Below are 72089 nucleotides of genomic sequence, written 5' to 3' on the forward strand. Positions count from 1 at the left end.
GTGTACACAGTGTAGGGTTGGTTTAAATGGTCTGTGGAATTTTATGTTTCATAGATATTATAACTTCAGTTGGTTTGTCCTTCCTCTGATTCAGCTAATAACTTGATTAACTCTCTGAACCTAAACAAAGTTTTTGACCTTGTGCATTGTATACATTAAAATGTTCAATTGCTGATATCTATTAATCAATAAAATTTGCATTTGTTCATTAAATCGATTACTGTGGAAAATATATTTCAATCAATGGTATTGGGTCACTGTGCAGACTATGGATTTCACTCTCAGGTAATGACACAATATATCATAATTTCACATATTTCTATTTCAATCATATTTCCCTGAAATTTCAGGGTGGTGCCCCTTACAATTATTCACAGTTAATCAATATTGCTACAGTTCTGTATGCTCTCTGTTGAGATGGCATGATGACAAAGGAGGACTATCTCACTCTGTATCTGCATGTGTGTGTCTATGGTTGTGTATGTTTGCATGCATGCACGTGTGGGTGCACCTATCCCCCATATTTGACACAGATAGATGGACAAACATTAAACATTTTAAAGGGTCTGTGAATAAATAACAAAAAAAAGATGGCTGGTTTCAGGAAGTTCTAGCATGTTGCAACATCTCAACATGTAAAGATGTTTACATTTCAAAGGCTTTTGCTATGTATCTAAAAATCACACATACATTAATATCTGTGTATTTCTGTGTGGATGTGACATTTAGTTCCAGACTTCTGTCCAGTTAGGTATGAAAACACTAGTGATTTAGTGAAAATAGTTAGTGGTGGCTGTAGGTCAAACTTGGCAGTCAATGTCATTCTCCGATTATCATGTATGTCTGTAAATTTCTGTGGACTACTTGACATTTGTACATATTTGCAAAAAAAAAACCACAAGGACTGCAACTATATGCAATTATAATAAAGTATCTTAGGACCAAATGAAGGGAGTGGTAGGGAGATGTCCCTACGCCTGTCTTACCACCTGTAACGATAGGTAGCTGGAATGACGGCAAGAGAGACTGGACACAAGTGCAGGAGAAATTTAATATTAACAAATCAGACAAAGTAACTGAAGCAAACAATAAACAAATCCAATGGAAACATGAGCAGCTGAGTAAATCACAAAGGCAATAACAGGACTAAGACATGGAGCTAGGAACAACACATGACAGGGACAAAACCGAAAACAACAACCAACACTAACCCAGAGACCCTGTGTTTGGCTCAGTGGTATCTGTGGAGGTATGACTGGCCTTTCAGGTAATGAATACCTGTGCTTCCATATACAGGCTTGATGTATAACAGCTTTGACATCACCCCACAGTTATAGTCCAATGTTCAATCCATTAATAATCATGCCATTTCAACAGAACATGTCCCTCCTGTCACACAAAATCTTTTGGCAGATGATCCTCAGTGTAGCTGTTTGTCTTCTCCATAAAAATATATAAGTAAAAAATCCCTGGACATCCTATTCTATTTGGTTGTTCCTGCCCAACAGAAACAATATCCTTGATGATGTTATCGAAGTGAGACTTTTATATTTCATTCATATGTTATTTTACTCATGTTCTACACTTGTATTTATAAATAACCTGTGTTAAGTGCTATGAAAGTTCATGCACTGCAAAAGGGCCTCTGTTCTAGTCTTTACAACAGAGGGCACCTTGGTATGCTAGACCTGACTTTCACCACTCTGGAACAGAGATAATGCAAAGACTGCTAACATCTCTAATCTAAACAGTATGAGTCTTCACAGAGACACAGAATGACCACAGGCATATCCATGTTATGCAGAAATAAACAGGCAGGCTAAAACAAACACAACAATGCGCAAGAAAACTAGGAACTTGGTATCAATCGACAGGATGCATAGAGACATGGAGCAAAAATTGTCAAAATACAAATGGAAAATATAACAAACATACAAACAGGAAGCAGGTTATATATGACAATAACTTGGTAAGTCTGTCCTGATGTCTTGTGTCTGGAGTGGGAAGATGAAGGTCTCACAGGACACCTCTCCGTTTGCTGGTGCAGCGTGGGTGAAGACGCAGGGTTTGAACGCTGTGTCATGCAACCTCTAAAGGAGCCTTGGCACTGAACGTCCCACTCTGGATTCGATTCTTTTCAGCACGCTCTTTATTCCGCTGGTCCTCTTGCACTCTCCACTTCTCATTCTCCCTCTGCTGTCGGTTTTTTTCTTGTTGTTCCAGTGCTGCTTTCTGATTCATCACCTCTTGCTTTTCACGCTCGAGTTGCTCTGCCCTTCGTTTTGCTTCATCTTTCTCCCTTATAAGACCACTATTATCATTTCCCATTTTGAAATGACGTACTGTAGTTTCCAACTGATGCTATGCTGCAAATTACTGAACTGTAGAGAAGAAAAGACAGTTTCCACCGATATGATATCCCAGGATAAAACATGTTAGGTTTAAAACAATGTGAATTTTAATGGAATGCGCCAAGGCCAAAAAACTATATTTCAAAAAGAAGTTTTAGTACTGTTACAGTAAGGTTTTGGATTACACTATGACTAAAATAACAGTGAATGTAATATAAATCTTCATTATGAAATACGTCTTTCTCAATGTGCATATAGACTTTTACAAAAGAAATGTGTTAAATGACAGAACACACCCCCTACACACACCCACATCCCCCAACCCTGGTTTCACTTTTTTCCTTTTACAATTGTTTTATGGTTTTAGACATTGCATTGTTAGGGAAACAATCTGTGCAAGTTTTCCTAATGATTAGATTGTTATACTATTTAGCCATTATTTTCATTAGACTTCTCAAACATCCACACCTACAGCGGTCGACAATAAGAAGTCCTTATCTTATTTCTTTTTGTGCTATACTCTTTTACATTAGGCTATAAGCATCATTTCCACATACACTATAATTTTCCACTAAAGACCCGGTCTGTTTCACGCCATTACTGATATTACTGTGCATGCGTCTAATTTTATATGTCAAGCCAGCCTCGTGGAACTTATTTGTAAGGTGAACGTGTTTCTTAAAAGCACCACACCAAAGAAAACAAAACCGAAAAACTTTGGGGGTTGTTTTGGTCCTTACCTTTATCTGTTATGGTCAACTTTCGCTGATCTGAAGACCAAGCACTTGAGCTGTAAGCTTATTTGTAGAGGAATGAAGCTGTAGGAAACCACGTGACTCCGCATCATAGCCGAATGCGTAGTGTTCTGAGGGGTCAGTTATTCAGCTTCTAAGCAATTTTACGGTTTAGTTTCTGATGTTCTTTCTTCCACAACGCTACAAAAGTTAAAGTATGCCTTATTCGGAAATCTGTAGCCCTAGAGTGGTGTTGTAAGAAAAAAAAATGTTTTCAATCCTGGATAATGAATTATGGATTGTTTCATTTTCTATTTCATGTGAACAAGTGACTTAGCTTGAAGATTTCCGGAGCCTATTACGTGCCTAATCGATTTCTTGAAAACCACTGAAATAAGGAAATTCCCATGATCGTTTTAACGACACAGAGATTGACGTGAAAGCGTATATATCGCTCTTATTAACCTACCGCAGTCACACTGTTCTCGCCTGATTTTCAGTTTTCTTTTATGGTGTAAGAAACTATAAAACTATATTTAAAATGACTTCAGTGTTTACGGTTCATGAATACACTGGCTTCTGGCATGTTTCATTTTATTAATCAAATATTCGTATTTAAAGTCCTTAATTCATGAAGATCCCCCTCAAGAGTTGTCACATTTGTCTTTTTATTCCAATGAACTAGGCTACATAATATTCCACTCATCCTGAGCTGAGATTCGTATACTTTCTTGAAATTTGCCAGCATGAAAAGTATGACAACGAACTGGGAACAACGAACTTTCCTTCATTATCCTTAGTGGAGGTAAACTGGAGAAGGTGGGGCTTGTGTTCCTCATAAATACAGTGCTGGCTTCACTCTGCATATCTGACGACCGGAGCAGCCGATGCAGAACGCTGACGAAAATCATTTTGTTAAGAAACTATCAAAGAGATCCTTCGTGATAAAAGAAGGTAAGGACTATTCATAAATTTCTTCTTAATGTTTGATTTCTAGATAGAGGATTTACGGTCAAGTCATCAGCTCTTTAAATGTTATGCGCCTGCTACATTTTATGGCATTTCGCTGCTCATTGCATACTAAGGCTGTCTATGGACAGAGAAACACTTCCCTATTTTTTTTAAGAGATTTGGCGTAGACTTTCTCTACATTCAATAAAGTACTTTAATTGATTTAACTAATTTACTTGCATCATTACAATAAACACAATTAGTTGTGCATTTCAATTGCTTAGTAAGCATGCAAAATAGTTTTAATGTTTGCCTGGAGTTTATTGTAGGGCTTGACTACCAGCAAAAAGGGGTATGCTGCAAATGTTCAGGGCAGGGGTTATGCCATGACTATACCAGTTTTTAATACATTCACATGTAAGTCTTTGTCTGTTTAGTTCTGAGACTGTGGTTTCCTATGTAAGTTTGAACAGATTTCACGCTACCATATCCCAATAAATCCATTTGATCTTCATACTACATTTAGGCAAATGAAAACATTCATGTCATAGGCTGAATTATGATATCAATTTCTCAGTAATCTCAAATAAGCCGCTTTGCCTAGGCTACTACCCCCACGACCCGGACCCAGATAAGCAGATGAAAATGGATGGATGGATGGTTAAACAAAGACTACCACTCTTGGGTGGTAGTAGAATGTTTTTGGCATTATGGGAAAATTCATGAAACCACTCTGAGAATTAAACAGGCATTTAAACACCATTACAAAGACTAGGACGTAAATGTAAATTGGTTTAGTAGAATCTTTTCAAAGACTGCTCAGTTGGCATTTGCAGAATTGCAATACCCCATTATTGTTGGTAGTCAAGCCCACAATAAACTTCAGACAAATATTACAACTACTTTGTTCAGTGTTTATTAAGCAATTGAAATACATTATTAATTGTGTTTAATGATGCAAGCAAATTAGTTAAATCAAGTAAAGTAATGCATATCTACACCAAAGCTCTTATATATTTTACTAAATAATAGTTTCTCTGTGCTTAGGAAGCCTTAGTATGTGGTGAGCAGCAAAATACTGTAAAATGAAGCATATAGGCGCAATACCATTTACAGCACACATGACGTGACAGCGAATCGCTAAAGCACGGACAGCTTGACCATAGTTAGAAACCGGGAGAGCATGCTTTTAAAAGAAAAGTGACAAGTTATTGCAGCTGTGATTAGACCGCTGGCCTAAATGGGAGGACAACCCATGTGTGATTAGAAACAGGTGAAGATATCAGTTCTTGTGAGATGGAGACCTCTGGTGGCAAGAAGTGGAGATACTGACACCTGAATCCTGTTGATGTTAAAAAGCAAAGATATTCAAACTGTTCCCTTGTGAGACCCCCTTCAGCTTTTTTGGGAACACTCCTCAAATAAAATACACTCATCAGTATACAAACTACTGTAGCCTATGTATGAAAAAGAATTAGATAAAATGATGAGATTTTTAAACAACTTTTATTATTAACTGGCTAACAAAAGTATAATAATAAAATAAATAAATAAATAAATAAATACATAACACCCATGACAATTATAATTATCTCCATCCATGCGGCCAAAAAAGTAAATTCCAATCGCTTCTAGGGGAGGTTTTTATCTTGCTTGTCAATGAGTAATAAGTTGTTTGTGGACATTTTCCGACATCTGCTATTCGCCAAGCCCCTATAGTGTCTGACAGTAATAATAATAATAATTTCCACTTATTTAGCGCCTTTCAAAGTACCCAAAAACGCTGTACAGAGAAATACAAAAAAGAACAGACAAGAACAAAACAGACATGTCACGGTGACAGCTCCGGACCCCTCATTGTGGGCATGTCGTTACGTTGTCTGCGTGTAGTTATGTCCATGTTTGTAGTTCCGTGGGTGTGGGTTGTTTGTGAGCGTGTTCGTAGTCTCACCTGTGCCTTGTCCCGTGATCACGAGAGTACGTGTTATACACCTATTTAATGTGCGTTCGCGCAATGTCTCGTGCTCGTCTTTGTCTGAAGCTCGTGTTGTGTGAGTGTGCTTGTGAGAGTGCTTGCGCAATCTGCGCCACTCTCTGTTAATTGTGCTTCACAATAAATGTTTAATGTTCATATACCCACTCGTCGTGCCTGCCTCCTCCCTACATAACAAGACAAAAATAAAAAAACAATAGAAAGAAAAACAGAAATCCCATAGAACAGACCTAAGTTGAGGAAGTTGTGAGAAAATGTTGATTAAATAGATGGGTCTTTAGTTGAGCCTTGAATGTGTTAAGAGATGGTAAGAGACGGAGGGAGAGGGGAAGAGAGTTCCAGAGAGTCGGAGCCGCCTCACTAAAAGATCGACCACCCATGGTGCTCAATTTGAATCTGGGAACAACTAAGAGTCCAGTGTCAGATGATCGAAGCTGGTGAGTAGGGACATAGCGGTGCAAAAGATTAGCCAGATATATGGGAGCCAAACCAGAGAGTGCTTTAAAAGTAAATACTAGAATTTTGTACTGGATACGGAGACTTAGCGGAAGCCAATGAAGATGCTCTAGGACAGGTGTTATATGGTCGTACTTCCTTGCTTGGGTCAGAACATGATCAGCAGTATTCTGAACAGTCTGAAGGGACCGAAGAGACTTAGAGGGAAGACCATAAAAGAGAGAGTTGCAGTAATCAAGTTTGGAAGTGATGAGAGCATGAACCAAGGTTTCAGCAGATTTAGGAGACAGAAATGAACATAGGCGGGAGATACTGCGGAGTTGAAGGAAGGCTGACTTAGTGAGTGAACGTATCTGAGGTTCGAATGAAAGAGTCGGATCAAACAGAACCCCAAGATTACGTGCAACAGGTGATGATTTGACCGGCATACCAGCAACAGTAAGCAATGTCTTAGATGCCACCACACGTTCAAGGACCTTTGAGAGAAATGGTAGATTAGATATTGGGCGATAATTATTTAGAACAGTAGTGTCAAGATTCTGTTTTTTGATAACCAGAGTGATGGCAGATGTCTTTAAATCTAATGGAATGTGACCAGAAACAAGGGAAAGATTAACAAGATGACAGATAGAGGAGGATAGAGAAGAGACGCCCTGTTTAAGCAGAGATGTAGGTATAGGTTTGAGAATGCAGGTAGTAGACTTAGAACTGGTAAGGAGTTTAATTATATGATCAGAGTTAACTAAAGAAAAAAGTGCTTCAGTTTTCATCTTTCAGTTGCACCGTCACCAAAAATTGCTGTACATATGTCGATATCAACAAGGAGAAGAAGGGTCTCTCCTATCGAGCACAGCTCTTTTGCCTATGATATGCTGCTAAATATGATGCTTTTAGAAAATGTTCAGAGGACCTAGTGGGAGTTTATATAGTTCAGTTCACACAAAAAATATTAACTTTTTTTTGAGAGATGACCGCATTTTGTTTGAAAATGAAAATGCTTTTCATTATTCCATATGTGTTTCCTTGTTGTGATTCTAGTTTCCACATGCCATGGTTTAGTTCTCCACTCCTCGCTATTGTAATCACCTGTTCCTGGTTTGTTCCCTTATTAGCCTGCGTCATATACCCTGAGTTTCTGCCTTGTGTTTGCCAGTCATTGTTGCATAGTGGCACTGTTGTAAGTAGCTTTGTTTGTTGCACCCCATTTATTGTACTCAGTCTGTTCCAGCCTCTGTTGTTATTGTCCTTTATTAAGACCATTTGACTGATAATGCACAACTAGCAAACTGAAAACCTGTGCTTTTATTTACAGATGTCTGACTCTGAGGTCATTGAATTGGTTGGTCTTGGAAGACCGTTCCAGTTGGGAATGTTGTATGACTGTCGTAGAGATGCATTAATTCCAGGTACAGAAATATTTCATAACAGACATTTTTGAAAGTTTTTGTTCTTTCACATCAAAAACAATAGGAAATGCAAAACAGCAACTTTAAGGTAAAATCATATGGCTATAATGCTATAATGTTATATAATTGCATGTTATGATTCTACATAACACTGTGACTTAAATATGGATTACATACAAAGAAATAATATGTAACAGCTTATAACTGTTTGAGATTTTACTATACACAGTCACACTGGATCTAAAATGTTTTTTTTATCGTTTGAGATTCATTCATTAACACTATTAGCATAGTTTTGAACATCATATTAAGTACGGCATTTCGGACGGAGCCATTGATTTAGTGTATAATTCATACTGATATTTATGATGTTAACAAGACAAGTGACAGATGATATGGCTAACTGAGATGAACATACTGATGCACACACATAAACATGTAGATGAACAAACGAACATGTAGATGTAGATTTAGGTAATGACAACCTGTGACTATGAGCTGAATAAAAATTCAAAGTGCTCATTAATTGTATATATCATGGTGTTTTCTTAATATAGGAATCACACTCTGGGATTCGGAAGTGCTGAAAAAAAACATAAATGTGAAGCCACAGCCAAACACCGACTTTAAAATCTTTTCCTCACAGTCCAGTGAAGCCAAGTCATCAGCTCTGAATGTCACTGCCTCACTTGAGGCCAGTTTTCTTGGAGGATTAGTCAGTGTAAAAGGGTCAGCAGAGTTCTTAAATAGCAAGAAAAAATCTAAGCACCATTCTCAAGTCACCCTGCAGTACAAGACTATCACACGTTTCGAGCAGCTAACTATGGACCATCTCGGAGCTGGGAACATTAAACACTATAATGTGTTTACGGAGGGCTCTGCCACACATGTTGTTACTGGCATTCTGTATGGTGCTCAGGCTTTTTTTGTTTTTGACAAGGAGATTTCCTCAAATGAAAACCATCAGGAAATAGAAGGAAGCCTATATGCATGCATCAAGAAGATTCCTCAAGTATCAATTGAAGGGCAGGCATCTTTGAAGATGACTGAGGGTGAAAAACAAGAGAGCGACAAATTCAACTGTACCTTCCATGGAGACTTTGCTCTGGACAGAAACCCGGTGACCTTCCTTGATGCCATTAATGTGTACTCAGAGCTTCCAAAGCTTCTTGGGGTAAATGGAGAACGGGCTGTACCTATGAGTGTGTGGCTCTATCCCCTGAAAAAATTTGACTCAACAGCTGCTATGCTAGTTAGAGAAATTAGTGTCAGTCTGGTGCGACGTGCCCGTCATGTCATCGATTCTTTGGATGATACTGACATGCAGTGCCAGGAACTGATGAATGATGATATGGCCAATGTGTTCACTGAAATCAAAGCCAAGCTCAGGAAATTCAAAGACATGTGTTCAGAGTATAAACTGGTGTTCCAAAAACAGCTCTGTAAGCTTCTTCCATCTATAAGAGGAGGAGGAACAGAAGAACAGGAGCTTGTGACTCTACTGACCAGTGTAGAGAGGTCTCCCTTTCAGGGTGCTCTCATATCTGCCTATATGAATGACAGAGAAAATGAGATGAATGTCCTCAGATCATACCTGAACAGAATGAGAGATATCCCTGTGTTTTCCTCCAGTAATAACTTGATAAAAGACATTCTAAAGTCAGCTAATGACTATGTGGTAGTTTTTGCATTCACATCTCTAGATGAGCAAGACTCACTCTTTTCTGACATGGAGAAATTCCTTAAAGAAACATCAGAGAACCATGGCAGAATTATCTCATATGAGCCCAGCTCTCCAAAAGCACAGCAGTGGTTCAGTGGTGATGTGGCTACAAAAACCTTGCAGAGTGTACGTCTGTTCGTAGATTTCAGGGTGGCCAACCATGGAAGAGAAAATGTTGCATTCTGCATTGCATCAATTCCAAACAAAGGCAGCGTAGCCTCGTCAGTCCATGTTTATGATAAGTGCTCACTGCTGAGCTCTCAGTATGAGCTTCCTTCAAAGCCACCTGTACCAACCATTATGTCTGCTGAACATGACTGTATTCATCTGGAAATCAACAAACCAGCACATGGTATCAATAATGTGGAATCCTACATAATCTTGTATCAAACAGTCCAAAGTTCAGAATGGATTAAAGTGAACACTGAGAGTAATTCCACTCAGGTCACTATCAAGGACTTGGAACCAAATAAAGAATATCGCTTTAGTTGCCAGGCTGTATGCTGCCCAGGGGTAAGTCTGAGTAGTGATGCAACGCAATATTATAAGACCCGCCCATGTAGTCCTCCTGGACCTCCCAAAATGAAATGCACAGAGTCAAATGAGATAACAATAACTTGGGACATTCCTAAATCCATTGGAGAGCAAACTGAAGTCATTGATTATCTCATAGAGTACACACAGGATAAGAAAGGTAAACCATGGGTATCTACAAACTCCACAAAGAGAGAATGCACACTGAAGACCCTGAAAAATGACACTCCTTACACAATAAGAGTTTCAGCCAACTGTCAAAACGCAGGAATGAGTCTCCCTGGTGTGGAGACTACTGTAGATCCTTCGAAAAAGTCTAAGAAATCATCACCTGAAACCAGGAGTCAGCTCTTCTTGGAGCAATCTTATGTCATGGGAAAAGGCAATCCAACTGTTCACGTCCTGAAATTTCAATGCCGGTATAGTCAGAATGAGGGAGTCAACTACTGTGTCTTTGGACATAAGGTAGAAGCAGCAAAAAACAAAGTGGTCCTTTTACTTGGGGCTACAGGTTCAGGAAAAACAACCCTCATCAATGCAATGATCAATTACATTCTAGGTGTGAAGTGGGAGGAAAATTATCGTTTCAAATTGATCAACGAAATGACCCATAGATCACAGGCAGAAAGTCAGACAAGTGATGTAACATCTTATGAGCTGTATAACCAACCAGGCTTTCAGGTCCCCTATTCTTTGACCATTGTGGATACTCCAGGTTTTGGAGATACCCGTGGGATAGAACATGACAAACAGATCACAGAGCAGATTAAGAATTTCCTTTGTAATCCTTTAGGGATTCAGCATATTGATGCTGTCTGCTTTGTTATTCAGGCTTCTCTGGCCCGCCTTAGTGCTACTCAGAGATACATCTTTGACTCAATCCTCTCAATCTTTGGGAAAGATATAGCTGAGAATATAATGATTATGGTGACATTTGCACATGGGACAGACATCCCAGCTCTAGAGGCCATCAGAGCAGCTGAGGTTCCCTGTCAAAAAAAAAAAAATGGTCTCCCCACTCACTTCAGTTTCAACAACTCAGCTTTGTATGCTCAGAATGTGACAGAAGATTATTCTAGTAATGACTCAGATGATGAAGACACCCACAGTGTCACTACCAAACAAAATGAGATGACTTGGGGCTCAAACTTTAAAAAAATGAGGTCATTTTTTAGAGCATTGGAGGACATTGAAAGCAAAGATCTCAAACTAACTATACAGGTCTTGGAAGAGCGTGAACGACTTGCAAAGTCCATGCAGGCACTAACATCTCAGATCAAGGCTGGCCTCTCAAAGTGTGCAGAGATTGCAAGCAAAAAGAAGATGTTGAAAATTGAGAATGAAAAGATGAAGGAAAATGAAAACTTTGAACAAGAGGTGGAAGAGGTTAAGGCAAGTAGATCCCCAGTTAACTGCTTCACCGTGAACTGCAACAAGTGTTTTTTCACGTGCCACTCCAGCTGCTTTCTCCCTGAAGAAGATGCCATCAGCACTTGTGCCGTGTTTGATGATGAGAGCAAATGTGTAATGTGCCCTGGAAACTGCCATCATTCCAACCATTTAAAGGAGAAAGTTATGTGGACATATGAAACAATAAAAAAGAAACAAACCATCAAGGAGTTAATGGATAACTTTAACAAGGCAAAGACAGTATTTATGTCCACACAGGATATGTTGGATGCACTAGATAAAGAATACAAAGATATTTATTCCAGGTTGATGGACTTGGTTAAAATGTCTTTCAATTGCCTTAGAAGGTTGGATGAGATTGCCCTGAGACCAAGGTTCCTGTCTGCAAAAGAGTACTTTGACTTACTGATTAAGACGGAGCAGGATGAGAAAAAGCCTGGCTTTGAAGAACGCATTGTCAACCTGCAGAAAATGAAAGAAGAGTCTGAAAACCTGAACAAAATTGCAGAAGGAGAGCATATCTTATATTGAGAGTAGGCTATACTGAATAAAACATTGAGAATGAAAAGCTTCTGCGGCCATGTTTAAAAAACTCGCCTGTACTGTTTAGTGTGATATAGTCCCGTACTGATTGGCTGCCTGAGGTGGAAAGCTGTGGAACCCGATTGGCTGAATAAAGTGGAGGGCTGTGGAATCTGATTTGACTATGATTTGAATATAGTGGAAGACCATGGAAATGAAAATGCATTCTGCTCGGATTGCATTTTCAAAATGCATTTTGACAGAGGTTGAGCGCTGTTGGTATCGTAATGTTATTATAAACAGGAGAGGCGCTATTTCTCCATTAACATTTGAATATTGACATATTTTTAGCATGGTGGTGAGGTTGAAAATTACATTTCAAATGTGTTATCACAAAATGCAAAGCATATTAAGCGAATAGCATTTTACAATTTTGATACAACCTTTGCATGATCACATGAACTTGATAATTCAAATCAGGAAATACATTTTGATTTCAATAAAGGCACAAATAAAGCATCAAAATGTCTGTGTAAATAAAATATGAATAGATGTCTATCACATTGCAAATGTAGGATAAATGGAATTATTACATTTGAATTTGAATTTTGAGCTCAAAGTTGCTTGTATGAGTGGAACATGTAAATGCAAATGCGTATTACATTTTCATTTTAATATTGATACAGAAAAACTTCCTTAATAAAAGGAGCATGGTACTCAAACAAGGTTCTGGACATTGTTTTTATTATTTACTCAGAACACATTTACTCAGATTCCCCCATCAGACTGTGTTAACACACACTAACATTTTAGCCTGGGGAGTATTTTTAGGTTAATTTGTTTAATTTTGAAATTTAGCAATAGATACATTGTACACAAAATATTAACACTCTGTCCCCATCTCATCACACTTTCACACTTACAAGTTTCTTCATGTGACGGGCAGGGAGTGTGAACAAAAAGGAAGCGATCACGCCAAGTCTCAGGGAAAAAGGATGGTTTAATGAAGAAGTGCGCAAACCAAAAACCTGTGAGTAGATCCGAATTAAGGATATAATGACCAGCGGTCAACTGGTAAAAAGACAAGACATATATAAGCAAACAAACGACCCTCAGGTGAGATGGATCACGGGCTCCGCCCACCTGAGGGACGCACACGACGTAACAAAACAACAACAACAGCCGCTGTGGACGTAGGCGACCGGTAGGGGCCGCCTCACCGTGACAGACCCCCCCACCAAGCCGCACTCCCCTCCATTAGGTGTGTGGCACACAGCGGCTGCACACAAAACATGAAGGGGCAGGAAGGCAGGGACAAGGCAGGGACACACCCCCTGCAGTCACACACAACACATAAAACATTAATTAGCTCACCTCCCTGGGCGGGACCCTGGACCGACTGGGCCATTAACAACACAAAACCATACCTGGGTCGGTCACAGGGCCCTCATGCCCTAACCGGCCTTCAGCCAGTGAGCCCCACAGGTGTGAGGACGAGGAGCTACGGCTCCTTTATCGTCCCTCGTGTATGCGTGTGCAGGTTACCTCCCCGAGGCGTGGCTACTTCACCTCCTGGACCTACCTCCTCCCAGATCTGACCCCTGCCTTCTGCTAGGGGTCACCCCAGCCACAAACGAGCAACGCACACTGATTCACATACCCGCTGCCACGCACACACATCACACCACACAACAAGAGCTTTCCCAGGGAAGACGCCCTGGTCCTCGCCGTGCCACACACAACACACACGGTGGAACTCTTGAAACAAACAAACAACAAACACGAAAAGTTTTCCCAGGGAAGACTGCCCTGGTCCTCGCCGTGCCACACACACAACACAAAAGCACGGCGGAACTCTTCACAAAACACCACGCAGATAAACACTTACCACGTGACATGACCACGAACAAAGGAGAAAGAAAAAGAGACTGGCGGCTTCCGGAAGGTGGCTGGTCAACAACAACAACAGCCGCTGTGGACGGAGGCGACCGGTAGGGGTCCGCCTCACTGTGACACCTCAATTATTCATATTTAAGCAAAAATGAACATTTATATTTGTTTGAAGAAGTCTAAGCAGTGTCTCTTAAATACACATTATAGCAAAATGTCAGTTTTTGTCATTTGTTGTTCTTATTCATGTGTATCTTAGTATACTATGCAGCAACAATTTCCATACCATGTGGACCAGCTTGCCTGGAGATTGTTGGTGATTGCTCAGGCACTCTCCTTTCCCTTTCACTGTCTGAGTGAAACTGCATGTTATCTTGTATCTCGCTCTCCACATCTTGGTGATGCTCTCCCTCCTCCATATCTTCACCGCTGTGGTGTTCTCCCACCTCCTCCTGACCCTGGTGGCCTTGGACTTGGTATTCTATCACTGTCATGTCTCTGTTGCCCTTGTCTCTCTCCTTCCACCTTGTCCTTCTCTCTCCTTCCAACTCCTTTCTCTCTCCTTCCATCTTATCCTTCTCTTCATTTATGTTGCTCAATTGTTTGTCTCTCGCCTTTCTCTTTGGTGAGAAAAAAACTATGTATGCTACCTTTCCTCTTAATTTCTGTAAGATTCAAAGTGACTTCACAATGTTTTCCTTGACAATGAGTAAATATTAGCTTAACCTGCTTTACACAGAACTAAATCAATCTCAAAATCAGCATCGCAACTTTACTAGCACAGTAATTTGACTATAATTTCATACCTTGATACATAGTTAATCAGTTTAACTCTTTCCTCTCATGTCTGCTTTTCTCGTGTCTCCTGGTTCCCTCACTTTGTGCCACTTCGCATCTTTTGCCATTCTGACGTTCTCGTGCTGGGTTCACTGCAGCCGGACAGTGGAGATTCGCGCTCATAAATGTCAAATTGCCTATAACTTTTCTTTTAATTCCTTGCTGCCAACTGGGGTGGCAGCAGGGGTGGCAAGGCTTTCTTTTAGGGTGGCAAATGCCGCCCCGGTAGATCCACCCCTGCTTGTACCAAACATCAGGATCTTCTAAATAAGATGGGTTATTTCATGTCATTCGCTATCAAATGTCTAAATACTCACTTACTCATCAGTAAATACAACCTTCCACAGATGATATTTTGCCTTTTCAGGAGCCTTTTAATGTGGAAAATTGCAATACGTAACTAGTGAATTAGAAATAAATTGTTCTTTGTTTAACCCTGGTAGGATCCAGGCCTTTTCGTCACCCTTGGGGTCTGGCTGGGTGTGGTGGACCCATTGCAATTTTTGTTAAAATAATCAGCAGATTCAGCCCAATTGCAAGTAAAATAAGCAATACATATGTTAAATTAGTTTGCTCTCTTATTTATTTATTAGTTAGGCTACTTTTTTTATTAAAATGTAACACAATAAGGACATGAATCATAAATCATGCTGGCTGACAGGCTGGTCCTATGGCTAGCTGCTAACGGAGCTGGCTGCTGCTCATCCTCCTTTTCATTATCACTATCAGACTCTGATATTTCAGAAATGTGATCCTGAAATTTCTTCTTCTGAATCACCATCAAAATCCTCTGTCTCTTCCAATATCAGCTGTAAGGCAGCCTGAACTGAGAATAGCTTTGCCATCTTTTATAGCATTTTTAGCATTTATAGCATCATGTCCCCATGATTGGGTGAAACACACACACACACACACACACACACACACACACACACACACAGGTCCAGAGAGGAGGGAGGGATAATGAGGGCTGAGAGAAAAGATGCTTCTTTCAGATCTCACCCCTTTGTCTCTATAGAGATTCTTCGTCTGCTGTCTGACAATATGCAATCAACCCCTGATGTGACAATTTTTCAACACGATTTTCAACACAGGTGGCTTTAAACCTGGTTATGGTTATGTTGTACAATTAGTAAATATGTGTGTATTTATGTGTGTCATTTAGTTTACCTTGCCCTGTCTCTGTTTATGTGACTGAAATATTGTATTTTGTAAGTAACATAAAACAGGAAGATGATAAATCCTGCACCTAACATCCAGAGTCATGCAACAGGCTTGGCTAGGATGTATTAACCAACCAACAACCATGATCTAATAATACCTACACAATACTACTAAGAAGACAAGATAGATTTCACACACCCTATGCACACACTAGTTGCTTGAACAGAACACAGCAGCAGCTACAATCTGTAGATTATAAAAAGAACTAGAGATGTGCATTTCCTGAAGGAAATACATAGTGCTTGAAAAGAGATGCAAGTCTGTGTGTGTGTGTGTGTGTGTGTGTGTGCATGTAGTGTATATGGTGTATATGCTCCATCTGCCCCATCTACTCCATCTACTCCATCTTCTCTATGTGCCCCATTTGCCCCTCTACTCCATCTGCCCCATACGGCCCTCTGCTCTATCTGCCCCATCTGTCCCTCTGCTCCATCTGCCCCCTTTGCCCCATCTGCCCCTCCCATCTGCTCTATAAAATCTATAACTCTAATCGACTCCAAAAACGGATAGCACACCACACAGAGCCAAGACCTTCAAAACGCAGTTCGAACGGAGTCTGTACGTTAAGCGGTTCGGGCCGCATTAATTGCAGAAATTTGGAGAAAAGGAATAACAATATAGGGCTTTTCAAGCCCTATAATAATCAAAACGAGGCTGTGCCCTTAGGCTATAGGCATTTTACCATGGCAACGGCACAACAAATGCAAAAGAAATTGTTTCTCCACATAAACGCGCCACTCGCACGTTTTTGCAAATTTACAGATTGCTTGTGCCTTTTTTATGAGTTTTTGACGTCTACCAACTGTTTTACACAGGTATAGTGAGACTACATTTCACATTTTCTTATTTTTATAGAATGACCAATGGTAAGAATGATCTTTTTTGAAGTATACGTGTCCTGAAGACTGTTGTAAGGTTACTGGATATAATGTAATAAGCAATATAATTTGTGAACAGTATATGGACTACTCATGTGTCATGTTTGGCTTTGTATGTACATTTTGTGGTCTGTTTGGGTCAGGATCTTGTGAATGTTTGTCCTAACCCAAACAGCTTGGTTCATGTGATGGAATTGCTTGAAATATGTTGGAGGCTGTGATCTTGCTGAAGAGAGTTCATGTCTCTCGTGTGCTGTGCCCTTGTGCTTTGGAGAGGTCTCGTCTGTGTTGTGAGACATGCCTGCTTAGAGACATGCCCACGATTTTCAACACAGGTGGCTTTAAACCTGGTTATGGTTATGTTGTACAATTAGTAAATATGTGTGTATTTATGTGTGTCATTTAGTTTACCTTGCCCTGTGTCTGTTTATGTGACTGAAATATTGTATTTTGTAGATTATAAAAAGAACTAGAGATGTGCATTTCCTGAAGGAAATACATAGTGCTTGAAAAGAGATGCAAGTCTGTGTGTGTGTGTGTGTGTGTGTGTGTGTGCATGTAGTGTATATGGTGTCTATGCTCCATCTGCCCCATCTACTCCATCTACTCCATCTTCTCTATGTGCCCCATTTGCCCCTCTACTCCATCTGCCCCATACGGCCCTCTGCTCTATCTGCCCCTCTGCTCCATCTACCCCTCTGCTCCATCTGCCCCCTTTGCCCCATCTGCCCCTCCCATCTGCTCTATCTGCCCCATTTGCCTCTCACCCTCATCTGCCCCTCTGCTCCATCTGCTCTATCTGCCCCATTTGCCCCTCACCCTCATCTGCCCCTCACCCTCATCTGCCCCTCTGCTCCATCTGCCCCTCTTCTCCATCTGCCCCATCTGCCCCTCTGCTCCATCTGCCCCTCTGCTCCATCTGCCCCTCTGCTCCATCTACCCCTCTGCTCCATCTGGCCCATCTGCCCCTCTGCTCCATCTGCCCCATCTGCTCCATCTGGCCCATCAGCCCCTCTGCTCCATCTACCCCTCTGCTCCATCTGCCCCTCTGCTCCATCTACCCCTCTGCTCCATCTGCCACTCTGTTCCATCTGCCCCTCTGCTCCATTTGCCCCTCTGCTCTAGCTGCCCCTCTGTTCCATCTGCCCCTCTGCTCCATCTGCCCCTCTGCTCTAGCTGCCCCTCTGCTTCATCTACCCCTCTGCTCCATCTGCCCCATCTGCTCCATCTGGCCCATCAGCCCCTCTGCTCTAGCTGCCCCTCTGCTCCATCTACCCCTCTGCTCCATCTGGCCCATCTGCCCCTCTGCTCCATATGCCCCATCAGCCCCTCTGCTCCATCTGCCCCTCTGCTCCAGCTGACCCTCTGCTCCTTCTGCCCCATCTGTCCCTCTGCTCCATCTGCCCCATCTGCATGTATGTATGTGTGTGTGTGTGTGTGTGGTGTATATGTGTGTGTGACTGTGTGGAGTGGGTATGAGAGAGATGCATGTGTGTGTGCGTGCGTGTGTGGGGTAGGGGGAGAGACATTCAAAAATAACTGACACTCTGTCTCTGCCACTCTGAGTGGAGAAGCCTTGTTTTATGTGATTTGCACCCTCCGAACAAACGGTCGTAGTTCGGGACCCATTTAACCTATCGCTTCACCGAAGAGATTGTGTGGGAGAGGACCCCTTGCTGATGATTTTGATATATTTTTGTGTGGTTTGACCCTAAAATGACTGATTTATGACAAGTTAAATATACACAAAAATCTCAACAAAGCTGATTCTGATTCTCATACATTTATATGGGGGCCAATGGGGTAGTTTTCTGTGTCTGGTGCCAAACAAATGCTCATAACTCTAAAACGAATTGATCATTTAAAATTTAAATGGAGCTTCTAGGTCAAGGTGTAAGGATTTTACAGCAGTTTATCCAAGAACGTTTTGATCATTTTTTATGCCAGCTCACACTCTAATTGGCAGTGATGATTTGAAATTCTGAACATTCCACCATTCATTTTAATTGGGCCATTTTTCATTTTTAAACTCAATTCTATTAAAATCTATAACTCTAATCGACTCCAAAAACGGATAGCACACCTGTAAAGGTATGTCTCTTTCTCAGTAGAAAGCACCTTCTTGTGTTCGGCAATGAGCGGAGGGTCACGGAGGATCACCTGAAACTAATCTTCAATTGAGTGTAACACTCTGCAGAGAAGTGTGTGGCAGGGAGCTCCCGGAACAATTGAGGAACAAACAACTCTCTTGGAAATAGGAGGAGTTTATTCACACAGGCAGGCTGTATCTCAAATGTTCAAAGATGAGAGGGCGCTCCTCTCATTTATACATACACAGACCATCCCTGTGCATGCAAGCAGCAGGGTGGGCTCAAGATTGCTATTCTAACATAGGTAATAAATTCTACCCTATATGGAAATAACACCTTCTTCTCACAAGCAAGAGAATTCTGCAGACCGAGCATAATTCTTCTGCATGTCGCATAGTGGACAGGAAGCACAATACCTGAAAGGAAATGATAAGCCTGCGTTTGGCATACTAAGACCTTTCACATACAAGGTGAAAGGACCTTTCACATACAGTGAGACAGGGGGGTAAAATGAGGTGACAAGGGTCACAGAGAACATAGGAGAGGACACAATGTTCACAAGGTTTTGAGTACATGATGAGTATAAAAGTACATAATATTCCTTCAATCCCCTCTTTTGTGATTAAATGCAATAATATCACAACACGTTAATACATTTCGTAAATGCATAGATAATAACTGGTCTGCTAGACTTTCAGGAGCGGACGCTTCATCTCATGGGGTCGAGCTTGTATCAAGGCATCGGCCATAGCCCACATCCTATTCATCAGACACCTGAAAAGACAGGGACCACAGCACAGCAACAGCAAAACAATAACAACAATAGGAATGGCCATAGCAATATATGGAGTCATCCATCCAAACAATGTTCCCCACATAGACCAGGAATTACTACCGGTCTCATCATCCGTCAGATCCCTCGCTACCTGCTTCATTTTCTCAACAGCAGTGGTGATTGATTCGTGCTCATCATCGTTAGCAGGAATATACGTACAACATTGATCACCAACTAAGGCACAAACTCCACCTTGTGCAGCAAGCAAAATATCTAAAGCCATACGATTCTGAATCGTGGTTAGTCTTAAGGCAGTAAGCTCAGCCTTAACTCCTATGACAGCTTGGTTGGTAGCGTTTATATACGTTGCTAGTCGGTAATGAGTTTCTTCTACATGGTTCCAGATTCGGGCCACCCCGACCTGCGGAAAAAAGCTGGTCCAGAACCTGGTCATGTACGGCTCAAGCTGATGCTCGGGCGGGGGAAAACCTTGACTGGAATATCGCTTCACTCTTCTACTTCGTTTAGCTGGCTTAAGGGGACTACTAGAGATCATCGTTACTGAGCCTCGTAGTTTTGTGAAGGCACATCGCCCCTCCCAGCTATAGGGGAGGGATAAGTAAACATTATATCCACAGACCCAGACCCAATCCATATATTTATCTACCCTCATGGTCCCTCGATAATCGGGGGCTACCGCAGAGCCGTTAACAGAGCAGTTCAACGAACAATCTTCCCTTACAATAATACTGCAATGAGTTTTATGCACATTACCTACGGGGTTACTACCGTTCCTCTGAAAGCAATACGGGAAGACAGAATTAGGCCCCATCAAGGCCTTAAAAGCTTGAACACGCACGTGGGTACTGTCAGGTGACTGCCAAGTTGTGTACAGGTCAATTTTACGAGCTCTAGTCCTTTTCTGACAAGTCAGCTCATGATTGTTATGTTTACTACACCACAGGGTCGATTCATAATCTAAACAACGATCTGCTAAGCAGCCAGCTTTTACTGCCACAAGTGTGTCAGTTTCAGTGGGGATGTCGGGTCGTACGGAGGATGTGGAAGTACTAGTGGGCATAATGTGGCACACATAACATGACTCATTAGTGGTTTGTCGGGCGGTCCAGTTCGCATACTGCCAAAAAACATTATCATGGGGAAAACCAAAAACATTATTACCACAGTTCAAGATAAGGCAGAGCGGGCCCGTGACCGAAATCATAATCGTTAGGGTCAAATGGCATCCCCAGATTGGGGGGCTTCCTAGAGCCATCAGGCAAACGGGGTATACGTACACAGCGTCTGATGCACGTAACTTCTAGAGGGCCTTCCGAGGGAAGGTCTGCCCAATAAAAATATGAAAAATCTACACCTGGTACTTGTGAGGGTTCCAACCTCAGGATACTAGCACCAATGTACAGAAGACTCAGTATCACATCTTTGACATCCTCAGGGACGGGAGCTGGTGGTGGTTCCTCTGTCGGGTAGTCCTCGGCAGTGGATAGAAGGATTTCAGTTCCCGGAGGAAAGGCGACTGTCCATGGGGGAAGAAAAACCCACTCAATCATTAGTACCTGTAAACACAGAAGGATGAGGTGGAACAGAATACAATCATGCAAGCATATGTACATGAACCCGAGTGACTTCTACCAGATGGTTAGTAGGTCATTTCAGGAGCTTTCTTCACGCGGGTAGCATGGATCCACTGTGGAAATAATTCAGTTAGAACGGCGGTTCGGGTAACAGCGAGGACAGTAGTGGGCTCGCTATAGATAGCTTCTGAGAAGCATTTTCGCTCAAATTTTTTTACTAGGACTTGTTCTCCTACACGAAATTCGTGAGTGTGTGTCTTAGGTGGATCTGCCATAACATGGTTAATCTTTTCCCAATAATCATTCAATGTGGTCATGAGCCCATGACTGTACTCACTCAGGTGTACATCTAGGTCCGTCATTCCGACTGAAGCCATCCCTTTTCTCCAAGGGATGGGGAATGGTCTGCCCAAAACAACCTCATACGGTGAGAGATTATCGAGAGATTTTACACCGGTCATTCGAATTTCAGCGAGCACTATGGGAAGGATTTTTACCCAGTCCTGAGTGTTGCAGTTTTGCATTGCCTTCCTCAATTTATTTTTTATGGTTCGATTAGTTCTCTCTACCATTCCGGACGACTGAGGGTGGTATGGGATATGAAATGCCCATTTAATTTGGAGCTCCTTCGCTAAGAGCTGAGTTACTTTGGAAGTAAAGGGAGTTCCTTTATCAGAGTCTATTCCCAAAGGAATGCCATATCTAGGAATGATTTCTTGTTGTAGTTTAGCAGAGGTGGGGACTCGAGTCACATGACTTGGACTCGAGTCAGACTCGAGTCATTAATATTAAGACTTTTGACTTGACTTGAAAAAATATTCAGAGACTTAGACTTGACTTGGACTTTTACACCAATAACTTGGGACTTGAATTGGACTTGAACCTGTTTACTTGCAAAGACTTGATTTTTTTACCCCAAATCTAAATTTTAAAATGCATATTAATGTTTATAAAGTGCGCCCCATTAATTTCATTTCCGTCCTTCTGACGCAGACCGGCGTTACACCAGATTCTGTGACCGTCGAGTTTTGTGACCACAGGGGGCGCTATTACACAGTTTCTGTTCAGAGGCACAAACGCTTTACGAATGCTACGTAAACTACGCTGATGCACTTTCTTTACTCGTTTTGTTGGTGTCCACGAGCCAAAATATGACAGATGTTTATATTTACATTTATCGTCTCTTAAACAAGATTTACCATCCCCTCACCATTGCAGCCAACAAAGAAATCATGAATGGGATGTACAGGTGAGCCTTTTTAACTGGGGTCACCAATTCTGACGGCAGCCATCAGAATATGTGACCCCACTGAATCTCCAGGTAACAATAGTACACCGTGAGCCCACAATAACAGAAAACAATGAAAAAATAACCCTAACCTTTTATTAGTCTATATTTAAACATTTTATCCAAATGTTTAGAATAACCATTCGTAATGACAGCATCTTGCTTACGATGAAGCTTGCTATTTTCGTGTAAAATGATGTAACGAAACAATCTTGTTTAAGTACATTTATGTAATTAGGTAAAGATAAAATGTAAATGATCTGTCGTCTTTTGGCTGGCGGACACCAACAAAACGAGTAAAGAAACGCATCAGCGTAGCATTCGTAAAGAGTTGGTGCCTGTAAAAAAAAAAAGACTCGAAAGGACTTGAAATTCCAAGTTTCAGACTTGGGACTTGACTTGACGGTTGCCTGTCTTGACTCGAGACTTGACTTGAGTTGACTGTCTTTGCTTGAGACTTGACTCGGGACTTGAGGATAAATACTTGGACTTACTTGAGACTTGCAAAACACTGACTTGGTCCCACCTCTGTAGTTTAGTAACCACAGTTTGTGCATTTTCCTTGGTGCATGGGAATGCTTCAATCCATCTGGAGAACTTATCCACCATGACCAGGAGATACTTGTATGGGCCTCGCTTAGGCATGTGTGTAAAATCAATCTGCCATTCTTGAAATGGAGTTTCTGGTTTAGGTAACGTTTGGTGTGACGCCTTAGATTTTGTTTTGTTATGTTATTACGTGCGCAAATCAAACATCTATCCAAAATTATGGACACATCTTCTCTTAGGTTCTTTATGCAAAATAATTTCTCCATATCACCTATCACCCCTCTTCGTTCACGATGAGAAACACCGTGAAAATCGGGAACGAGAAAAGGAACGCAGTGTCGCGGCAGACACAGACGACCTGTGTCGTCGGTGATAGGAACAGAAAGCTCACCTGATTTGGCACCCATAGTGGCCCAAAATGAGACATCATCTGGCGTGGCTGAAGCCTGAACAACAGAAATAGACACGCCAGGCAACAATGCACTAGTAGAGGCTGCCTGTGACACAGCAGCAACGTTCAAACTGGGGCAGAGGGGCGCGGAGGACGCGGCCTTAGCTGCGCGGTCTGCCAAGTTGTTTCCCCTAGTCTCAAACGCGTCATTAGTCTGGTGTGCACGAACTTTAACAATGGCTAGAGAGGATGGTAAATGTGAGGCAGCAATGAGATCATTCACAAGGGAATGATGTGAAATCGGTTTACCATCTGCGGACAGGAAACCACGTGCCTGCCAAATACCTCCAAAGTCATGTGCTACCCCGAAGGCATAACGTGAGTCAGTATAAATGGTGACGTCGTCATCAGCAGCTAACTGGCATGCTCGGGTCAGAGCAAATAGCTCAGCAGCTTGTGCAGAGTTGAACGGCAAACTGTGTGCTTCCAGGACCCGCTCCGGAAGTTCGCACACTGCATAGGAACACAGAAAAACACCATCAGCAGGTTTTGAACACGAGCCATCAACAAAGAGGTGGCGGCCCTTAGACAAAGGTGTCGATTTGAGGTCAGGTCTGATGCTGGTTTCGAAACTGATGTGAGGTAGACATTCATGTTCCCCATCCTCGTGAGGGGGGCATATAGAGAGCAGACGTGAAAGGGCCGAAGCCACATTGTCAAGGGAAGTATGTGGTCGCACAGTGAGGTTTTCAGTTCCTGTCAGTATAGCTTCATAACCGCTGCGCCTCTGGGCAGATAGGTGTTGTGTGTTCAGATGTCTAAGAACATATTGTACCTGGTGGGTGGTGTGCAAGATGAGGGGATGCGACAGCACAATTTTTTCCGCATCTGTCACCATAACAGCACAGGCAGCAATAGCCCTGAGGCAGGAGGGCAAACCACAGGCAGTGTTATCTAACGTTTTAGAGAGGAACGCACAAGGCCTCATACCCCCCCCGTGCTCCTGAGCCAACACCGCGGAGGCGACCCCCCCCTCTTCTGTCACCCATAGGTGGAACGGCAGTTCGTAATTAGGCAGCCCAAGGGCGGGGGCCCTGATCAAAGAGGACTTGAGGTTCTTGAAAGCCTCTTCCATGTTGCTTGTCCACTGGATAGTCTGTCGTGGAGGATCGCTTTGGGAGTAAGCAGCACGCAACATTTTGTCATAGTGAGAACAGTCCGGTATCCACTGGCGGCAGTAATTCACAAGTCCCAGGAAAGCCATCATGTCCTGCTTTGTGTGGGGTTTAGGAGCAGCGGCAACAATTGCCACTCGGTCCTCAGACAGGGATCTGCAACCCTGCGATAAGTCATGGCCCAGGTAATGTACAGTAGTTTGACAGAACTGTAATTTGTCTTTGGATACCTTGAATCCATGTTCAGCCAGGTGGATCAGCAGTCGGACAGTCGCCTCACGACAATCAGCCTCGTTTGGAGACGATATTAATAAATCATCTGCATATTGGAGGATCACAGAGCCAGGGGGCAGGATGAGGTCACTCAGTGCATCTCGTACTGCTGCAGAAAACACAGCTGGTGAGTCAATGAAGCCTTGTGGCAGCCTGGTCCATGTGTACTGCTGCCCCCTGTGGGTAAAGGCGAACAGAGGTTGTGTGTCTGGTTCAACAGGGATGCTAAAGAAAGCAGAACAAATATCTACCACACTAAAGTGTGTGTGATGATGTGGAATAGAGGACATAATAGCGGGAACATCAGGTACAATAGGAGCTCGTGGGACGACAATTTCGTTAATTCGCCTCAAATCTTGAGTGAATCTCCACGACCCATCTGGTTTAGGAACTGGGTTGACTGGTGTGTTGTACGGGCTGTGACATGGTGTGATTACTCCCTTGGCAAGGAGGTCGGACAGAACAGCGTCGATGCCCTGAGCCTTTTCCTCAGATATGGGGTACTGTTTAACATAAACAGGTTTAGTGTTGTATTTAATAGCAGCTTCGTATGGGACACAGTTAACGAAACCAACATCATTCCGGTGTAATGCCCAAACAGAATTAGGAACCGTTTCTAGTTCCGGGGAGGAAAGGGGGACCGAAACACAGCTGTGGTTTTTGAAAGTTGGGTTGCCTATATGCAGCGCGGAAGTCTCGGAGGTTGACACTGTCAGGCGGGATCCGCTGAAAGAGAGGCACAGACCCAGTTTACTCATCAAGTCACGTCCTAACAGATTAAATGGACACTGTGGCATATATACAAAATCATGCTGAAATCTAAGCTGATCCTCATTAAGCAGACACAGCAGTGGGGGTGTAAAGAATGAATCAAAAGGTTGTCCATCAATTCCCACAGAGCAAATGGACCGAGAGGACAACGGTCCCTCGTATGTAGAGCCCAGAGATGACAATGTAGCTCCGGTATCCACTAGAAAAGGGTATAGCTGATTATTAACTACCAAAGTTATAACAGGTAGGTCTGAGTTTAAGGGCGAAGTACTTGTACTAGTAAAGCATGCATGATTAACCTGGATACCCGGAGCAGGCTCTTGGCCCTGTGGGCAGCCCTAACGGCGGTATGGGCTGGTTTCATCCGGAGCCCAGTGTGGAGGGGGCGCCACACCGGGTGGAGCAGGAGGGAGAGCAGGGGGTTGTGTCCCGTATAGTGGTTGGCGAGGGGGAGGAGTGGGCTGCCAGGTTGGAACAACCTGTTCTCCATCTCGCAGCCGTTTCCTGCACTCTTCCTGCCAATGTCCCTCTTTCTTACAATAATGACACTTACCCGGTCTGCGGTTTACTGGTGCTTGCTGCTGAGCGTTACCATGACTACGGCCCCCTCCCTTCTTTCTCCGGGATGGACCGGGTTGTCGCGCGGGCGTACCTGCTTGCACACTCAAACAGGCTTTATTAGTTTTTTTCTCAAACATGCCATCAGATTCCAACACTCGCAATTTCTTTTCAATCTCACCAAGTACCGAGGACCCGCGATCGGCCAAATGAGTTTTCAAAACCTCGATCGCCTCGGGTCTGCAATTGGTTATGAACGTATTCACAAACAAAGCATTCGGCGCGTTCAAATTAACATCCATATTTCCCATATGTATCCACGTATCAACAAACCTCGTCCAAAACTTAGTAATAGGCTCTTTTAGCTCCTGTTTACAATTAGTCACTTGTGTGAGATCTCCCCTTTTTCGTCTTTTCTCACATAAATAATCACATAACTTTTTTCCCATTCTCGCAACTTCCTTGGGGTCGCTCCAAATATATTTCGTTTCAATCTCGCATATCTGTACACAGCGCTCGGGTGTAGCTGGGGGTGAGGGTGATGCCTCGGCTTCATCCTCTTTTACTTTTCCCTTTTCAACCTGGCTACGGGTCAGTGCTCTGCCCTTTTCAGAACTATACTCCTTCGTCTTTTTCTTTCTATTAACGGGTATATCGTGTTTAGGGTGTAACTGGGGCACCCCCTCGATAAGATGGTCTTCATCATACTCATCTCCCATGGCTTGGGACAGTATAAACCGATAATCCGGTCCACCCAATTGCTGATTACGGGTTAACCGAACCAATGTCTGAGTGAACCGTACGGGGTCCGAATTCGGATCGGGCAGCATTTTTAAGATCCCCCGCAAAGCTGTAACATCAGGGGGAGTAATTTCAACTCCCGCTGAACTGGTTGCCCATGCCATGCCCACGTTAGCGGGGGCGCGCGGTGGCCAGGGCGGTGGATCGGGGCGATCGCCAGAGTCATATTCTGGTTCTGAGTCGGAGTCAGAATCAGAATCAGAGCTGTCTTGCTTCATCGGTTTCGGAGGTCGGGGAGGGCGAGCTGCAGCTTTACGCTGTACAGCCGGTGTCGCGACATTTAGTGCGGTGAGATCGGGATAAAGAGTGGTGACGGGTTTAACAGGTGTTTCAGCCTTTTTAGCAGGCTTATCCTCCTGCTTCTCATACGGCGGAGGCAGCGGAGCACTTGGTGCAGACGCGCTGACAGTCGGTTTAACTTTTGATTTAGATTTCGCGTTGACTTTAACTTTAGGTTTAGGAATGGCTTTCAACACAGAGTTTGGAACAAATATTTTCTTTGCCTCATTCCAGGGCTCTTTCATATCATACCAGCATTTATAACATTCCTCCATATAAGGGTAATCCCATTCGGGATCTCCCAACGACTCGTGTATCATACGGTAAGCACTAGACAGATACCCAGCATCGAACGTACCCTGTCTCGGGTAGGACGGTATCTGCGGGACGGACTCTGTCCATCCAGCTAAATTATCTAGATACGGTGTAACAAAGTACGCAAGTCCGCATCTATTCATCCACTGTGCAGGGGTTTCATTGAGTTCAGGCTTAGGGAATGACGTACCCATGATGTACAGTAATATACTTATCACGCGGCGGTGATACACAGACAGACAATCAGACCAACAAAAAAAACAGCACTTCTCTTTTGCAGACGTGTAATTTAATTCAACAAATTATTTTACTTGTAACTACGTTTCTCAAGAGAAAACCGATGGTTTCTTGAGAACTTCTCCGTCTCCTTCCCCTGGGGAAGGTCAGACTCGCTCCCTCGTAATTAGTGATCCCGTCAATCAGGCAGTCAAAAAATCAAATTTATGTCTTACCTGAGAGAAGGGATCACGTCGGGGTCACCACTTGTAAAGGTATGTCTCTTTCTCAGTAGAAAGCACCTTCTTGTGTTCGGCAATGAGCGGAGGGTCACGGAGGATCACCTGAAACTAATCTTCAATTGAGTGTAACACTCTGCAGAGAAGTGTGTGGCAGGGAGCTCCCGGAACAATTGAGGAACAAACAACTCTCTTGGAAATAGGAGGAGTTTATTCACACAGGCAGGCTGTATCTCAAATGTTCAAAGATGAGAGGGCGCTCCTCTCATTTATACATACACAGACCATCCCTGTGCACGCAAGCAGCAGGGTGGGCTCAAGATTGCTATTCTAACATAGGTAATAAATTCTACCCTATATGGAAATAACACCTTCTTCTCACAAGCAAGAGAATTCTGCAGACCGAGCATAATTCTTCTGCATGTCGCATAGTGGACAGGAAGCACAATACCTGAAAGGAAATGATAAGCCTGCGTTTGGCATACTAAGACCTTTCACATACAAGGTGAAAGGACCTTTCACATACAGTGAGACAGGGGGGTAAAATGAGGTGACAAGGGTCACAGAGAACATAGGAGAGGACACAATGTTCACAAGGTTTTGAGTACATGATGAGTATAAAAGTACATAATATTCCTTCAACACCACACAGAGCCAAGACCTTCAAAACGCAGTTCGAACGGAGTCTGTACGTTAAGCGGTTCGGGCCGCATTAATTGCAGAAATTTGGAGAAAAGGAATAACAATATAGGGCTTTTCAAGCCCTATAATAATCAAAACGAGGCTGTGCCCTTAGGCTATAGGCATTTTACCATGGCAACGGCACAACAAATGCAAAAGAAATTGTTTCTCCATATAAACGCGCCACTCGCACGTTTTTGCAAATTTACAGATTGCTTGTGCCTTTTTTATGAGTTTTTGACGTATACCAACTGTTTTACACAGGTATAGTGAGACTACATTTCACATTTTTTTATTTTTATAGAATGACCAATGGTAAGAATTATCTTTTTTGAAGTATACATGTCCTGAAGACTGTTGTAAGGTTACTGGATATAATGTAATAAGCAATATAATTTGTGAACAGTATATGGACTACTCATGTGGCATGTTTGGCTTTGTATGTAGATTTTGTGGTCTGTTTGGGTCAGGATCTTGTGAATGTTTGTCCTAACCCAAACAGCTTGGTTTATGTGATGGAATTGCTTGAAATATGTTGGAGGCTGTGATCTTGCTGAAGAGAGTTCATGTCTCTCGTGTGCTGTGCCCTTGTGCTTTGGAGAGGTCTCGTCTGTGTTGTGAGACATGCCTGCTTAGAGACATGCCCACGATTTTCAACACAGGTGGCTTTAAACCTGGTTATGGTTATGTTGTACAATTAGTAAATATGTGTGTATTTATGTGTGTCATTTAGTTTACCTTGCCCTGTGTCTGTTTATGTGACTGAAATATTGTATTTTGTAGATTATAAAAAGAATAATCAAAACAAGGCTGTGCCCTTAGGCTATAGGCATTTTACCATGGCAACGGCACAACAAATGCAAAAGAAATTGTTTCTGCATATAAACGCGCCACTCGCACGTTTTTGCAAATTTACAGATTGCTTGTGCCTTTTTTATGAGTTTTTGACGTATACCAACTGTTTTACACAGGTATAGTGAGACTACATATCACATTTTTTTATTTTTATAGAATGACCAATGGTAAGAATTATCTTTTTTGAAGTATACATGTCCTGAAGACTGTTGTAAGGTTACTGGATATAATGTAATAAGCAATATAATTTGTGAACAGTATATGGACTACTCATGTGTCATGTTTGGCTTTGTATGTAGATTTTGTGGTCTGTTTGGGTCAGGATCTTGTGAATGTTTGTCCTAACCCAAACAGCTTGGTTGATGTGATGGAATTGCTTGAAATATGTTGGAGGCTGTGATCTTGCTGAAGAGAGTTCATGTCTCTCGTGTGCTGTGCCCTTGTGCTTTGGAGAGGTCTCGTCTGTGTTGTGAGACATGCCTGCTTAGAGACATGCCCACGATTTTCAACACAGGTGGCTTTAAACCTGGTTATGGTTATGTTGTACAATTAGTAAATATGTGTGTATTTATGTGTGTCATTTAGTTTACCTTGCCCTGTGTCTGTTTATGTGACTGAAATATTGTATTTTGTAGATTATAAAAAGAATAATCAAAACGAGGCTGTGCCCTTAGGCTATAGGCATTTTACCATGGCAACGGCACAACAAATGCAAAAGAAATTGTTTCTCCATATAAACGCGCCACTCGCACGTTTTTGCAAATTTACAGATTGCTTGTGCCTTTTTTATGAGTTTTTGACGTATACCAACTGTTTTACACAGGTATAGTGAGACTACATATCACATTTTTTTATTTTTATAGAATGACCAATGGTAAGAATTATCTTTTTTGAAGTATACATGTCCTGAAGACTGTTGTAAGGTTACTGGATATAATGTAATAAGCAATATAATTTGTGAACAGTATATGGACTACTCATGTGTCATGTTTGGCTTTGTATGTAGATTTTGTGGTCTGTTTGGGTCAGGATCTTGTGAATGTTTGTCCTAACCCAAACAGCTTGGTTGATGTGATGGAATTGCTTGAAATATGTTGGAGGCTGTGATCTTGCTGAAGAGAGTTCATGTCTCTCGTGTGCTGTGCCCTTGTGCTTTGGAGAGGTCTCGTCTGTGTTGTGAGACATGCCTGCTTAGAGACATGCCCACGATTTTCAACACAGGTGGCTTTAAACCTGGTTATGGTTATGTTGTACAATTAGTAAATATGTGTGTATTTATGTGTGTCATTTAGTTTACCTTGCCCTGTGTCTGTTTATGTGACTGAAATATTGTATTTTGTAGATTATAAAAAGAACTAGAGATGTGCATTTCCTGAAGGAAATACATAGTGCTTGAAAAGAGATGCAAGTCTGTGTGTGTGTGTGTGTGTGTGTGCATGTAGTGTATATGGTGTCTATGCTCCATCTGCCCCATCTACTCCATCTACTCCATCTTCTCTATGTGCCCCATTTGCCCCTCTACTCCATCTGCCCCATACGGCCCTCTGCTCTATCTGCCCCTCTGCTCCATCTACCCCTCTGCTCCATCTGCCCCTCCCATCTGCTCTATCTGCCCCATTTGCCTCTCACCCTCATCTGCCCCTCTGCTCCATCTGCTCTATCTGCCCCATTTGCCCCTCACCCTCATCTGCCCCTCACCCTCATCTGCCCCTCTGCTCCATCTGCCCCTCTTCTCCATCTGCCCCATCTGCCCCTCTGCTCCATCTGCCCCTCTGCTCCATCTACCCCTCTGCTCCATCTGGCCCATCTGCCCCTCTGCTCCATCTGCCCCATCTGCTCCATCTGGCCCATCAGCCCCTCTGCTCCATCTACCCCTCTGCTCCATCTGCCCCTCTGCTCCATCTACCCCTCTGCTCCATCTGCCACTCTGTTCCATCTGCCCCTCTGCTCCATTTGCCCCTCTGCTCTAGCTGCCCCTCTGTTCCATCTGCCCCTCTGCTCTAGCTGCCCCTCTGCTTCATCTACCCCTCTGCTCCATCTGCCCCATCTGCTCCATCTGGCCCATCAGCCCCTCTGCTCTAGCTGCCCCTCTGCTCCATCTACCCCTCTGCTCCATCTACCCCTCTGATCCATCTGGCCCATCTACCCCTCTGCTCCATCTGGCCCATCTGCCCCTCTGCTCCATATGCCCCATCAGCCCCTCTGCTCCATCTGCCCCTCTGCTCCAGCTGACCCTCTGCTCCTTCTGCCCCATCTTTCCCTCTGCTCCATCTGCCCCATCTGCATGTATGTATGTGTGTGTGTGTGTGTGTGGTGTATATGTGTGTGTGTGACTGTGTGGAGTGGGTATGAGAGAGATGCATGTGTGTGTGCGTGCGTGTGTGGGGTAAGGGGAGAGACATTCAAAAATAACTGACACTGTCTCTGCCACTCTGAGTGGAGAAGCCTTGTTTTATGTGATTTGCACCCTCCGAACAAACGGTCGTAGTTCGGGACCCATTTAACCTATCGCTTCACCGAAGAGATTGTGTGGGAGAGGACCCCTTGCTGATGATTTTGATATATTTTTGTGTGGTTTGACCCTAAAATGACTGATTTATGACAAGTTAAATATACACAAAAATCTCAACAAAGCTGATTCTGATTCTCATACATTTATATGGGGGCCAATGGGGTAGTTTTCTGTGTCTGGTGCCAAACAAATGCTCATAACTCTAAAACGAATTGATCAAATGATTAGATATCTCGGCATGCCAGAAAGGACAAGTTTCTCTCCCATTTAAAATTTAAATGGAGCTTCTAGGTCAAGGTGTAAGGATTTTACAGCAGTTTATCCAAGAACGTTTTGATCATTTTTTATGCCAGCTCACACTCTAATTGGCAGTGATGATTTGAAATTCTGAACATTCCACCATACATTTTAATTGGGCCATTTTTCATTTTTAAACTCAATTCTATTAAAATCTATAACTCTAATCTACTCCAAAAACGGATAGCACACCACACAGAGCCAAGACCTTCAAAACGCAGTTCGAACGGAGTCTGTACGTTAAGCGGTTCGGGCCGCATTAATTGCAGAAATTTGGAGAAAAGGAATAACAATATAGGCCTATAATAATCAAAACGAGGCTGTGCCCTTAGGCTATAGGCATTTTACCATGGCAACGGCACAACAAATGCAAAAGAAATTGTTTCTCCATATAAACGCGCCACTCGCACGTTTTTGCAAATTTACAGATTGCTTGTGCCTTTTTTATGAGTTTTTGACGTATACCAACTGTTTTACACAGGTATAGTGAGACTACATTTCACATTTTTTAATTTTTATAGAATGACCAATGGTAAGAATTATCTTTTTTGAAGTATACATGTCCTGAAGACTGTTGTAAGGTTACTGGATATAATGTAATAAGCAATATAATTTGTGAACAGTATATGGACTACTCATGTGGCATGTTTGGCTTTGTATGTAGATTTTGTGGTCTGTTTGTGTCAGGATCTCGTGAATGTTTGTCCTAACCCAAACAGCTTGGTTTATGTGATGGAATTGCTTGAAATATGTTGGAGGCTGTGATCTTGCTGAAGAGAGTTCATGTCTCTCGTGTGCTGTGCCCTTGTGCTTTGCAGAGGTCTCGTCTGTGTTGTGAGACATGCCTGCTTAGAGATATGCCCACGATTTTCAACACAGGTGGCTTTAAACCTGGTTATGGTTATGTTGTACAATTAGTAAATATGTGTGTATTTATGTGTGTCATTTAGTTTACCTTGCCCTGTGTCTATGTGACTGTTTATGTGACTGAAATATTGTATTTTGTAGATTATAAAAAGAATAATCAAAACGAGGCTGTGCCCTTAGGCTATAGGGATTTTACCATGGCAACAGCACAACAAATGCAAAAGAAATTGTTTCTCCATATAAACGCGCCACTCACACGTTTTTGCTAATTTACAGATTGCTTGTGCCTTTTTTATGAGTTTTGACGTCTACCAACTGTTTTACACAGATATAGTGAGACTACATTTCACATTTTCTTATTTTTATAGAATGACCAATGGTAAGAATGATCTTTTTTGAAGTTTACGTGTCCTGAAGACTGTTGTAAGGTTACTGGATATAATGTAATAAGCAATATAATTTGTGAACAGTATATGGACTACTCATGTGTCATGTTTGGCTTTGTATGTACATTTTGTGGTCTGTTTGGGTCAGGATCTTGTGAATGTTTGTCCTAACCCAAACAGCTTGGTTTATGTGATGGAATTGCTTGAAATATGTTGGAGGCTGTGATCTTGCTGAAGAGAGTTCATGTCTCTCGTGTGCTGTGCCCTTGTGCTTTGGAGAGGTCTCGTCTGTGTTGTGAGACATGCCTGCTTAGAGACATGCCCACAATTTTCAACACAGGTGGCTTTAAACCTGGTTATGGTTATGTTGTACAATTAGTAAATATGTGTGTATTTATGTGTGTCATTTAGTTTACCTTGCCCTGTGTCTGTTTATGTGACTGAAATATTGTATTTTGTAGATTATAAAAAGAACTAGAGATGTGCATTTCCTGAAGGAAATACATAGTGCTTGAAAAGAGATGCAAGTCTGTGTGTGTGTGTGTGTGTGTGTGTGTGCATGTAGTGTATATGGTGTCTATGCTCCATCTGCCCCATCTACTCCATCTACTCCATCTTCTCTATGTGCCCCATTTGCCCCTCTACTCCATCTGCCCCATACGGCCCTCTGCTCTATCTGCCCCTCTGCTCCATCTACCCCTCTGCTCCATCTGCCCCCTTTGCCCCATCTGCCCCTCCCATCTGCTCTATCTGCCCCATTTGCCTCTCACCCTCATCTGCCCCTCTGCTCCATCTGCTCTATCTGCCCCATTTGCCCCTCACCCTCATCTGCCCCTCTGCTCCATCTGCCCCTCTTCTCCATCTGCCCCATCTGCCCCTCTGCTCCATCTGCCCCATCTGCCCCTCTGCTCCATCTACCCCTCTGCTCCATCTGGCCCATCTGTCCCTCTGCTCCATCTGCCCCATCTGCTCCATCTGGCCCATCAGCCCCTCTGCTCCATCTACCCCTCTGCTCCATCTGCCCCTCTGCTCCATCTACCCCTCTGCTCCATCTGCCACTCTGTTCCATCTGCCCCTCTGCTCCATTTGCCCCTCTGCTCTAGCTGCCCCTCTGTTCCATCTGCCCCTCTGCTCTAGCTGCCCCTCTGCTTCATCTACCCCTCTGCTCCATCTGCCCCATCTGCTCCATCTGGCCCATCAGCCCCTCTGCTCTAGCTGCCCCTCTGCTCCATCTACCCCTCTGCTCCATCTACCCCTCTGCTCCATCTGGCCCATCTACCCCTCTGCTCCATCTGGCCCATCTGCCCCTCTGCTCCATATGCCCCATCAGCCCCTCTGCTCCATCTGCCCCTCTGCTCCAGCTGACCCTCTGCTCCTTCTGCCCCATCTTTCCCTCTGCTCCATCTGCCCCATCTGCATGTATGTATGTGTGTGTGTGTGTGTGTGGTGTATATGTGTGTGTGTGACTGTGTGGAGTGGGTATGAGAGAGATGCATGTGTGTGTGCGTGCGTGTGTGGGGTAAGGGGAGAGACATTCAAAAATAACTGACACTGTCTCTGCCACTCTGAGTGGAGAAGCCTTGTTTTATGTGATTTGCACCCTCCGAACAAACGGTCGTAGTTCGGGACCCATTTAACCTATCGCTTCACCGAAGAGATTGTGTGGGAGAGGACCCCTTGCTGATGATTTTGATATATTTTTGTGTGGTTTGACCCTAAAATGACTGATTTATGACAAGTTAAATATACACAAAAATCTCAACAAAGCTGATTCTGATTCTCATACATTTATATGGGGGCCAATGGGGTAGTTTTCTGTGTCTGGTGCCAAACAAATGCTCATAACTCTAAAACGAATTGATCAAATGATTAGATATCTCGGCATGCCAGAAAGGACAAGTTTCTCTCCCATTTAAAATTTAAATGGAGCTTCTAGGTCAAGGTGTAAGGATTTTACAGCAGTTTATCCAAGAACGTTTTGATCATTTTTTATGCCAGCTCACACTCTAATTGGCAGTGATGATTTGAAATTCTGAACATTCCACCATACATTTTAATTGGGCCATTTTTCATTTTTAAACTCAATTCTATTAAAATCTATAACTCTAATCTACTCCAAAAACGGATAGCACACCACACAGAGCCAAGACCTTCAAAACGCAGTTCGAACGGAGTCTGTACGTTAAGCGGTTCGGGCCGCATTAATTGCAGAAATTTGGAGAAAAGGAATAACAATATAGGCCTATAATAATCAAAACGAGGCTGTGCCCTTAGGCTATAGGCATTTTACCATGGCAACGGCACAACAAATGCAAAAGAAATTGTTTCTCCATATAAACGCGCCACTCGCACGTTTTTGCAAATTTACAGATTGCTTGTGCCTTTTTTATGAGTTTTTGACGTATACCAACTGTTTTACACAGGTATAGTGAGACTACATTTCACATTTTTTAATTTTTATAGAATGACCAATGGTAAGAATTATCTTTTTTGAAGTATACATGTCCTGAAGACTGTTGTAAGGTTACTGGATATAATGTAATAAGCAATATAATTTGTGAACAGTATATGGACTACTCATGTGGCATGTTTGGCTTTGTATGTAGATTTTGTGGTCTGTTTGGGTCAGGATCTCGTGAATGTTTGTCCTAACCCAAACAGCTTGGTTTATGTGATGGAATTGCTTGAAATATGTTGGAGGCTGTGATCTTGCTGAAGAGAGTTCATGTCTCTCGTGTGCTGTGCCCTTGTGCTTTGCAGAGGTCTCGTCTGTGTTGTGAGACATGCCTGCTTAGAGATATGCCCACGATTTTCAACACAGGTGGCTTTAAACCTGGTTATGGTTATGTTGTACAATTAGTAAATATGTGTGTATTTATGTGTGTCATTTAGTTTACCTTGCCCTGTGTCTATGTGACTGTTTATGTGACTGAAATATTGTATTTTGTAGATTATAAAAAGAATAATCAAAACGAGGCTGTGCCCTTAGGCTATAGGGATTTTACCATGGCAACAGCACAACAAATGCAAAAGAAATTGTTTCTCCATATAAACGCGCCACTCACACGTTTTTGCTAATTTACAGATTGCTTGTGCCTTTTTTATGAGTTTTGACGTCTACCAACTGTTTTACACAGATATAGTGAGACTACATTTCACATTTTCTTATTTTTATAGAATGACCAATGGTAAGAATGATCTTTTTTGAAGTTTACGTGTCCTGAAGACTGTTGTAAGGTTACTGGATATAATGTAATAAGCAATATAATTTGTGAACAGTATATGGACTACTCATGTGTCATGTTTGGCTTTGTATGTACATTTTGTGGTCTGTTTGGGTCAGGATCTTGTGAATGTTTGTCCTAACCCAAACAGCTTGGTTTATGTGATGGAATTGCTTGAAATATGTTGGAGGCTGTGATCTTGCTGAAGAGAGTTCATGTCTCTCGTGTGCTGTGCCCTTGTGCTTTGGAGAGGTCTCGTCTGTGTTGTGAGACATGCCTGCTTAGAGACATGCCCACAATTTTCAACACAGGTGGCTTTAAACCTGGTTATGGTTATGTTGTACAATTAGTAAATATGTGTGTATTTATGTGTGTCATTTAGTTTACCTTGCCCTGTGTCTGTTTATGTGACTGAAATATTGTATTTTGTAGATTATAAAAAGAACTAGAGATGTGCATTTCCTGAAGGAAATACATAGTGCTTGAAAAGAGATGCAAGTCTGTGTGTGTGTGTGTGTGTGTGTGTGCATGTAGTGTATATGGTGTCTATGCTCCATCTGCCCCATCTACTCCATCTACTCCATCTTCTCTATGTGCCCCATTTGCCCCTCTACTCCATCTGCCCCATACGGCCCTCTGCTCTATCTGCCCCTCTGCTCTATCTACCCCTCTGCTCCATCTGCCCCTCCCATCTGCTCTATCTGCCCCATTTGCCTCTCACCCTCATCTGCCCCTCTGCTCCATCTGCTCTATCTGCCCCATTTGCCCCTCACCCTCATCTGCCCCTCTGCTCCATCTGCCCCTCTTCTCCATCTGCCCCATCTGCCCCTCTGCTCCATCTGCCCCATCTGCCCCTCTGCTCCATCTACCCCTCTGCTCCATCTGGCCCATCTGTCCCTCTGCTCCATCTGCCCCATCTGCTCCATCTGGCCCATCAGCCCCTCTGCTCCATCTACCCCTCTGCTCCATCTGCCCCTCTGCTCCATCTACCCCTCTGCTCCATCTGCCACTCTGTTCCATCTGCCCCTCTGCTCCATTTGCCCCTCTGCTCTAGCTGCCCCTCTGTTCCATGTGCCCCTCTGCTCTAGCTGCCCCTCTGCTCCATCTGCCCCTCTTCTCCATCTGCCCCATCTGCCCCTCTGCTCCATCTGCCCCATCTGCCCCTCTGCTCCATCTACCCCTCTGCTCCATCTGGCCCATCTGTCCCTCTGCTCCATCTGCCCCATCTGCTCCATCTGGCCCATCAGCCCCTCTGCTCCATCTACCCCTCTGCTCCATCTGCCCCTCTGCTCCATCTACCCCTCTGCTCCATCTGCCACTCTGTTCCATCTGCCCCTCTGCTCCATTTGCCCCTCTGCTCTAGCTGCCCCTCTGTTCCATCTGCCCCTCTGCTCTAGCTGCCCCTCTGCTTCATCTACCCCTCTGCTCCATCTGCCCCATCTGCTCCATCTGGCCCATCAGCCCCTCTGCTCTAGCTGCCCCTCTGCTCCATCTACCCCTCTGCTCCATCTACCCCTCTGCTCCATCTGGCCCATCTACCCCTCTGCTCCATCTGGCCCATCTGCCCCTCTGCTCCATATGCCCCATCAGCCCCTCTGCTCCATCTGCCCCTCTGCTCCAGCTGACCCTCTGCTCCTTCTGCCCCATCTTTCCCTCTGCTCCATCTGCCCCATCTGCATGTATGTATGTGTGTGTGTGTGTGTGTGGTGTATATGTGTGTGTGTGACTGTGTGGAGTGGGTATGAGAGAGATGCATGTGTGTGTGCGTGCGTGTGTGGGGTAAGGGGAGAGACATTCAAAAATAACTGACACTGTCTCTGCCACTCTGAGTGGAGAAGCCTTGTTTTATGTGATTTGCACCCTCCGAACAAACGGTCGTAGTTCGGGACCCATTTAACCTATCGCTTCACCGAAGAGATTGTGTGGGAGAGGACCCCTTGCTGATGATTTTGATATATTTTTGTGTGGTTTGACCCTAAAATGACTGATTTATGACAAGTTAAATATACACAAAAATCTCAACAAAGCTGATTCTGATTCTCATACATTTATATGGGGGCCAATGGGGTAGTTTTCTGTGTCTGGTGCCAAACAAATGCTCATAACTCTAAAACGAATTGATCAAATGATTAGATATCTCGGCATGCCAGAAAGGACAAGTTTCTCTCCCATTTAAAATTTAAATGGAGCTTCTAGGTCAAGGTGTAAGGATTTTACAGCAGTTTATCCAAGAACGTTTTGATCATTTTTTATGCCAGCTCACACTCTAATTGGCAGTGATGATTTGAAATTCTGAACATTCCACCATACATTTTAATTGGGCCATTTTTCATTTTTAAACTCAATTCTATTAAAATCTATAACTCTAATCTACTCCAAAAACGGATAGCACACCACACAGAGCCAAGACCTTCAAAACGCAGTTCGAACGGAGTCTGTACGTTAAGCGGTTCGGGCCGCATTAATTGCAGAAATTTGGAGAAAAGGAATAACAATATAGGCCTATAATAATCAAAACGAGGCTGTGCCCTTAGGCTATAGGCATTTTACCATGGCAACGGCACAACAAATGCAAAAGAAATAGTTTCTCCATATAAACGCGCCACTCGCACGTTTTTGCAAATTTACAGATTGCTTGTGCCTTTTTTATGAGTTTTTGACGTATACCAACTGTTTTACACAGGTATAGTGAGACTACATTTCACATTTTTTAATTTTTATAGAATGACCAATGGTAAGAATTATCTTTTTTGAAGTATACATGTCCTGAAGACTGTTGTAAGGTTACTGGATATAATGTAATAAGCAATATAATTTGTGAACAGTATATGGACTACTCATGTGGCATGTTTGGCTTTGTATGTAGATTTTGTGGTCTGTTTGGGTCAGGATCTCGTGAATGTTTGTCCTAACCCAAACAGCTTGGTTTATGTGATGGAATTGCTTGAAATATGTTGGAGGCTGTGATCTTGCTGAAGAGAGTTCATGTCTCTCGTGTGCTGTGCCCTTGTGCTTTGCAGAGGTCTCGTCTGTGTTGTGAGACATGCCTGCTTAGAGATATGCCCACGATTTTCAACACAGGTGGCTTTAAACCTGGTTATGGTTATGTTGTACAATTAGTAAATATGTGTGTATTTATGTGTGTCATTTAGTTTACCTTGCCCTGTGTCTATGTGACTGTTTATGTGACTGAAATATTGTATTTTGTAGATTATAAAAAGAATAATCAAAACGAGGCTGTGCCCTTAGGCTATAGGGATTTTACCATGGCAACAGCACAACAAATGCAAAAGAAATTGTTTCTCCATATAAACGCGCCACTCACACGTTTTTGCTAATTTACAGATTGCTTGTGCCTTTTTTATGAGTTTTGACGTCTACCAACTGTTTTACACAGATATAGTGAGACTACATTTCACATTTTCTTATTTTTATAGAATGACCAATGGTAAGAATGATCTTTTTTGAAGTTTACGTGTCCTGAAGACTGTTGTAAGGTTACTGGATATAATGTAATAAGCAATATAATTTGTGAACAGTATATGGACTACTCATGTGTCATGTTTGGCTTTGTATGTACATTTTGTGGTCTGTTTGGGTCAGGATCTTGTGAATGTTTGTCCTAACCCAAACAGCTTGGTTTATGTGATGGAATTGCTTGAAATATGTTGGAGGCTGTGATCTTGCTGAAGAGAGTTCATGTCTCTCGTGTGCTGTGCCCTTGTGCTTTGGAGAGGTCTCGTCTGTGTTGTGAGACATGCCTGCTTAGAGACATGCCCACAATTTTCAACACAGGTGGCTTTAAACCTGGTTATGGTTATGTTGTACAATTAGTAAATATGTGTGTATTTATGTGTGTCATTTAGTTTACCTTGCCCTGTGTCTGTTTATGTGACTGAAATATTGTATTTTGTAGATTATAAAAAGAACTAGAGATGTGCATTTCCTGAAGGAAATACATAGTGCTTGAAAAGAGATGCAAGTCTGTGTGTGTGTGTGTGTGTGTGTGTGTGTGCATGTAGTGTATATGGTGTCTATGCTCCATCTGCCCCATCTACTCCATCTACTCCATCTTCTCTATGTGCCCCATTTGCCCCTCTACTCCATCTGCCCCATACGGCCCTCTGCTCTATCTGCCCCTCTGCTCCATCTACCCCTCTGCTCCATCTGCCCCCTTTGCCCCATCTGCCCCTCCCATCTGCTCTATCTGCCCCATTTGCCTCTCACCCTCATCTGCCCCTCTGCTCCATCTGCTCTATCTGCCCCATTTGCCCCTCACCCTCATCTGCCCCTCTGCTCCATCTGCCCCTCTTCTCCATCTGCCCCATCTGCCCCTCTGCTCCATCTGCCCCATCTGCCCCTCTGCTCCATCTACCCCTCTGCTCCATCTGGCCCATCTGTCCCTCTGCTCCATCTGCCCCATCTGCTCCATCTGGCCCATCAGCCCCTCTGCTCCATCTACCCCTCTGCTCCATCTGCCCCTCTGCTCCATCTACCCCTCTGCTCCATCTGCCACTCTGTTCCATCTGCCCCTCTGCTCCATTTGCCCCTCTGCTCTAGCTGCCCCTCTGTTCCATCTGCCCCTCTGCTCTAGCTGCCCCTCTGCTTCATCTACCCCTCTGCTCCATCTGCCCCATCTGCTCCATCTGGCCCATCAGCCCCTCTGCTCTAGCTGCCCCTCTGCTCCATCTACCCCTCTGCTCCATCTACCCCTCTGCTCCATCTGGCCCATCTACCCCTCTGCTCCATCTGGCCCATCTGCCCCTCTGCTCCATATGCCCCATCAGCCCCTCTGCTCCATCTGCCCCTCTGCTCCAGCTGACCCTCTGCTCCTTCTGCCCCATCTTTCCCTCTGCTCCATCTGCCCCATCTGCATGTATGTATGTGTGTGTGTGTGTGTGTGGTGTATATGTGTGTGTGTGACTGTGTGGAGTGGGTATGAGAGAGATGCATGTGTGTGTGCGTGCGTGTGTGGGGTAAGGGGAGAGACATTCAAAAATAACTGACACTGTCTCTGCCACTCTGAGTGGAGAAGCCTTGTTTTATGTGATTTGCACCCTCCGAACAAACGGTCGTAGTTCGGGACCCATTTAACCTATCGCTTCACCGAAGAGATTGTGTGGGAGAGGACCCCTTGCTGATGATTTTGATATATTTTTGTGTGGTTTGACCCTAAAATGACTGATTTATGACAAGTTAAATATACACAAAAATCTCAACAAAGCTGATTCTGATTCTCATACATTTATATGGGGGCCAATGGGGTAGTTTTCTGTGTCTGGTGCCAAACAAATGCTCATAACTCTAAAACGAATTGATCAAATGATTAGATATCTCGGCATGCCAGAAAGGACAAGTTTCTCTCCCATTTAAAATTTAAATGGAGCTTCTAGGTCAAGGTGTAAGGATTTTACAGCAGTTTATCCAAGAACGTTTTGATCATTTTTTATGCCAGCTCACACTCTAATTGGCAGTGATGATTTGAAATTCTGAACATTCCACCATACATTTTAATTGGGCCATTTTTCATTTTTAAACTCAATTCTATTAAAATCTATAACTCTAATCTACTCCAAAAACGGATAGCACACCACACAGAGCCAAGACCTTCAAAACGCAGTTCGAACGGAGTCTGTACGTTAAGCGGTTCGGGCCGCATTAATTGCAGAAATTTGGAGAAAAGGAATAACAATATAGGCCTATAATAATCAAAACGAGGCTGTGCCCTTAGGCTATAGGCATTTTACCATGGCAACGGCACAACAAATGCAAAAGAAATTGTTTCTCCATATAAACGCGCCACTCGCACGTTTTTGCAAATTTACAGATTGCTTGTGCCTTTTTTATGAGTTTTTGACGTATACCAACTGTTTTACACAGGTATAGTGAGACTACATTTCACATTTTTTAATTTTTATAGAATGACCAATGGTAAGAATTATCTTTTTTGAAGTATACATGTCCTGAAGACTGTTGTAAGGTTACTGGATATAATGTAATAAGCAATATAATTTGTGAACAGTATATGGACTACTCATGTGGCATGTTTGGCTTTGTATGTAGATTTTGTGGTCTGTTTGGGTCAGGATCTCGTGAATGTTTGTCCTAACCCAAACAGCTTGGTTTATGTGATGGAATTGCTTGAAATATGTTGGAGGCTGTGATCTTGCTGAAGAGAGTTCATGTCTCTCGTGTGCTGTGCCCTTGTGCTTTGCAGAGGTCTCGTCTGTGTTGTGAGACATGCCTGCTTAGAGATATGCCCACGATTTTCAACACAGGTGGCTTTAAACCTGGTTATGGTTATGTTGTACAATTAGTAAATATGTGTGTATTTATGTGTGTCATTTAGTTTACCTTGCCCTGTGTCTATGTGACTGTTTATGTGACTGAAATATTGTATTTTGTAGATTATAAAAAGAATAATCAAAACGAGGCTGTGCCCTTAGGCTATAGGGATTTTACCATGGCAACAGCACAACAAATGCAAAAGAAATTGTTTCTCCATATAAACGCGCCACTCACACGTTTTTGCTAATTTACAGATTGCTTGTGCCTTTTTTATGAGTTTTGACGTCTACCAACTGTTTTACACAGATATAGTGAGACTACATTTCACATTTTCTTATTTTTATAGAATGACCAATGGTAAGAATGATCTTTTTTGAAGTTTACGTGTCCTGAAGACTGTTGTAAGGTTACTGGATATAATGTAATAAGCAATATAATTTGTGAACAGTATATGGACTACTCATGTGTCATGTTTGGCTTTGTATGTACATTTTGTGGTCTGTTTGGGTCAGGATCTTGTGAATGTTTGTCCTAACCCAAACAGCTTGGTTTATGTGATGGAATTGCTTGAAATATGTTGGAGGCTGTGATCTTGCTGAAGAGAGTTCATGTCTCTCGTGTGCTGTGCCCTTGTGCTTTGGAGAGGTCTCGTCTGTGTTGTGAGACATGCCTGCTTAGAGACATGCCCACAATTTTCAACACAGGTGGCTTTAAACCTGGTTATGGTTATGTTGTACAATTAGTAAATATGTGTGTATTTATGTGTGTCATTTAGTTTACCTTGCCCTGTGTCTGTTTATGTGACTGAAATATTGTATTTTGTAGATTATAAAAAGAACTAGAGATGTGCATTTCCTGAAGGAAATACATAGTGCTTGAAAAGAGATGCAAGTCTGTGTGTGTGTGTGTGTGTGTGTGTGCATGTAGTGTATATGGTGTCTATGCTCCATCTGCCCCATCTACTCCATCTACTCCATCTTCTCTATGTGCCCCATTTGCCCCTCTACTCCATCTGCCCCATACGGCCCTCTGCTCTATCTGCCCCTCTGCTCTATCTACCCCTCTGCTCCATCTGCCCCTCCCATCTGCTCTATCTGCCCCATTTGCCTCTCACCCTCATCTGCCCCTCTGCTCCATCTGCTCTATCTGCCCCATTTGCCCCTCACCCTCATCTGCCCCTCTGCTCCATCTGCCCCTCTTCTCCATCTGCCCCATCTGCCCCTCTGCTCCATCTGCCCCATCTGCCCCTCTGCTCCATCTACCCCTCTGCTCCATCTGGCCCATCTGTCCCTCTGCTCCATCTGCCCCATCTGCTCCATCTGGCCCATCAGCCCCTCTGCTCCATCTACCCCTCTGCTCCATCTGCCCCTCTGCTCCATCTACCCCTCTGCTCCATCTGCCACTCTGTTCCATCTGCCCCTCTGCTCCATTTGCCCCTCTGCTCTAGCTGCCCCTCTGTTCCATGTGCCCCTCTGCTCTAGCTGCCCCTCTGCTCCATCTGCCCCTCTTCTCCATCTGCCCCATCTGCCCCTCTGCTCCATCTGCCCCATCTGCCCCTCTGCTCCATCTACCCCTCTGCTCCATCTGGCCCATCTGTCCCTCTGCTCCATCTGCCCCATCTGCTCCATCTGGCCCATCAGCCCCTCTGCTCCATCTACCCCTCTGCTCCATCTGCCCCTCTGCTCCATCTACCCCTCTGCTCCATCTGCCACTCTGTTCCATCTGCCCCTCTGCTCCATTTGCCCCTCTGCTCTAGCTGCCCCTCTGTTCCATCTGCCCCTCTGCTCTAGCTGCCCCTCTGCTTCATCTACCCCTCTGCTCCATCTGCCCCATCTGCTCCATCTGGCCCATCAGCCCCTCTGCTCTAGCTGCCCCTCTGCTCCATCTACCCCTCTGCTCCATCTACCCCTCTGCTCCATCTGGCCCATCTACCCCTCTGCTCCATCTGGCCCATCTGCCCCTCTGCTCCATATGCCCCATCAGCCCCTCTGCTCCATCTGCCCCTCTGCTCCAGCTGACCCTCTGCTCCTTCTGCCCCATCTTTCCCTCTGCTCCATCTGCCCCATCTGCATGTATGTATGTGTGTGTGTGTGTGTGTGGTGTATATGTGTGTGTGTGACTGTGTGGAGTGGGTATGAGAGAGATGCATGTGTGTGTGCGTGCGTGTGTGGGGTAAGGGGAGAGACATTCAAAAATAACTGACACTGTCTCTGCCACTCTGAGTGGAGAAGCCTTGTTTTATGTGATTTGCACCCTCCGAACAAACGGTCGTAGTTCGGGACCCATTTAACCTATCGCTTCACCGAAGAGATTGTGTGGGAGAGGACCCCTTGCTGATGATTTTGATATATTTTTGTGTGGTTTGACCCTAAAATGACTGATTTATGACAAGTTAAATATACACAAAAATCTCAACAAAGCTGATTCTGATTCTCATACATTTATATGGGGGCCAATGGGGTAGTTTTCTGTGTCTGGTGCCAAACAAATGCTCATAACTCTAAAACGAATTGATCAAATGATTAGATATCTCGGCATGCCAGAAAGGACAAGTTTCTCTCCCATTTAAAATTTAAATGGAGCTTCTAGGTCAAGGTGTAAGGATTTTACAGCAGTTTATCCAAGAACGTTTTGATCATTTTTTATGCCAGCTCACACTCTAATTGGCAGTGATGATTTGAAATTCTGAACATTCCACCATACATTTTAATTGGGCCATTTTTCATTTTTAAACTCAATTCTATTAAAATCTATAACTCTAATCTACTCCAAAAACGGATAGCACACCACACAGAGCCAAGACCTTCAAAACGCAGTTCGAACGGAGTCTGTACGTTAAGCGGTTCGGGCCGCATTAATTGCAGAAATTTGGAGAAAAGGAATAACAATATAGGCCTATAATAATCAAAACGAGGCTGTGCCCTTAGGCTATAGGCATTTTACCATGGCAACGGCACAACAAATGCAAAAGAAATAGTTTCTCCATATAAACGCGCCACTCGCACGTTTTTGCAAATTTACAGATTGCTTGTGCCTTTTTTATGAGTTTTTGACGTATACCAACTGTTTTACACAGGTATAGTGAGACTACATTTCACATTTTTTAATTTTTATAGAATGACCAATGGTAAGAATTATCTTTTTTGAAGTATACATGTCCTGAAGACTGTTGTAAGGTTACTGGATATAATGTAATAAGCAATATAATTTGTGAACAGTATATGGACTACTCATGTGGCATGTTTGGCTTTGTATGTAGATTTTGTGGTCTGTTTGGGTCAGGATCTCGTGAATGTTTGTCCTAACCCAAACAGCTTGGTTTATGTGATGGAATTGCTTGAAATATGTTGGAGGCTGTGATCTTGCTGAAGAGAGTTCATGTCTCTCGTGTGCTGTGCCCTTGTGCTTTGCAGAGGTCTCGTCTGTGTTGTGAGACATGCCTGCTTAGAGATATGCCCACGATTTTCAACACAGGTGGCTTTAAACCTGGTTATGGTTATGTTGTACAATTAGTAAATATGTGTGTATTTATGTGTGTCATTTAGTTTACCTTGCCCTGTGTCTATGTGACTGTTTATGTGACTGAAATATTGTATTTTGTAGATTATAAAAAGAATAATCAAAACGAGGCTGTGCCCTTAGGCTATAGGGATTTTACCATGGCAACAGCACAACAAATGCAAAAGAAATTGTTTCTCCATATAAACGCGCCACTCACACGTTTTTGCTAATTTACAGATTGCTTGTGCCTTTTTTATGAGTTTTGACGTCTACCAACTGTTTTACACAGATATAGTGAGACTACATTTCACATTTTCTTATTTTTATAGAATGACCAATGGTAAGAATGATCTTTTTTGAAGTTTACGTGTCCTGAAGACTGTTGTAAGGTTACTGGATATAATGTAATAAGCAATATAATTTGTGAACAGTATATGGACTACTCATGTGTCATGTTTGGCTTTGTATGTACATTTTGTGGTCTGTTTGGGTCAGGATCTTGTGAATGTTTGTCCTAACCCAAACAGCTTGGTTTATGTGATGGAATTGCTTGAAATATGTTGGAGGCTGTGATCTTGCTGAAGAGAGTTCATGTCTCTCGTGTGCTGTGCCCTTGTGCTTTGGAGAGGTCTCGTCTGTGTTGTGAGACATGCCTGCTTAGAGACATGCCCACAATTTTCAACACAGGTGGCTTTAAACCTGGTTATGGTTATGTTGTACAATTAGTAAATATGTGTGTATTTATGTGTGTCATTTAGTTTACCTTGCCCTGTGTCTGTTTATGTGACTGAAATATTGTATTTTGTAGATTATAAAAAGAACTAGAGATGTGCATTTCCTGAAGGAAATACATAGTGCTTGAAAAGAGATGCAAGTCTGTGTGTGTGTGTGTGTGTGTGTGTGCATGTAGTGTATATGGTGTCTATGCTCCATCTGCCCCATCTACTCCATCTACTCCATCTTCTCTATGTGCCCCATTTGCCCCTCTACTCCATCTGCCCCATACGGCCCTCTGCTCTATCTGCCCCTCTGCTCCATCTACCCCTCTGCTCCATCTGCCCCCTTTGCCCCATCTGCCCCTCCCATCTGCTCTATCTGCCCCATTTGCCTCTCACCCTCATCTGCCCCTCTGCTCCATCTGCTCTATCTGCCCCATTTGCCCCTCACCCTCATCTGCCCCTCTGCTCCATCTGCCCCTCTTCTCCATCTGCCCCATCTGCCCCTCTGCTCCATCTGCCCCATCTGCCCCTCTGCTCCATCTACCCCTCTGCTCCATCTGGCCCATCTGTCCCTCTGCTCCATCTGCCCCATCTGCTCCATCTGGCCCATCAGCCCCTCTGCTCCATCTACCCCTCTGCTCCATCTGCCCCTCTGCTCCATCTACCCCTCTGCTCCATCTGCCACTCTGTTCCATCTGCCCCTCTGCTCCATTTGCCCCTCTGCTCTAGCTGCCCCTCTGTTCCATCTGCCCCTCTGCTCTAGCTGCCCCTCTGCTTCATCTACCCCTCTGCTCCATCTGCCCCATCTGCTCCATCTGGCCCATCAGCCCCTCTGCTCTAGCTGCCCCTCTGCTCCATCTACCCCTCTGCTCCATCTACCCCTCTGCTCCATCTGGCCCATCTACCCCTCTGCTCCATCTGGCCCATCTGCCCCTCTGCTCCATATGCCCCATCAGCCCCTCTGCTCCATCTGCCCCTCTGCTCCAGCTGACCCTCTGCTCCTTCTGCCCCATCTTTCCCTCTGCTCCATCTGCCCCATCTGCATGTATGTATGTGTGTGTGTGTGTGTGTGGTGTATATGTGTGTGTGTGACTGTGTGGAGTGGGTATGAGAGAGATGCATGTGTGTGTGCGTGCGTGTGTGGGGTAAGGGGAGAGACATTCAAAAATAACTGACACTGTCTCTGCCACTCTGAGTGGAGAAGCCTTGTTTTATGTGATTTGCACCCTCCGAACAAACGGTCGTAGTTCGGGACCCATTTAACCTATCGCTTCACCGAAGAGATTGTGTGGGAGAGGACCCCTTGCTGATGATTTTGATATATTTTTGTGTGGTTTGACCCTAAAATGACTGATTTATGACAAGTTAAATATACACAAAAATCTCAACAAAGCTGATTCTGATTCTCATACATTTATATGGGGGCCAATGGGGTAGTTTTCTGTGTCTGGTGCCAAACAAATGCTCATAACTCTAAAACGAATTGATCAAATGATTAGATATCTCGGCATGCCAGAAAGGACAAGTTTCTCTCCCATTTAAAATTTAAATGGAGCTTCTAGGTCAAGGTGTAAGGATTTTACAGCAGTTTATCCAAGAACGTTTTGATCATTTTTTATGCCAGCTCACACTCTAATTGGCAGTGATGATTTGAAATTCTGAACATTCCACCATACATTTTAATTGGGCCATTTTTCATTTTTAAACTCAATTCTATTAAAATCTATAACTCTAATCTACTCCAAAAACGGATAGCACACCACACAGAGCCAAGACCTTCAAAACGCAGTTCGAACGGAGTCTGTACGTTAAGCGGTTCGGGCCGCATTAATTGCAGAAATTTGGAGAAAAGGAATAACAATATAGGCCTATAATAATCAAAACGAGGCTGTGCCCTTAGGCTATAGGCATTTTACCATGACAACGGCACAACAAATGCAAAAGAAATTGTTTCTCCATATAAACGCGCCACTCGCACGTTTTTGCAAATTTACAGATTGCTTGTGCCTTTTTTATGAGTTTTTGACGTATACCAACTGTTTTACACAGGTATAGTGAGACTACATTTCACATTTTTTAATTTTTATAGAATGACCAATGGTAAGAATTATCTTTTTTGAAGTATACATGTCCTGAAGACTGTTGTAAGGTTACTGGATATAATGTAATAAGCAATATAATTTGTGAACAGTATATGGACTACTCATGTGGCATGTTTGGCTTTGTATGTAGATTTTGTGGTCTGTTTGGGTCAGGATCTCGTGAATGTTTGTCCTAACCCAAACAGCTTGGTTTATGTGATGGAATTGCTTGAAATATGTTGGAGGCTGTGATCTTGCTGAAGAGAGTTCATGTCTCTCGTGTGCTGTGCCCTTGTGCTTTGCAGAGGTCTCGTCTGTGTTGTGAGACATGCCTGCTTAGAGATATGCCCACGATTTTCAACACAGGTGGCTTTAAACCTGGTTATGGTTATGTTGTACAATTAGTAAATATGTGTGTATTTATGTGTGTCATTTAGTTTACCTTGCCCTGTGTCTATGTGACTGTTTATGTGACTGAAATATTGTATTTTGTAGATTATAAAAAGAATAATCAAAACGAGGCTGTGCCCTTAGGCTATAGGGATTTTACCATGGCAACAGCACAACAAATGCAAAAGAAATTGTTTCTCCATATAAACGCGCCACTCACACGTTTTTGCTAATTTACAGATTGCTTGTGCCTTTTTTATGAGTTTTGACGTCTACCAACTGTTTTACACAGATATAGTGAGACTACATTTCACATTTTCTTATTTTTATAGAATGACCAATGGTAAGAATGATCTTTTTTGAAGTTTACGTGTCCTGAAGACTGTTGTAAGGTTACTGGATATAATGTAATAAGCAATATAATTTGTGAACAGTATATGGACTACTCATGTGTCATGTTTGGCTTTGTATGTACATTTTGTGGTCTGTTTGGGTCAGGATCTTGTGAATGTTTGTCCTAACCCAAACAGCTTGGTTTATGTGATGGAATTGCTTGAAATATGTTGGAGGCTGTGATCTTGCTGAAGAGAGTTCATGTCTCTCGTGTGCTGTGCCCTTGTGCTTTGGAGAGGTCTCGTCTGTGTTGTGAGACATGCCTGCTTAGAGACATGCCCACAATTTTCAACACAGGTGGCTTTAAACCTGGTTATGGTTATGTTGTACAATTAGTAAATATGTGTGTATTTATGTGTGTCATTTAGTTTACCTTGCCCTGTGTCTGTTTATGTGACTGAAATATTGTATTTTGTAGATTATAAAAAGAACTAGAGATGTGCATTTCCTGAAGGAAATACATAGTGCTTGAAAAGAGATGCAAGTCTGTGTGTGTGTGTGTGTGTGTGTGTGCATGTAGTGTATATGGTGTCTATGCTCCATCTGCCCCATCTACTCCATCTACTCCATCTTCTCTATGTGCCCCATTTGCCCCTCTACTCCATCTGCCCCATACGACCCTCTGCTCTATCTGCCCCTCTGCTCCATCTACCCCTCTGCTCCATCTGCCCCCTTTGCCCCATCTGCCCCTCCCATCTGCTCTATCTGCCCCATTTGCCTCTCACCCTCATCTGCCCCTCTGCTCCATCTGCTCTATCTGCCCCATTTGCCCCTCACCCTCATCTGCCCCTCTGCTCCATCTGCCCCTCTTCTCCATCTGCCCCATCTGCCCCTCTGCTCCATCTGCCCCATCTGCCCCTCTGCTCCATCTACCCCTCTGCTCCATCTGGCCCATCTGTCCCTCTGCTCCATCTGCCCCATCTGCTCCATCTGGCCCATCAGCCCCTCTGCTCCATCTACCCCTCTGCTCCATCTGCCCCTCTGCTCCATCTACCCCTCTGCTCCATCTGCCACTCTGTTCCATCTGCCCCTCTGCTCCATTTGCCCCTCTGCTCTAGCTGCCCCTCTGTTCCATCTGCCCCTCTGCTCTAGCTGCCCCTCTGCTTCATCTACCCCTCTGCTCCATCTGCCCCATCTGCTCCATCTGGCCCATCAGCCCCTCTGCTCTAGCTGCCCCTCTGCTCCATCTACCCCTCTGCTCCATCTACCCCTCTGATCCATCTGGCCCATCTACCCCTCTGCTCCATCTGGCCCATCTGCCCCTCTGCTCCATATGCCCCATCAGCCCCTCTGCTCCATCTGCCCCTCTGCTCCAGCTGACCCTCTGCTCCTTCTGCCCCATCTTTCCCTCTGCTCCATCTGCCCCATCTGCATGTATGTATGTGTGTGTGTGTGTGTGTGGTGTATATGTGTGTGTGTGACTGTGTGGAGTGGGTATGAGAGAGATGCATGTGTGTGTGCGTGCGTGTGTGGGGTAAGGGGAGAGACATTCAAAAATAACTGACACTGTCTCTGCCACTCTGAGTGGAGAAGCCTTGTTTTATGTGATTTGCACCCTCCGAACAAACGGTCGTAGTTCGGGACCCATTTAACCTATCGCTTCACCGAAGAGATTGTGTGGGAGAGGACCCCTTGCTGATGATTTTGATATATTTTTGTGTGGTTTGACCCTAAAATGACTGATTTATGACAAGTTAAATATACACAAAAATCTCAACAAAGCTGATTCTGATTCTCATACATTTATATGGGGGCCAATGGGGTAGTTTTCTGTGTCTGGTGCCAAACAAATGCTCATAACTCTAAAACGAATTGATCAAATGATTAGATATCTCGGCATGCCAGAAAGGACAAGTTTCTCTCCCATTTAAAATTTAAATGGAGCTTCTAGGTCAAGGTGTAAGGATTTTACAGCAGTTTATCCAAGAACGTTTTGATCATTTTTTATGCCAGCTCACACTCTAATTGGCAGTGATGATTTGAAATTCTGAACATTCCACCATACATTTTAATTGGGCCATTTTTCATTTTTAAACTCAATTCTATTAAAATCTATAACTCTAATCTACTCCAAAAACGGATAGCACACCACACAGAGCCAAGACCTTCAAAACGCAGTTCGAACGGAGTCTGTACGTTAAGCGGTTCGGGCCGCATTAATTGCAGAAATTTGGAGAAAAGGAATAACAATATAGGCCTATAATAATCAAAACGAGGCTGTGCCCTTAGGCTATAGGCATTTTACCATGACAACGGCACAACAAATGCAAAAGAAATAGTTTCTCCATATAAACGCGCCACTCGCACGTTTTTGCAAATTTACAGATTGCTTGTGCCTTTTTTATGAGTTTTTGACGTATACCAACTGTTTTACACAGGTATAGTGAGACTACATTTCACATTTTTTAATTTTTATAGAATGACCAATGGTAAGAATTATCTTTTTTGAAGTATACATGTCCTGAAGACTGTTGTAAGGTTACTGGATATAATGTAATAAGCAATATAATTTGTGAACAGTATATGGACTACTCATGTGGCATGTTTGGCTTTGTATGTAGATTTTGTGGTCTGTTTGGGTCAGGATCTCGTGAATGTTTGTCCTAACCCAAACAGCTTGGTTTATGTGATGGAATTGCTTGAAATATGTTGGAGGCTGTGATCTTGCTGAAGAGAGTTCATGTCTCTCGTGTGCTGTGCCCTTGTGCTTTGCAGAGGTCTCGTCTGTGTTGTGAGACATGCCTGCTTAGAGATATGCCCACGATTTTCAACACAGGTGGCTTTAAACCTGGTTATGGTTATGTTGTACAATTAGTAAATATGTGTGTATTTATGTGTGTCATTTAGTTTACCTTGCCCTGTGTCTATGTGACTGTTTATGTGACTGAAATATTGTATTTTGTAGATTATAAAAAGAATAATCAAAACGAGGCTGTGCCCTTAGGCTATAGGGATTTTACCATGGCAACAGCACAACAAATGCAAAAGAAATTGTTTCTCCATATAAACGCGCCACTCACACGTTTTTGCTAATTTACAGATTGCTTGTGCCTTTTTTATGAGTTTTGACGTCTACCAACTGTTTTACACAGATATAGTGAGACTACATTTCACATTTTCTTATTTTTATAGAATGACCAATGGTAAGAATGATCTTTTTTGAAGTTTACGTGTCCTGAAGACTGTTGTAAGGTTACTGGATATAATGTAATAAGCAATATAATTTGTGAACAGTATATGGACTACTCATGTGTCATGTTTGGCTTTGTATGTACATTTTGTGGTCTGTTTGGGTCAGGATCTTGTGAATGTTTGTCCTAACCCAAACAGCTTGGTTTATGTGATGGAATTGCTTGAAATATGTTGGAGGCTGTGATCTTGCTGAAGAGAGTTCATGTCTCTCGTGTGCTGTGCCCTTGTGCTTTGGAGAGGTCTCGTCTGTGTTGTGAGACATGCCTGCTTAGAGACATGCCCACAATTTTCAACACAGGTGGCTTTAAACCTGGTTATGGTTATGTTGTACAATTAGTAAATATGTGTGTATTTATGTGTGTCATTTAGTTTACCTTGCCCTGTGTCTGTTTATGTGACTGAAATATTGTATTTTGTAGATTATAAAAAGAACTAGAGATGTGCATTTCCTGAAGGAAATACATAGTGCTTGAAAAGAGATGCAAGTCTGTGTGTGTGTGTGTGTGTGTGTGTGCATGTAGTGTATATGGTGTCTATGCTCCATCTGCCCCATCTACTCCATCTACTCCATCTTCTCTATGTGCCCCATTTGCCCCTCTACTCCATCTGCCCCATACGGCCCTCTGCTCTATCTGCCCCTCTGCTCCATCTACCCCTCTGCTCCATCTGCCCCCTTTGCCCCATCTGCCCCTCCCATCTGCTCTATCTGCCCCATTTGCCTCTCACCCTCATCTGCCCCTCTGCTCCATCTGCTCTATCTGCCCCATTTGCCCCTCACCCTCATCTGCCCCTCTGCTCCATCTGCCCCTCTTCTCCATCTGCCCCATCTGCCCCTCTGCTCCATCTGCCCCATCTGCCCCTCTGCTCCATCTACCCCTCTGCTCCATCTGGCCCATCTGTCCCTCTGCTCCATCTGCCCCATCTGCTCCATCTGGCCCACAGCCCCTCTGCTCCATCTACCCCTCTGCTCCATCTGCCCCTCTGCTCCATCTACCCCTCTGCTCCATCTGCCACTCTGTTCCATCTGCCCCTCTGCTCCATTTGCCCCTCTGCTCTAGCTGCCCCTCTGTTCCATCTGCCCCTCTGCTCTAGCTGCCCCTCTGCTTCATCTACCCCTCTGCTCCATCTGCCCCATCTGCTCCATCTGGCCCATCAGCCCCTCTGCTCTAGCTGCCCCTCTGCTCCATCTACCCCTCTGCTCCATCTACCCCTCTGATCCATCTGGCCCATCTACCCCTCTGCTCCATCTGGCCCATCTGCCCCTCTGCTCCATATGCCCCATCAGCCCCTCTGCTCCATCTGCCCCTCTGCTCCAGCTGACCCTCTGCTCCTTCTGCCCCATCTTTCCCTCTGCTCCATCTGCCCCATCTGCATGTATGTATGTGTGTGTGTGTGTGTGTGGTGTATATGTGTGTGTGTGACTGTGTGGAGTGGGTATGAGAGAGATGCATGTGTGTGTGCGTGCGTGTGTGGGGTAAGGGGAGAGACATTCAAAAATAACTGACACTGTCTCTGCCACTCTGAGTGGAGAAGCCTTGTTTTATGTGATTTGCACCCTCCGCACAAACGGTCGTAGTTCGGGACCCATTTAACCTATCGCTTCACCGAAGAGATTGTGTGGGAGAGGACCCCTTGCTGATGATTTTGATATATTTTTGTGTGGTTTGACCCTAAAATGACTGATTTATGACAAGTTAAATATACACAAAAATCTCAACAAAGCTGATTCTGATTCTCATACATTTATATGGGGGCCAATGGGGTAGTTTTCTGTGTCTGGTGCCAAACAAATGCTCATAACTCTAAAACGAATTGATCAAATGATTAGATATCTCGGCGTGCCAGAAAGGACAAGTTTCTCTCCCATTTAAAATTTAAATGGAGCTTCTAGGTCAAGGTGTAAGGATTTTACAGCAGTTTATCCAAGAACGTTTTGATCATTTTTTATGCCAGCTCACACTCTAATTGGCAGTGATGATTTGAAATTCTGAACATTCCACCATACATTTTAATTGGGCCATTTTTCATTTTTAAACTCAATTCTATTAAAATCTATAACTCTAATCTACTCCAAAAACGGATAGCACACCACACAGAGCCAAGACCTTCAAAACGCAGTTCGAACGGAGTCTGTACGTTAAGCGGTTCGGGCCGCATTAATTGCAGAAATTTGGAGAAAAGGAATAACAATATAGGCCTATAATAATCAAAACGAGGCTGTGCCCTTAGGCTATAGGCATTTTACCATGACAACGGCACAACAAATGCAAAAGAAATAGTTTCTCCATATAAACGCGCCACTCGCACGTTTTTGCAAATTTACAGATTGCTTGTGCCTTTTTTATGAGTTTTTGACGTATACCAACTGTTTTACACAGGTATAGTGAGACTACATTTCACATTTTTTAATTTTTATAGAATGACCAATGGTAAGAATTATCTTTTTTGAAGTATACATGTCCTGAAGACTGTTGTAAGGTTACTGGATATAATGTAATAAGCAATATAATTTGTGAACAGTATATGGACTACTCATGTGGCATGTTTGGCTTTGTATGTAGATTTTGTGGTCTGTTTGGGTCAGGATCTCGTGAATGTTTGTCCTAACCCAAACAGCTTGGTTTATGTGATGGAATTGCTTGAAATATGTTGGAGGCTGTGATCTTGCTGAAGAGAGTTCATGTCTCTCGTGTGCTGTGCCCTTGTGCTTTGCAGAGGTCTCGTCTGTGTTGTGAGACATGCCTGCTTAGAGATATGCCCACGATTTTCAACACAGGTGGCTTTAAACCTGGTTATGGTTATGTTGTACAATTAGTAAATATGTGTGTATTTATGTGTGTCATTTAGTTTACCTTGCCCTGTGTCTATGTGACTGTTTATGTGACTGAAATATTGTATTTTGTAGATTATAAAAAGAATAATCAAAACGAGGCTGTGCCCTTAGGCTATAGGGATTTTACCATGGCAACAGCACAACAAATGCAAAAGAAATTGTTTCTCCATATAAACGCGCCACTCACACGTTTTTGCTAATTTACAGATTGCTTGTGCCTTTTTTATGAGTTTTGACGTCTACCAACTGTTTTACACAGATATAGTGAGACTACATTTCACATTTTCTTATTTTTATAGAATGACCAATGGTAAGAATGATCTTTTTTGAAGTTTACGTGTCCTGAAGACTGTTGTAAGGTTACTGGATATAATGTAATAAGCAATATAATTTGTGAACAGTATATGGACTACTCATGTGTCATGTTTGGCTTTGTATGTACATTTTGTGGTCTGTTTGGGTCAGGATCTTGTGAATGTTTGTCCTAACCCAAACAGCTTGGTTTATGTGATGGAATTGCTTGAAATATGTTGGAGGCTGTGATCTTGCTGAAGAGAGTTCATGTCTCTCGTGTGCTGTGCCCTTGTGCTTTGGAGAGGTCTCGTCTGTGTTGTGAGACATGCCTGCTTAGAGACATGCCCACAATTTTCAACACAGGTGGCTTTAAACCTGGTTATGGTTATGTTGTACAATTAGTAAATATGTGTGTATTTATGTGTGTCATTTAGTTTACCTTGCCCTGTGTCTGTTTATGTGACTGAAATATTGTATTTTGTAGATTATAAAAAGAACTAGAGATGTGCATTTCCTGAAGGAAATACATAGTGCTTGAAAAGAGATGCAAGTCTGTGTGTGTGTGTGTGTGTGTGTGTGCATGTAGTGTATATGGTGTCTATGCTCCATCTGCCCCATCTACTCCATCTACTCCATCTTCTCTATGTGCCCCATTTGCCCCTCTACTCCATCTGCCCCATACGGCCCTCTGCTCTATCTGCCCCTCTGCTCCATCTACCCCTCTGCTCCATCTGCCCCCTTTGCCCCATCTGCCCCTCCCATCTGCTCTATCTGCCCCATTTGCCTCTCACCCTCATCTGCCCCTCTGCTCCATCTGCTCTATCTGCCCCATTTGCCCCTCACCCTCATCTGCCCCTCTGCTCCATCTGCCCCTCTTCTCCATCTGCCCCATCTGCCCCTCTGCTCCATCTGCCCCATCTGCCCCTCTGCTCCATCTACCCCTCTGCTCCATCTGGCCCATCTGTCCCTCTGCTCCATCTGCCCCATCTGCTCCATCTGGCCCATCAGCCCCTCTGCTCCATCTACCCCTCTGCTCCATCTGCCCCTCTGCTCCATCTACCCCTCTGCTCCATCTGCCACTCTGTTCCATCTGCCCCTCTGCTCCATTTGCCCCTCTGCTCTAGCTGCCCCTCTGTTCCATCTGCCCCTCTGCTCTAGCTGCCCCTCTGCTTCATCTACCCCTCTGCTCCATCTGCCCCATCTGCTCCATCTGGCCCATCAGCCCCTCTGCTCTAGCTGCCCCTCTGCTCCATCTACCCCTCTGCTCCATCTACCCCTCTGCTCCATCTGGCCCATCTACCCCTCTGCTCCATCTGGCCCATCTGCCCCTCTGCTCCATATGCCCCATCAGCCCCTCTGCTCCATCTGCCCCTCTGCTCCAGCTGACCCTCTGCTCCTTCTGCCCCATCTTTCCCTCTGCTCCATCTGCCCCATCTGCATGTATGTATGTGTGTGTGTGTGTGTGTGGTGTATATGTGTGTGTGTGACTGTGTGGAGTGGGTATGAGAGAGATGCATGTGTGTGTGCGTGCGTGTGTGGGGTAAGGGGAGAGACATTCAAAAATAACTGACACTGTCTCTGCCACTCTGAGTGGAGAAGCCTTGTTTTATGTGATTTGCACCCTCCGAACAAACGGTCGTAGTTCGGGACCCATTTAACCTATCGCTTCACCGAAGAGATTGTGTGGGAGAGGACCCCTTGCTGATGATTTTGATATATTTTTGTGTGGTTTGACCCTAAAATGACTGATTTATGACAAGTTAAATATACACAAAAATCTCAACAAAGCTGATTCTGATTCTCATACATTTATATGGGGGCCAATGGGGTAGTTTTCTGTGTCTGGTGCCAAACAAATGCTCATAACTCTAAAACGAATTGATCAAATGATTAGATATCTCGGCATGCCAGAAAGGACAAGTTTCTCTCCCATTTAAAATTTAAATGGAGCTTCTAGGTCAAGGTGTAAGGATTTTACAGCAGTTTATCCAAGAACGTTTTGATCATTTTTTATGCCAGCTCACACTCTAATTGGCAGTGATGATTTGAAATTCTGAACATTCCACCATACATTTTAATTGGGCCATTTTTCATTTTTAAACTCAATTCTATTAAAATCTATAACTCTAATCTACTCCAAAAACGGATAGCACACCACACAGAGCCAAGACCTTCAAAACACAGTTCGAACGGAGTCTGTACGTTAAGCGGTTCGGGCCGCATTAATTGCAGAAATTTGGAGAAAAGGAATAACAATATAGGCCTATAATAATCAAAACGAGGCTGTGCCCTTAGGCTATAGGCATTTTACCATGACAACGGCACAACAAATGCAAAAGAAATTGTTTCTCCATATAAACGCGCCACTCGCACGTTTTTGCAAATTTACAGATTGCTTGTGCCTTTTTTATGAGTTTTTGACGTATACCAACTGTTTTACACAGGTATAGTGAGACTACATTTCACATTTTTTAATTTTTATAGAATGACCAATGGTAAGAATTATCTTTTTTGAAGTATACATGTCCTGAAGACTGTTGTAAGGTTACTGGATATAATGTAATAAGCAATATAATTTGTGAACAGTATATGGACTACTCATGTGGCATGTTTGGCTTTGTATGTAGATTTTGTGGTCTGTTTGGGTCAGGATCTCGTGAATGTTTGTCCTAACCCAAACAGCTTGGTTTATGTGATGGAATTGCTTGAAATATGTTGGAGGCTGTGATCTTGCTGAAGAGAGTTCATGTCTCTCGGGTGCTGTGCCCTTGTGCTTTGCAGAGGTCTCGTCTGTGTTGTGAGACATGCCTGCTTAGAGATATGCCCACGATTTTCAACACAGGTGGCTTTAAACCTGGTTATGGTTATGTTGTACAATTAGTAAATATGTGTGTATTTATGTGTGTCATTTAGTTTACCTTGCCCTGTGTCTATGTGACTGTTTATGTGACTGAAATATTGTATTTTGTAGATTATAAAAAGAATAATCAAAACGAGGCTGTGCCCTTAGGCTATAGGGATTTTACCATGGCAACAGCACAACAAATGCAAAAGAAATTGTTTCTCCATATAAACGCGCCACTCACACGTTTTTGCTAATTTACAGATTGCTTGTGCCTTTTTTATGAGTTTTGACGTCTACCAACTGTTTTACACAGATATAGTGAGACTACATTTCACATTTTCTTATTTTTATAGAATGACCAATGGTAAGAATGATCTTTTTTGAAGTTTACGTGTCCTGAAGACTGTTGTAAGGTTACTGGATATAATGTAATAAGCAATATAATTTGTGAACAGTATATGGACTACTCATGTGTCATGTTTGGCTTTGTATGTACATTTTGTGGTCTGTTTGGGTCAGGATCTTGTGAATGTTTGTCCTAACCCAAACAGCTTGGTTTATGTGATGGAATTGCTTGAAATATGTTGGAGGCTGTGATCTTGCTGAAGAGAGTTCATGTCTCTCGTGTGCTGTGCCCTTGTGCTTTGGAGAGGTCTCGTCTGTGTTGTGAGACATGCCTGCTTAGAGACATGCCCACAATTTTCAACACAGGTGGCTTTAAACCTGGTTATGGTTATGTTGTACAATTAGTAAATATGTGTGTATTTATGTGTGTCATTTAGTTTACCTTGCCCTGTGTCTGTTTATGTGACTGAAATATTGTATTTTGTAGATTATAAAAAGAACTAGAGATGTGCATTTCCTGAAGGAAATACATAGTGCTTGAAAAGAGATGCAAGTCTGTGTGTGTGTGTGTGTGTGTGTGTGCATGTAGTGTATATGGTGTCTATGCTCCATCTGCCCCATCTACTCCATCTACTCCATCTTCTCTATGTGCCCCATTTGCCCCTCTACTCCATCTGCCCCATACGACCCTCTGCTCTATCTGCCCCTCTGCTCCATCTACCCCTCTGCTCCATCTGCCCCCTTTGCCCCATCTGCCCCTCCCATCTGCTCTATCTGCCCCATTTGCCTCTCACCCTCATCTGCCCCTCTGCTCCATCTGCTCTATCTGCCCCATTTGCCCCTCACCCTCATCTGCCCCTCTGCTCCATCTGCCCCTCTTCTCCATCTGCCCCATCTGCCCCTCTGCTCCATCTGCCCCATCTGCCCCTCTGCTCCATCTACCCCTCTGCTCCATCTGGCCCATCTGTCCCTCTGCTCCATCTGCCCCATCTGCTCCATCTGGCCCATCAGCCCCTCTGCTCCATCTACCCCTCTGCTCCATCTGCCCCTCTGCTCCATCTACCCCTCTGCTCCATCTGCCACTCTGTTCCATCTGCCCCTCTGCTCCATTTGCCCCTCTGCTCTAGCTGCCCCTCTGTTCCATCTGCCCCTCTGCTCTAGCTGCCCCTCTGCTTCATCTACCCCTCTGCTCCATCTGCCCCATCTGCTCCATCTGGCCCATCAGCCCCTCTGCTCTAGCTGCCCCTCTGCTCCATCTACCCCTCTGCTCCATCTACCCCTCTGATCCATCTGGCCCATCTACCCCTCTGCTCCATCTGGCCCATCTGCCCCTCTGCTCCATATGCCCCATCAGCCCCTCTGCTCCATCTGCCCCTCTGCTCCAGCTGACCCTCTGCTCCTTCTGCCCCATCTTTCCCTCTGCTCCATCTGCCCCATCTGCATGTATGTATGTGTGTGTGTGTGTGTGTGGTGTATATGTGTGTGTGTGACTGTGTGGAGTGGGTATGAGAGAGATGCATGTGTGTGTGCGTGCGTGTGTGGGGTAAGGGGAGAGACATTCAAAAATAACTGACACTGTCTCTGCCACTCTGAGTGGAGAAGCCTTGTTTTATGTGATTTGCACCCTCCGAACAAACGGTCGTAGTTCGGGACCCATTTAACCTATCGCTTCACCGAAGAGATTGTGTGGGAGAGGACCCCTTGCTGATGATTTTGATATATTTTTGTGTGGTTTGACCCTAAAATGACTGATTTATGACAAGTTAAATATACACAAAAATCTCAACAAAGCTGATTCTGATTCTCATACATTTATATGGGGGCCAATGGGGTAGTTTTCTGTGTCTGGTGCCAAACAAATGCTCATAACTCTAAAACGAATTGATCAAATGATTAGATATCTCGGCGTGCCAGAAAGGACAAGTTTCTCTCCCATTTAAAATTTAAATGGAGCTTCTAGGTCAAGGTGTAAGGATTTTACAGCAGTTTATCCAAGAACGTTTTGATCATTTTTTATGCCAGCTCACACTCTAATTGGCAGTGATGATTTGAAATTCTGAACATTCCACCATACATTTTAATTGGGCCATTTTTCATTTTTAAACTCAATTCTATTAAAATCTATAACTCTAATCTACTCCAAAAACGGATAGCACACCACACAGAGCCAAGACCTTCAAAACGCAGTTCGAACGGAGTCTGTACGTTAAGCGGTTCGGGCCGCATTAATTGCAGAAATTTGGAGAAAAGGAATAACAATATAGGCCTATAATAATCAAAACGAGGCTGTGCCCTTAGGCTATAGGCATTTTACCATGACAACGGCACAACAAATGCAAAAGAAATAGTTTCTCCATATAAACGCGCCACTCGCACGTTTTTGCAAATTTACAGATTGCTTGTGCCTTTTTTATGAGTTTTTGACGTATACCAACTGTTTTACACAGGTATAGTGAGACTACATTTCACATTTTTTAATTTTTATAGAATGACCAATGGTAAGAATTATCTTTTTTGAAGTATACATGTCCTGAAGACTGTTGTAAGGTTACTGGATATAATGTAATAAGCAATATAATTTGTGAACAGTATATGGACTACTCATGTGGCATGTTTGGCTTTGTATGTAGATTTTGTGGTCTGTTTGGGTCAGGATCTCGTGAATGTTTGTCCTAACCCAAACAGCTTGGTTTATGTGATGGAATTGCTTGAAATATGTTGGAGGCTGTGATCTTGCTGAAGAGAGTTCATGTCTCTCGGGTGCTGTGCCCTTGTGCTTTGCAGAGGTCTCGTCTGTGTTGTGAGACATGCCTGCTTAGAGATATGCCCACGATTTTCAACACAGGTGGCTTTAAACCTGGTTATGGTTATGTTGTACAATTAGTAAATATGTGTGTATTTATGTGTGTCATTTAGTTTACCTTGCCCTGTGTCTATGTGACTGTTTATGTGACTGAAATATTGTATTTTGTAGATTATAAAAAGAATAATCAAAACGAGGCTGTGCCCTTAGGCTATAGGGATTTTACCATGGCAACAGCACAACAAATGCAAAAGAAATTGTTTCTCCATATAAACGCGCCACTCACACGTTTTTGCTAATTTACAGATTGCTTGTGCCTTTTTTATGAGTTTTGACGTCTACCAACTGTTTTACACAGATATAGTGAGACTACATTTCACATTTTCTTATTTTTATAGAATGACCAATGGTAAGAATGATCTTTTTTGAAGTTTACGTGTCCTGAAGACTGTTGTAAGGTTACTGGATATAATGTAATAAGCAATATAATTTGTGAACAGTATATGGACTACTCATGTGTCATGTTTGGCTTTGTATGTACATTTTGTGGTCTGTTTGGGTCAGGATCTTGTGAATGTTTGTCCTAACCCAAACAGCTTGGTTTATGTGATGGAATTGCTTGAAATATGTTGGAGGCTGTGATCTTGCTGAAGAGAGTTCATGTCTCTCGTGTGCTGTGCCCTTGTGCTTTGGAGAGGTCTCGTCTGTGTTGTGAGACATGCCTGCTTAGAGACATGCCCACAATTTTCAACACAGGTGGCTTTAAACCTGGTTATGGTTATGTTGTACAATTAGTAAATATGTGTGTATTTATGTGTGTCATTTAGTTTACCTTGCCCTGTGTCTGTTTATGTGACTGAAATATTGTATTTTGTAGATTATAAAAAGAACTAGAGATGTGCATTTCCTGAAGGAAATACATAGTGCTTGAAAAGAGATGCAAGTCTGTGTGTGTGTGTGTGTGTGTGTGTGCATGTAGTGTATATGGTGTCTATGCTCCATCTGCCCCATCTACTCCATCTACTCCATCTTCTCTATGTGCCCCATTTGCCCCTCTACTCCATCTGCCCCATACGACCCTCTGCTCTATCTGCCCCTCTGCTCCATCTACCCCTCTGCTCCATCTGCCCCCTTTGCCCCATCTGCCCCTCCCATCTGCTCTATCTGCCCCATTTGCCTCTCACCCTCATCTGCCCCTCTGCTCCATCTGCTCTATCTGCCCCATTTGCCCCTCACCCTCATCTGCCCCTCTGCTCCATCTGCCCCTCTTCTCCATCTGCCCCATCTGCCCCTCTGCTCCATCTGCCCCATCTGCCCCTCTGCTCCATCTACCCCTCTGCTCCATCTGGCCCATCTGTCCCTCTGCTCCATCTGCCCCATCTGCTCCATCTGGCCCATCAGCCCCTCTGCTCCATCTACCCCTCTGCTCCATCTGCCCCTCTGCTCCATCTACCCCTCTGCTCCATCTGCCACTCTGTTCCATCTGCCCCTCTGCTCCATTTGCCCCTCTGCTCTAGCTGCCCCTCTGTTCCATCTGCCCCTCTGCTCTAGCTGCCCCTCTGCTTCATCTACCCCTCTGCTCCATCTGCCCCATCTGCTCCATCTGGCCCATCAGCCCCTCTGCTCTAGCTGCCCCTCTGCTCCATCTACCCCTCTGCTCCATCTACCCCTCTGATCCATCTGGCCCATCTACCCCTCTGCTCCATCTGGCCCATCTGCCCCTCTGCTCCATATGCCCCATCAGCCCCTCTGCTCCATCTGCCCCTCTGCTCCAGCTGACCCTCTGCTCCTTCTGCCCCATCTTTCCCTCTGCTCCATCTGCCCCATCTGCATGTATGTATGTGTGTGTGTGTGTGTGTGGTGTATATGTGTGTGTGTGACTGTGTGGAGTGGGTATGAGAGAGATGCATGTGTGTGTGCGTGCGTGTGTGGGGTAAGGGGAGAGACATTCAAAAATAACTGACACTGTCTCTGCCACTCTGAGTGGAGAAGCCTTGTTTTATGTGATTTGCACCCTCCGAACAAACGGTCGTAGTTCGGGACCCATTTAACCTATCGCTTCACCGAAGAGATTGTGTGGGAGAGGACCCCTTGCTGATGATTTTGATATATTTTTGTGTGGTTTGACCCTAAAATGACTGATTTATGACAAGTTAAATATACACAAAAATCTCAACAAAGCTGATTCTGATTCTCATACATTTATATGGGGGCCAATGGGGTAGTTTTCTGTGTCTGGTGCCAAACAAATGCTCATAACTCTAAAACGAATTGATCAAATGATTAGATATCTCGGCGTGCCAGAAAGGACAAGTTTCTCTCCCATTTAAAATTTAAATGGAGCTTCTAGGTCAAGGTGTAAGGATTTTACAGCAGTTTATCCAAGAACGTTTTGATCATTTTTTATGCCAGCTCACACTCTAATTGGCAGTGATGATTTGAAATTCTGAACATTCCACCATACATTTTAATTGGGCCATTTTTCATTTTTAAACTCAATTCTATTAAAATCTATAACTCTAATCTACTCCAAAAACGGATAGCACACCACACAGAGCCAAGACCTTCAAAACGCAGTTCGAACGGAGTCTGTACGTTAAGCGGTTCGGGCCGCATTAATTGCAGAAATTTGGAGAAAAGGAATAACAATATAGGCCTATAATAATCAAAACGAGGCTGTGCCCTTAGGCTATAGGCATTTTACCATGACAACGGCACAACAAATGCAAAAGAAATAGTTTCTCCATATAAACGCGCCACTCGCACGTTTTTGCAAATTTACAGATTGCTTGTGCCTTTTTTATGAGTTTTTGACGTATACCAACTGTTTTACACAGGTATAGTGAGACTACATTTCACATTTTTTAATTTTTATAGAATGACCAATGGTAAGAATTATCTTTTTTGAAGTATACATGTCCTGAAGACTGTTGTAAGGTTACTGGATATAATGTAATAAGCAATATAATTTGTGAACAGTATATGGACTACTCATGTGGCATGTTTGGCTTTGTATGTAGATTTTGTGGTCTGTTTGGGTCAGGATCTCGTGAATGTTTGTCCTAACCCAAACAGCTTGGTTTATGTGATGGAATTGCTTGAAATATGTTGGAGGCTGTGATCTTGCTGAAGAGAGTTCATGTCTCTCGTGTGCTGTGCCCTTGTGCTTTGCAGAGGTCTCGTCTGTGTTGTGAGACATGCCTGCTTAGAGATATGCCCACGATTTTCAACACAGGTGGCTTTAAACCTGGTTATGGTTATGTTGTACAATTAGTAAATATGTGTGTATTTATGTGTGTCATTTAGTTTACCTTGCCCTGTGTCTATGTGACTGTTTATGTGACTGAAATATTGTATTTTGTAGATTATAAAAAGAATAATCAAAACGAGGCTGTGCCCTTAGGCTATAGGGATTTTACCATGGCAACAGCACAACAAATGCAAAAGAAATTGTTTCTCCATATAAACGCGCCACTCACACGTTTTTGCTAATTTACAGATTGCTTGTGCCTTTTTTATGAGTTTTGACGTCTACCAACTGTTTTACACAGATATAGTGAGACTACATTTCACATTTTCTTATTTTTATAGAATGACCAATGGTAAGAATGATCTTTTTTGAAGTTTACGTGTCCTGAAGACTGTTGTAAGGTTACTGGATATAATGTAATAAGCAATATAATTTGTGAACAGTATATGGACTACTCATGTGTCATGTTTGGCTTTGTATGTACATTTTGTGGTCTGTTTGGGTCAGGATCTTGTGAATGTTTGTCCTAACCCAAACAGCTTGGTTTATGTGATGGAATTGCTTGAAATATGTTGGAGGCTGTGATCTTGCTGAAGAGAGTTCATGTCTCTCGTGTGCTGTGCCCTTGTGCTTTGGAGAGGTCTCGTCTGTGTTGTGAGACATGCCTGCTTAGAGACATGCCCACAATTTTCAACACAGGTGGCTTTAAACCTGGTTATGGTTATGTTGTACAATTAGTAAATATGTGTGTATTTATGTGTGTCATTTAGTTTACCTTGCCCTGTGTCTGTTTATGTGACTGAAATATTGTATTTTGTAGATTATAAAAAGAACTAGAGATGTGCATTTCCTGAAGGAAATACATAGTGCTTGAAAAGAGATGCAAGTCTGTGTGTGTGTGTGTGTGTGTGTGTGCATGTAGTGTATATGGTGTCTATGCTCCATCTGCCCCATCTACTCCATCTACTCCATCTTCTCTATGTGCCCCATTTGCCCCTCTACTCCATCTGCCCCATACGGCCCTCTGCTCTATCTGCCCCTCTGCTCCATCTACCCCTCTGCTCCATCTGCCCCCTTTGCCCCATCTGCCCCTCCCATCTGCTCTATCTGCCCCATTTGCCTCTCACCCTCATCTGCCCCTCTGCTCCATCTGCTCTATCTGCCCCATTTGCCCCTCACCCTCATCTGCCCCTCTGCTCCATCTGCCCCTCTTCTCCATCTGCCCCATCTGCCCCTCTGCTCCATCTGCCCCATCTGCCCCTCTGCTCCATCTACCCCTCTGCTCCATCTGGCCCATCTGTCCCTCTGCTCCATCTGCCCCATCTGCTCCATCTGGCCCACAGCCCCTCTGCTCCATCTACCCCTCTGCTCCATCTGCCCCTCTGCTCCATCTACCCCTCTGCTCCATCTGCCACTCTGTTCCATCTGCCCCTCTGCTCCATTTGCCCCTCTGCTCTAGCTGCCCCTCTGTTCCATCTGCCCCTCTGCTCTAGCTGCCCCTCTGCTTCATCTACCCCTCTGCTCCATCTGCCCCATCTGCTCCATCTGGCCCATCAGCCCCTCTGCTCTAGCTGCCCCTCTGCTCCATCTACCCCTCTGCTCCATCTACCCCTCTGATCCATCTGGCCCATCTACCCCTCTGCTCCATCTGGCCCATCTGCCCCTCTGCTCCATATGCCCCATCAGCCCCTCTGCTCCATCTGCCCCTCTGCTCCAGCTGACCCTCTGCTCCTTCTGCCCCATCTTTCCCTCTGCTCCATCTGCCCCATCTGCATGTATGTATGTGTGTGTGTGTGTGTGTGGTGTATATGTGTGTGTGTGACTGTGTGGAGTGGGTATGAGAGAGATGCATGTGTGTGTGCGTGCGTGTGTGGGGTAAGGGGAGAGACATTCAAAAATAACTGACACTGTCTCTGCCACTCTGAGTGGAGAAGCCTTGTTTTATGTGATTTGCACCCTCCGCACAAACGGTCGTAGTTCGGGACCCATTTAACCTATCGCTTCACCGAAGAGATTGTGTGGGAGAGGACCCCTTGCTGATGATTTTGATATATTTTTGTGTGGTTTGACCCTAAAATGACTGATTTATGACAAGTTAAATATACACAAAAATCTCAACAAAGCTGATTCTGATTCTCATACATTTATATGGGGGCCAATGGGGTAGTTTTCTGTGTCTGGTGCCAAACAAATGCTCATAACTCTAAAACGAATTGATCAAATGATTAGATATCTCGGCGTGCCAGAAAGGACAAGTTTCTCTCCCATTTAAAATTTAAATGGAGCTTCTAGGTCAAGGTGTAAGGATTTTACAGCAGTTTATCCAAGAACGTTTTGATCATTTTTTATGCCAGCTCACACTCTAATTGGCAGTGATGATTTGAAATTCTGAACATTCCACCATACATTTTAATTGGGCCATTTTTCATTTTTAAACTCAATTCTATTAAAATCTATAACTCTAATCTACTCCAAAAACGGATAGCACACCACACAGAGCCAAGACCTTCAAAACGCAGTTCGAACGGAGTCTGTACGTTAAGCGGTTCGGGCCGCATTAATTGCAGAAATTTGGAGAAAAGGAATAACAATATAGGCCTATAATAATCAAAACGAGGCTGTGCCCTTAGGCTATAGGCATTTTACCATGACAACGGCACAACAAATGCAAAAGAAATAGTTTCTCCATATAAACGCGCCACTCGCACGTTTTTGCAAATTTACAGATTGCTTGTGCCTTTTTTATGAGTTTTTGACGTATACCAACTGTTTTACACAGGTATAGTGAGACTACATTTCACATTTTTTAATTTTTATAGAATGACCAATGGTAAGAATTATCTTTTTTGAAGTATACATGTCCTGAAGACTGTTGTAAGGTTACTGGATATAATGTAATAAGCAATATAATTTGTGAACAGTATATGGACTACTCATGTGGCATGTTTGGCTTTGTATGTAGATTTTGTGGTCTGTTTGGGTCAGGATCTCGTGAATGTTTGTCCTAACCCAAACAGCTTGGTTTATGTGATGGAATTGCTTGAAATATGTTGGAGGCTGTGATCTTGCTGAAGAGAGTTCATGTCTCTCGTGTGCTGTGCCCTTGTGCTTTGCAGAGGTCTCGTCTGTGTTGTGAGACATGCCTGCTTAGAGATATGCCCACGATTTTCAACACAGGTGGCTTTAAACCTGGTTATGGTTATGTTGTACAATTAGTAAATATGTGTGTATTTATGTGTGTCATTTAGTTTACCTTGCCCTGTGTCTATGTGACTGTTTATGTGACTGAAATATTGTATTTTGTAGATTATAAAAAGAATAATCAAAACGAGGCTGTGCCCTTAGGCTATAGGGATTTTACCATGGCAACAGCACAACAAATGCAAAAGAAATTGTTTCTCCATATAAACGCGCCACTCACACGTTTTTGCTAATTTACAGATTGCTTGTGCCTTTTTTATGAGTTTTGACGTCTACCAACTGTTTTACACAGATATAGTGAGACTACATTTCACATTTTCTTATTTTTATAGAATGACCAATGGTAAGAATGATCTTTTTTGAAGTTTACGTGTCCTGAAGACTGTTGTAAGGTTACTGGATATAATGTAATAAGCAATATAATTTGTGAACAGTATATGGACTACTCATGTGTCATGTTTGGCTTTGTATGTACATTTTGTGGTCTGTTTGGGTCAGGATCTTGTGAATGTTTGTCCTAACCCAAACAGCTTGGTTTATGTGATGGAATTGCTTGAAATATGTTGGAGGCTGTGATCTTGCTGAAGAGAGTTCATGTCTCTCGTGTGCTGTGCCCTTGTGCTTTGGAGAGGTCTCGTCTGTGTTGTGAGACATGCCTGCTTAGAGACATGCCCACAATTTTCAACACAGGTGGCTTTAAACCTGGTTATGGTTATGTTGTACAATTAGTAAATATGTGTGTATTTATGTGTGTCATTTAGTTTACCTTGCCCTGTGTCTGTTTATGTGACTGAAATATTGTATTTTGTAGATTATAAAAAGAACTAGAGATGTGCATTTCCTGAAGGAAATACATAGTGCTTGAAAAGAGATGCAAGTCTGTGTGTGTGTGTGTGTGTGTGTGTGCATGTAGTGTATATGGTGTCTATGCTCCATCTGCCCCATCTACTCCATCTACTCCATCTTCTCTATGTGCCCCATTTGCCCCTCTACTCCATCTGCCCCATACGACCCTCTGCTCTATCTGCCCCTCTGCTCCATCTACCCCTCTGCTCCATCTGCCCCCTTTGCCCCATCTGCCCCTCCCATCTGCTCTATCTGCCCCATTTGCCTCTCACCCTCATCTGCCCCTCTGCTCCATCTGCTCTATCTGCCCCATTTGCCCCTCACCCTCATCTGCCCCTCTGCTCCATCTGCCCCTCTTCTCCATCTGCCCCATCTGCCCCTCTGCTCCATCTGCCCCATCTGCCCCTCTGCTCCATCTACCCCTCTGCTCCATCTGGCCCATCTGTCCCTCTGCTCCATCTGCCCCATCTGCTCCATCTGGCCCATCAGCCCCTCTGCTCCATCTACCCCTCTGCTCCATCTGCCCCTCTGCTCCATCTACCCCTCTGCTCCATCTGCCACTCTGTTCCATCTGCCCCTCTGCTCCATTTGCCCCTCTGCTCTAGCTGCCCCTCTGTTCCATCTGCCCCTCTGCTCTAGCTGCCCCTCTGCTTCATCTACCCCTCTGCTCCATCTGCCCCATCTGCTCCATCTGGCCCATCAGCCCCTCTGCTCTAGCTGCCCCTCTGCTCCATCTACCCCTCTGCTCCATCTACCCCTCTGATCCATCTGGCCCATCTACCCCTCTGCTCCATCTGGCCCATCTGCCCCTCTGCTCCATATGCCCCATCAGCCCCTCTGCTCCATCTGCCCCTCTGCTCCAGCTGACCCTCTGCTCCTTCTGCCCCATCTTTCCCTCTGCTCCATCTGCCCCATCTGCATGTATGTATGTGTGTGTGTGTGTGTGTGGTGTATATGTGTGTGTGTGACTGTGTGGAGTGGGTATGAGAGAGATGCATGTGTGTGTGCGTGCGTGTGTGGGGTAAGGGGAGAGACATTCAAAAATAACTGACACTGTCTCTGCCACTCTGAGTGGAGAAGCCTTGTTTTATGTGATTTGCACCCTCCGCACAAACGGTCGTAGTTCGGGACCCATTTAACCTATCGCTTCACCGAAGAGATTGTGTGGGAGAGGACCCCTTGCTGATGATTTTGATATATTTTTGTGTGGTTTGACCCTAAAATGACTGATTTATGACAAGTTAAATATACACAAAAATCTCAACAAAGCTGATTCTGATTCTCATACATTTATATGGGGGCCAATGGGGTAGTTTTCTGTGTCTGGTGCCAAACAAATGCTCATAACTCTAAAACGAATTGATCAAATGATTAGATATCTCGGCGTGCCAGAAAGGACAAGTTTCTCTCCCATTTAAAATTTAAATGGAGCTTCTAGGTCAAGGTGTAAGGATTTTACAGCAGTTTATCCAAGAACGTTTTGATCATTTTTTATGCCAGCTCACACTCTAATTGGCAGTGATGATTTGAAATTCTGAACATTCCACCATACATTTTAATTGGGCCATTTTTCATTTTTAAACTCAATTCTATTAAAATCTATAACTCTAATCTACTCCAAAAACGGATAGCACACCACACAGAGCCAAGACCTTCAAAACGCAGTTCGAACGGAGTCTGTACGTTAAGCGGTTCGGGCCGCATTAATTGCAGAAATTTGGAGAAAAGGAATAACAATATAGGCCTATAATAATCAAAACGAGGCTGTGCCCTTAGGCTATAGGCATTTTACCATGACAACGGCACAACAAATGCAAAAGAAATAGTTTCTCCATATAAACGCGCCACTCGCACGTTTTTGCAAATTTACAGATTGCTTGTGCCTTTTTTATGAGTTTTTGACGTATACCAACTGTTTTACACAGGTATAGTGAGACTACATTTCACATTTTTTAATTTTTATAGAATGACCAATGGTAAGAATTATCTTTTTTGAAGTATACATGTCCTGAAGACTGTTGTAAGGTTACTGGATATAATGTAATAAGCAATATAATTTGTG

The 72089-nt window shown here is 43.6% G+C and overlaps 1 protein-coding gene and 1 long non-coding RNA gene across 2 annotated transcripts; one reads left to right on the forward strand and one right to left on the reverse strand.

Moving 5' to 3' along the window:
- Window positions 1-1033: 1033 nt before the first annotated feature.
- On the reverse strand, window positions 1034-3169 carry LOC143475140 (uncharacterized). The gene is made up of 2 exons (XR_013120936.1): window positions 3092-3169; window positions 1034-2381 (listed from the first exon to the last, which is right to left on the reverse strand). It is a non-coding gene; the product is annotated as an uncharacterized LOC143475140 (long non-coding RNA).
- A 792-nt stretch (window positions 3170-3961) lies between these two features.
- On the forward strand, window positions 3962-12743 carry LOC143475598 (uncharacterized). Its single transcript, XM_076973481.1, has 3 exons — window positions 3962-4039; window positions 7798-7891; window positions 8449-12743. Exons 2-3 carry the CDS (start codon window positions 7798-7800, stop codon window positions 12087-12089), a joined length of 3735 nt encoding a protein of 1244 aa, XP_076829596.1. The 5' UTR covers window positions 3962-4039; the 3' UTR covers window positions 12090-12743.
- Window positions 12744-72089: the final 59346 nt, after the last annotated feature.

The sequence above is a fragment of the Brachyhypopomus gauderio genome, chromosome 14, assembly GCF_052324685.1.
Source record: "Brachyhypopomus gauderio isolate BG-103 chromosome 14, BGAUD_0.2, whole genome shotgun sequence".
Taxonomy (NCBI): domain Eukaryota; kingdom Metazoa; phylum Chordata; class Actinopteri; order Gymnotiformes; family Hypopomidae; genus Brachyhypopomus; species Brachyhypopomus gauderio.

Excerpts from the sequence above, each read along its gene's own strand:
- LOC143475598 (XM_076973481.1), top strand. The coding sequence starts at position 7,798 with ATGTCTGACTCTGAGGTCATTGAATTGGTTGGTCTTGGAAGACCGTTC. Across the intron at positions 7,892-8,448 it reads TAGAGATGCATTAATTCCAG|GAATCACACTCTGGGATTCG; the intron begins GTACAGAAATAT and ends TTCTTAATATAG.